This window comes from Phaethon aethereus (assembly GCF_964289735.1).
Source record: "Phaethon aethereus genome assembly, chromosome: 3".
Taxonomy (NCBI): Eukaryota; Metazoa; Chordata; class Aves; order Phaethontiformes; family Phaethontidae; genus Phaethon; species Phaethon aethereus.
The window spans coordinates 97,892,377-97,953,324 of record NC_138576.1 but is presented as its reverse complement, the minus strand read 5'-3'; the positions used below and the strand labels follow the sequence as shown (position 1 = coordinate 97,953,324).

At 43.5% G+C, this 60,948-nt stretch overlaps 2 protein-coding genes across 2 annotated transcripts; one reads left to right on the top strand and one right to left on the bottom strand.

The window, feature by feature from the left end:
• Window positions 1-6,873: 6,873 nt before the first annotated feature.
• SLC4A1AP (solute carrier family 4 member 1 adaptor protein) lies at window positions 6,874-23,354 on the bottom strand (the record flags this gene model as incomplete). The annotated part of the gene is made up of 14 exons (XM_081998363.1): window positions 6,874-6,923; window positions 8,144-8,216; window positions 10,534-10,604; window positions 11,516-11,590; window positions 12,383-12,620; window positions 13,230-13,341; window positions 14,148-14,337; window positions 17,811-17,880; window positions 19,021-19,181; window positions 19,296-19,435; window positions 20,286-20,346; window positions 21,187-21,309; window positions 21,825-22,011; window positions 22,836-23,354. The coding sequence occupies 14 exons, from the start codon at window positions 23,352-23,354 to the stop codon at window positions 6,874-6,876; spliced, it is 2,070 nt and encodes a 689-aa protein (XP_081854489.1).
• Window positions 23,355-24,251: 897 nt separating this feature from the next.
• SUPT7L (SPT7 like, STAGA complex subunit gamma) lies at window positions 24,252-37,805 on the top strand (the record flags this gene model as incomplete). The annotated part of the gene is made up of 4 exons (XM_081997964.1): window positions 24,252-24,664; window positions 31,580-31,904; window positions 33,826-34,063; window positions 37,543-37,805. 4 exons carry the CDS (start codon window positions 24,252-24,254, stop codon window positions 37,803-37,805), a joined length of 1,239 nt encoding a protein of 412 aa, XP_081854090.1.
• Window positions 37,806-60,948: the final 23,143 nt, after the last annotated feature.

Below are 60,948 nucleotides of genomic sequence, written 5' to 3'. Positions count from 1 at the left end.
AAAAGAAAATAATCGATTGCTGAAGAGAAGAAAGTCTAAGAAGACACTGGGCAAACCTTTACCTTTTGGAAGTGCCCTTTTGGAGTAGACTCTGCTCTGCTTGTATTACATATGCCAGCTCTTAAAAATTTCCTTATGTATGAAGACTTCTACAGTTCACATGAACATCCATTTTTGTCAGAGTCCATGTGTTGCATTTAAACCAAAGTACTGCACACATTGCATACTGACCATTTGGTCAAGACTTCAGCAAGTATATCTTTATATACAGGGGTATAAACATGATCCCTACAAAAAGGGAGGCTTGGTGCCTTTACTTCGAGTCTGGGGGAGCTGGTGAGCCTTCTATGGTGCGTCCAAGCGTGCTCGTCACTTGGCCCAGCACAGGTGAGTTTTGATCTGCTGTTCCACGAGCCTAATCTCAATTAGACCTCCCTTGAGCAATCACCTGCAGTTGGATTCATATCATATGCTATTCTTAGCCTGCATATCTCATTTCTAGGTGGTACAAGAAACTGGATTTGAAACAGGTATTCAGCATAAACAGTTGAGTCACTCGAAATGCCCTAAGACTGCAGTTTCAGCAGACTGTCCCCAGCAAAAGCATAAACTTGAGTTTCAAGTGGTTTAACAGGTCAAAGCAGAGAAACAAAGCAATATATTCATGGTTGAAAGTGTGCATACGACTGCATATACACCCACACAGCTGCACAATCAACAAAACACTTCCACAATTTAAAACCATAATTAAGAAAATCGGGTTGATATATAGACCTTTCCTTTGACTTTTTTGTGAACGTTTTTCACATCTTACCTCACATTCACTTTGAAAATGAAACTGAGAGCTCCTAAGACAGCACTTCATTTTCAGAATGTAAAAAATCAACCTAAAAAAACCCCATATCATGTCTACAGCTATGTTGAATGTGTATGTATCACTCTGTGCCGCAGAAGAGCAGAGTGTGTTCCTATACAGGTATCAAAATATATAGCATAGAATTGCAAACCAAAATACCTTGCGGCCAGCTGCCCAAATATTAGGTGCTCATGGGTAATGATGCCCCATAAATTTAAGAGTATTTATTAGGTGAATACAGAACTGCAAGTTTTATAGCAGTGGAAAGTAAGTATGATAATGAGGTAAACACATGTTGCAAAGAAAATACCAACTAATCATGTGCTCTGTGCAGGAAATAGCAGCTTTAAACAATCACTTCTTGAATGCTGGAGCAAGGCCTGTGTGCTGGCTACAGGATGGTCTACTTGGTCATGGCATCCCTCTGCGTCCTGTAGCTTTATACAGTGCTGTAAACCCAGTTCAACAGGTAGGTAACCAAATAGGTGTTAAGCTCCTTTGAATGCTTTGAAGGACCTTATGAATACTCCTTTCCATTCCAGAAAGTGGAGTGTTACATGTAGCTTCAGTAAAGCTTTAGTTTTCCTTAGGTAAGCAAGAGGAATCATTCTTCAGGGGACCATATCCACAGACACAGCTGGGATTCCCTCCTCGCATTCGCAGGAGACCTGAGGTATGGCGAGGTTTGTGCATCATGAGCTCCATCTGGAGGTTGTTTGCTCTAAGCTGTGGTTTTGAAAGAATTGGAGAGAAAACGCAACAGTGCTGTGTCAAAACCACCAAGTCCCAGGGGCACCTGGGAAAAATGACCCTGCAAACCAGAAGAGCTGGCTGATGTGGAGGTGTCACGCAGAGAATGGTGGGCGGTGGGATGCGAGAGCTGAGATGTGATCAGCATTGGTCAAGCATCGGTACAGGCAGCCCAGGGAAGTGGTAGAGTCACCATCAGGAGGTGTTCAAAAAACATGTAGATGTGGCACTTCGCGACATGGTATAGTGGGCATGGTAGCGTTGGGTTGATGGTTGGATTTGATGACCGTAGAGGTCTTTTGCAACCTTAATGATTCTGTGATTCTATGACCTTACAGCTATGCCTGGGATGCTGCCTTTGCTGTATGTTTTCTTATCCATTGGTCAATGCAGCAAAGAAGAGGCAGAAAACCCAGCACGCAGTCAAGATTGTCCTGTCACGCCACTTGTGGCAGAAGCAGCTGCCCTCCCAAGTCCCCAGGGTGTATCTGAAAGTCAGTCTTTATCCCCCACCCTCAAATGTAAGGGAGGTGGTGGAGGGGCTGTCAGCCCAACTTGTGGCTTCCACAGAGCACACACAGCAGTGGGGATCACCCATCCAGAGGTTCAGGGACAGGCAGTACGTGGAAAAATACAGGTTTGTTAATTGGGGTGAGGCGTTGCTGCATGAAGCTCACAAAGCACTTGTTCAGGGTGTAGAGCAAGCTTCTGATGACTGTGAATTCAGAAAAAAGTTTCAGACTGGGTCAGTACACTGATACGAAGTCAGAGAGAGATGAGATGTGATCAGACTTCCCGCCTGGCTACTCTTACGGTAAAAGCTGTTGAGAGTGGGGTATGCAGGACCCGCAGCCTATCCCCATTCTACCATTACAGAGAAAAAGTGGTGCTGTACGATTGGGCTAAAACCCACCAGTGATGGTTTTCTCTGTTTTGCGGGCAGTCTCACAGCACCTACAGCAGCAAGGGGTCTGACTGGGTTAATGGTTGGACTTGATGATCTTGAAGGTCTTTTCCAACCTTAATGATTCTGTGATGCAGAAAAGTTGAGCAGAGCAAGAAAGCTCCATGAAAACCCAGAGAGGTCTGTGCACAGGAAGGTCGTGCTGAGCAGGGTCAACCTTGTTCAAGGACCTGCTGCATGTTAACATACTCATCACCCTCGTATCGGAAAAAAATGCTGGGGGATTCTTGAGCCAAGCGACAGTCCTACATATCCCAAAGATCCCTTTCCTCCTCTGGCACAGTGAACATCATTATGGTGTTAGGGAGGTCAGGAAAGGTATCTGAGGTGAGAAACCTTTGTGAGCTTTGCCACACACGCTATAATCACACCCATGGCTGTAAATATTACTGCCGGCTCTGCTTGCTGCGTGACCGTGCACTTAACACTGCCACGCGAAGGAGGTGCCCCAGCTGCAGACTGCTGTGCAGGTCTGGGGGACCCAGATTGTTTGGCTCTGATTTTACATGAAAAAAGGTGAGATCTATGTGGAAAAGCATCTCAAATGCAGAGGCTGTGCCATGAACAGACCTGTAACGTAAGCCCACAGCAGCACTGCACGCCTGCAATCAAAACCCCAGCTGCGGGGCAAGCCTCTCTTCTCTATGAGATGGGTCGGTGTGCAGAACACTGGGCGCACGGCCCAAATCACATTTTTGCCGTGGAGTTAGTGCCAGATGCCCCACGGGATAAAGAAGGAGTGGAAAGGAAAACTGAAGGAGAATGGGAGCTTGAAGGGGACACGTGGACTTTACTCAGCTGCTAACGACACAAGGTTTCAGGGCTGCGCTTCTGTATCGCCAAAGGCTACAACGGCTGCTTGGTTGTCAGCCAGCTTCTGAAAGAAAAAACGGGCATGTAAGTAATCACCCAGGGTGCTAAAGTGATACGCAACTATGGTTTTCGTTTTCATAGACTCTTTACATTTTTTACCCACAAAACTAAGCAGTCTTCCCTAAGTGTTGGGTATTGAGGTCTGCAAAATTACTTCCTCCATTTTTTCAATGCTGCTGAAAATCAATGTTACGTAGGCTGTCTTCCACAACGGGTGGTTATGACAGGGTGCACAGCATGGTGCTTAAGGAAAAAAAAGCAATTCTTGACTTTACACAGACCATCAGGAGATCTTTGTTTTGCAATAACTGAGTTACTATTGCCAGCAAGATGTCACAATTTTGAGGGAGGCCTGTAGATTATGCAGAAATAAGACTATGGTGATGGCCTGTCACACAGTGTATGAGAAAGAGAGTGATGAAAAGGTGAAGGTTTATCACTGTGTAGATCCCTTTCTGTATAATATGGTGGCCTCTGCTTGCATGTCCACATACTGGCTTATGGCTATCATTGGAGGAAAAAGAGATATTTGACCAATGATATGTATACCTGTCCAAAAAGGAAAATATTTAAACCTGTCATGTGTTACATGGCCATGAGTATCAAGTGGGAACCTACTTCTGGGATGGCTAAGTGATCATTCATGGGAGGCCAACAGCTTTCAAAGAAAATGGGTGCTTTTTCCACAGTTCTATCGAATGCTACCATGAAAATGACTGGAATTATCCAGTAGTGACCACCTTTAGGCATTCATATTACACAATGCAACAAAAGATGGACCACCTACAGAGAGCAGATTCTCATATCAGATCCGTATGGGAGCACAAGTGAGCCACTACGAAAAGAAACAGATGGGGAGCTCATGGTTTTAGCCAGCACCAAACTCCCCAGTCCCTGATCCCCAGAGACGTGCTTTGTGATAGCAGGACAAATACCATTTGTCTGTACTACAAAGCAGGCCCTGATGAAAAGATACATCGCAATGATTTTGCTGGCCTCTGTCCTTTCATCAGCAAAACTAAAAAAATACTCTTTTGGGAACCCAGAAGTCCTTTTTTCTTTTTGAGAATTTTGACACACTGACCACCTACTTTGGGATGGTCAAAGTAAAGGTGTGGGCTCGTTTTCCCCGTGCTTCCTGCAAGGGTAAATGGCAAACTATCGTTTCCCTTATGCTGCACTTTTGTCTGAAACCTGCCTGGCCCTCTGCATCCACAGCAATGAACAGAAGACCCTTGTGGACACCTGGTGCACCCTGGAACTGAACAAAGCTCTGGAGAAGGGCTACCGAGTCCGTGAAACCTATCAGGGCTGGCATTTCAAACAGAGGGGCAACAGCCTTTCCTTGGATGATGTAAAGCTATGCCTCTGCCAGAAGCAGGAAGCTTCAGGTTGCCCAGTCTGGTATGCAGATGCTGACAAAAAAGAAAAAAAAAAAGCTAAATATGTTGAAGATTACAGGGAGAATGAAGATGCTGTTTTGCCACTTGAGCATACTAAGTAAAACCCTACAAAATGCCAAGGTGCCAAACTGTTTTACATTCTCTGTGGGGTAAAATTGGAGTGAGCTCCGTTGCTCCAACACTACCGTTGCAAGAACCAGAGGAGTTGTATGATTATCCCTTCTCCTCAGCTTCTGACGTGTCCTCTGCAATTCATCCATTAAGATGCAGCCACTGTCCGGGGGAAGCAGGCCAAAGGATGTGGGACCCCAGAGCACAACAGTAGTGTTTCTACAGCTTTCCTCGCCACTGTGTGCTTGTGCCCGGAGCTTTACAATCCGTCAGATGCCCTGTGTGACCCTTGCCTTTACCACAACACAGGCTCTGGGGCAACTGTGAGTAATCCAGGGGACCAGATTCCCCCCAGTTGGTGACTGCTTAGGGGAGCTGATGAACGATGACCATGTTACTGAGTTGGGGTCTTCAGGTCCCAAATCCTACCAGCACTCGCCGTCTGGAAGAAACCACTGCTTAGAAGTTAAAGGCTTGACTCTAAGTGCAACAAACAGAAAAGATCCATTTTTCTTTGAGAGCCCAGGGCTGTTGGGCAGCGACAAGCAGGCCTGGCATTGCCCCCAGAGTCCTGGCAGCCCCTTGGTGGCCTCCTTGGAGGGGTCCGTAGCCCTGGGCATGCTGCAGCTTGCTCACAGCCCCCTGCCCTCTAGCTCCCTCCACACCCAAACAGGGCTTGATCCGCAGTCTCAGAAAGTGGGGCCATAAACCTGCCCTTTGCTTTTGTTTAATTACTTCCATTTTTCATTTCATGACCTCTTATTAAAGAGTGTTTATCCAATTTATACCCCCACTTTTATGGATGGGTACTTAAGTTATAGATTTTTAGATATATATAGCACTTACTAAATAGGCACATCTATAAATACATATAGGAAGTGGATCCACAAATAACACATTTATACATATTTTTATCCTCCTTCAGACATACATATTCATATATGAGACAGAAAAGCCTATATTGTTATACTTGAGCACTTCCTGGTCTGAAGAAAAGAGGTGGGGCCTGCCCTCCTGCTAGCAGGAGGCTGCCATTGCTGTAGCAAGAGGGGTACAAGGGGAAGGATTAGGTCCTTTTGCTGTCGCCTCTTTATGAAGAGGCCCGTTCGCTCTTTGTTCAGAGCTCTAACAACCTTTTGATGGCGAAGAATTTCATAGCCTCGTTACACGGACATTCAAAACCATCTTCTCGGTAAGTTAAAGAACCAGCATGCCTCAAATCGTGTTAAGATGGCGCTTTGCTCTTGTGTTGCAACAGGAAAAGAACAGGCTTCATTATAAGCTTCTCCAGGGTATCCTTACATCGTTTCTTGTTATGCTTTGATTCTAGATAAGCAGTGCCAGCCTCTTCAGTTCTTCTACACCTTTGTGTACGCTCACCCTTTCCCATCCACTCCGTACAAGGGAGGAGTGAACTTTTTTCCTGAGTGTTTCCTTTTTCCACAGGAAAGAAAAAAAACCCCTCAAGTTTTAGTTAGTGTTACCATGACAGTATTTTCGAAGAACAGCCAGAGAAGCAAACCAGGAATGTTTCTCATTTTAATTGCATAAAACCAACATGAATAAGTTTTATCAAGCCTGTAAGTATACAGAGGTGTGTTTTTTTAATATACTTTTTGTATATTTTTATTTACAAAAGGAAAGATAAGCCTAGAGTTTTAAGCCAAATAAAAAGGACAAGGCTAAAAGTGGAAGAAGAGACAGAAGAATGTGTAGGCTTTTACTTTTAAAAAAGCAGCTGGAAGACAAACAGAGGACACACAAGGAGAGCTAACAGGCAGAGTGGCTGCTGATGCCCTTGAAATTGGAGCAGCCTCTGAAAAACCAACTCTTTTATCCCTCACTGAGTGTGTGGTGAAAGAGTCCAAAATAGAGCGGTCCTTCAAACCTCAGATGTACTCTGGGGCACTTGAAGCTTAGTAGCCATATTTTTCATTAAGATGGGTCTTGCCATCACCGCTTTGACCTAAGAGATGAAGAGGAATAGTTGTGTTATTTTTTCCCCTCTCATTCAAGATAAATTTGTATCCAAGTATGAAATAGTCTCTAGGCAGCAGCAGGCAAGGAAGAAAAGAGGGTAAGTCTGACTGGATATTACAATTCATATAGTCTTTTGATTTATACTTATCATTCCTCTTAACCTTACTAATAGTGTCAAGATTATATTATATATCCCTGGGGTTTTTTTGTTGTTGTTTTTTTTCCTTCTCTGGTGTTCTTATTATACCAGCTTAGAAGACAAGTCTGATTATTAGCAGGCAGAGACAGAAAAAGGAGCTCCCTCTTACAGACACACCTCACTTGGCTATCCCAGGTCAGGCCTCTGAGTTACTGAATCAGGCATTTTGTTCCAGTGGATTCATATGCCACAGAAGTGCAGTCTTTCCATTAAAGGATGATCCACCAGATTATAGTTTTCTTCAGTGGAATTTATTCTCATTTTTCTTACTCCCTTTTGAGCCTATCTATATCATAAGCCTGCAACAGCCTCATAAAAATTATAGTAATGAATCTACCAAATGAAAGCTAAGCTTTGAACTTACTATGAAAACATCAATGCATGAACATCAATTTTCCATTTTAGAGAAACTGAAAATTCATTACACTGTTTAAGAATAACCTCACAACTAAAACCACTCCAAAGTAAAAAAATCTGTTCAACTTTAACATATATTGTATCTGTGCGTCAGTTATTCAGTGCCTTCACCAAAGTGATACCAAGACTTGTCTCCAAAAGACATGACCTAAAGTTTGTATTGCAATGTAGATTTTTGCAAAAACCTGCAAGGAAGTTTTTCAGATTTCAGCCTTCTATGAAAACTGAGAATACTAAGATTGCTGGAGCACTCATCCCTAGGGAAGTTTTGAGCTTGTCTTTCAACTAGATCTTATCACCATGTGTGAATGGAATTAGCACTCTCAGATGTTACAAAACCAAAAAAACCACTTCAGGTGTATCTGTCCATTGAGATGAAGCTAATGCAGATATGGTCTGTATTTCACTGCAAGACTTGCATGGCAGCACAACAAATATGAGGCATAACATGCCAGAAAACATCAGGTTTTGGGCAAAGTGTTCCTGAATTACTTTTTTTTCCCCCCCAAGAAGTTACAAGGACACTCTGACAACTTATTAAGTAGATTCTTGAGTTATAAGACTAAACATGGTAAGGAAATGGTTGATACCTGCAGGAGGAATCCATATGCAGTAGTCTGGGTCATCATCTGGGTACTGTGAGGAAAAAAAAGGTTGTTGGACCTGCAAAAGGAGAAGAGATTTTTAAGGTGCTGCACTCCTCCAGCAATGTCTCACAGCCACTAAATCTCTTACTAATTCAGAGGCAAATACTGAAAGGTGAGGGTTATTTCTACAAGAGTCAGGAATGAAAACAATAATAGAGAGGAAAGAATAAATATCAAACCCTCAAATAGATCCAGTTTATTCCCAGTAGAGTCATAGAATAATAGAAATGCTGGTTAGATGAGACCTCTGGAGGTCATCCAGTCCAATCTCTCCATCAAAACAGGGCCATTGCCAATTGTCCACTTCTGGACAGTTTAATCTTGTCATCCTAATGTTTGATAGTGTCATTTGACACAGAATTTCTTTACGCAGGGAAAAACTTTAGGACTTTCCAGAAGTGTTTTACGGATTTCAAAACACAATCCCACTGAAAACTTTGGGCTTAAGGTGACTTTCAAACTGGAGTATATAAAAGTTCAGCTGTTATATAAGGGTAGCTTAGTTTTTCAAAATAAAAGAAAGCACAATTTTTTCATGTCTCACTGGCATCACTAAAATACTTAAAGCAAACCAAAACAGGTCACTTAAAATTCAAATGTTGACAGAGCAATGTCTTTTTGTTCCTAGATTTTTAAGTTTTGCCACATCAGCATAATTTTCTCAGCAACTGCAGGTAGCTATCAAAAAAATTTATACAACTGTAGAGTGCAAGACTTGAGAGCTCAAAACGTAGCCAAGTTACTCAGCACTGATTTACATTACTCTGTAGTATCATGACACGGTCTTCAAGTTATACAGCTGAAGCAATTTTTCATTCCCTCAAAAAAACTTTCCTTCCCCAAATTAACCTCTAAACCAGATCTTTTGGAAGACTAAGGTTTTCCAAAACATTACACTGCAGAGTTGAACAGTTTTTAAATATGGCTCGTGAACAGCCACTTTAAAATTGTTTTTTTCTGGTTTTACATGTTTCAAAGTTATTCCTCCAATACTAAAAGAGGAAAAAAACCCAAAGCTGACTTCTGGTTGATATTTTCCATGCGAGATCTGAGCCCAAAGGCAGAGACAGCATGTGGAAAAAGTGATTTGTGATAGGAGAGAGAATACAGCTAAGCCATCTGGTATTTGGAGAATGCTCAGTGTTAGAGTGAGCTCTGTGCTGATGAGAGGTGCTACTTGACTGCCTCAGCCTGAGAAGCTGCCTTGTTTTCCTGTATTCATATGGTAAGTGGTGTAACTTGGGCTTTAACAGAATAAATTTACTCTTTGCTTTCTTTATCAACAAGCTTTATAGGCCAGCAACAAAGGACTATTCTGTCCTGTTGGCTGTGCCAACCCCATCCTTGGGTCCTTTGCCAGGACTAACAAGGTGGCAGTTAGCACACACAGGCTGCAAGGAGTTAAGTTTCTTTAAGTAAGTGGTGCAGGGCTAAAAGTAGATGGCCACCACAAAGAAATTATCAACTCATGGCCCACCAAGCACAGCAATCTTCTCTGATGGCAGTTAGCAGAAGTGTGGGATGCACTTTAAGGGGAAGAACCTCACAATAATCCTTAGGCTAAGAGCACAGTGTCACCGAAGTTCCTTCCCAGCTCCAGGAAGGCGACAATTGCCTGTGTCCCAAAATGTGCAAGGCTCATGCACTTCACTTTTTAATCCAGATCTTACGCACAGGAGGAACATTATCTGGTACATCTACTGAAATTTAGTAACAATTGGGTTGCAAAAGACAATAATCTCTCAGACTTCTCTCTTTTCACATCTACAGGGAAGGATGAGGTTTGGTAATGGCAACACAGACTAGCTACAATTTTAGTCCAGCATGTTCTGTGTCAGCCAATACATGCCTCCCAAGCCACTCACCAAAGAAAGTTTTGCAATGCCATTCCTAAAGCCCAGAGAGCACCTATGGTCTACAAGACTTGTGATGTAGGACAAGCAGCAATTAACAGAGGTTAATTGCCAAGTGAAAAGGTGAAAAAACAAGTTTGTGATTGAATTGAGAGCCTCTATCATGATTGAAATGGTCTGCTTTACTTTCTCATTGGAGGCTCCAAAAAAACCATCTGTGTCCAATGGCAATGTGCGATTCTATGTTTGGGTCTTAGAAACACAATTAGAAACACCCCATAGTAGAAAAGCACTATTATCGCCAATTCATACTCAGAATCACAGAATCATTAAGGTCGGACAAGACCTTTAAGATCATCAAGTCCAACTATCAACCCAACACCACCACTCAATCAAATTGGTACTGTTTCAGTAATAAAGAGCCTCCTAAATGATTCCTTGAAACAGTTAAGCTACAGCAGTCATGGTATCATAACTGACCTTGCTTGAGCTATTGATCTTCTTAACTTTCTCAGATGTCTCTTCAGGTTCCTTACATACTGCCTCAGATGCTGACAAGAAAGAAGATTTGTTTTATGACACATCATGAACGACCAATTCTATCAGAAATAAGCTTATATAAAGTTCCCATAAAAATGGATACATCTAAAAGGAAATCCAAGACAGCTCACTGCAACAGAATTCATACACTGCAGTGACTGATTTGGAAGGAAACAGCAGGAAATGTGCAGGACCAACATACTTTTTATTTAAAAAAAAGTAATTTCACAGTAACAGGCAAGAGGAAGACAGGAAGATAGAAGTATGCCTGTTTTTTCTGCCACTTCATCTGCGGGATACTGAGACTCTTGTGGATTAAGTCTATGGATGAGATGATGAGGACAGGACAACATATTCTTAAAAGTCTGAGTTATGGAAAAAATAGAAAATTTATACAGATCTCCAAATATTCAGTACACCAAGCACAATTTTTTTTTTTAAGGATCTGGGTTTTTTTGTGTGTACATGTAGAGGGGTCATCTGGGTCATTAACAGACTATTAGCTAACGTTATGTAGCATTTGTCACTTTATGAAAGGAAAGTGCTGTCCTTCTGTAGTAGCTTAAGAGCTACTGCGAGAAAATAAAGGGGGGAAAAAGCATTATGTTTATGCTGATAAATTAAAATAATTTTTCTTCTCATGCTCATTTTTTAAAAAAAAAGACAAAGGATCTCAAAGCAGTTAATGACTATGAAAAGCAAGGAGAACTGAAACATAATTGAAGTGACGTGTCTTCACCATACACTTACCACTTCCCAAGCAAAACAGAATCCTTTGAATTCTAGATTCTTACTTTAGGCTCTAGATTAGGCTTAGATTAGGCTTAGTTTCTTTCAACTGACAGAAGACAACAATAACTCCTTCAGACAGTTTCTAAATCCACCGGCTACTGTACGACAGAGTCTGAATTGTACTGCTCACCTTGAGATTTCTCTTGTGAGGGTCCCATCTGAGATTTATTCCTTAGTACCTTTGGCTCAGGCAGAAAGTGAACCCCTAGGGGAGAAAAAAAAAAAAAAGGAGAAAAGACAAGAGCTAGGTGAGCACTCTGCAGCAACTCTGATGAGTAGAGCATTAGCATCCCTGAGACAAACTACAAAAGGGAACTCTTAGCTACATTTGTCTCAGAAGAGCTCTTCTCTTAAAAGTCCTCCCAACTATTTCATCCACTAAGTCCATCACAATACAATATGAAAGAAAAACTTGTGACCAGTTAAAACATACTTTTCAAGAGCAATTTGTCCAGCATTAAGACAAGAAATTAGAATTAGATTTCTGTCAAACACATTATTTACTGAGAAACATCATTACTGATTTTTCAAATGCATCAAGGTGACATAGAAAAGGATGGATTGGAGATAAGCCACACAGATACAAGGAAGATATTCCTCCATTACTATTTTTTAAATTATTTTTCATCCTTACAAACTGATCTGAAGCTTTACACAGACATTTCTTTTCTTACTAAGTCACTCTCCCTGACAACAATATATTGTATTTGTTATCATATGGACACTCAATTGAATAAAAGCAGGGCTTATCAAAATAGGACCTTTCCTGAGTCCAGGACATTTTCACCAAAAGCATGAAAAACTGACTGCCAAGCAGAGTTTCAAGCAGAACAAAGTGAAACTCATCTGTTGGCACAGAGACTCTGGTAAAAATCTATGGAAAAGAAATCTGCTAGAGAACCTATGACTCAAACCTTAGGAGATTCACATAGCTCTGAAAAATTCAGCAGTAACAGACCCTGCTTCATTACTGGAAAAATCAAAACCAATGGTTTACCATCCTGAAGGGAATCTAGATCCTTGTTATTGCAAGGAGAACCGTCGGTAGCATTAGTTTCTTTTCCTACTTCTTCCTCTGTTATCATTTTCATTTCCAGGTTTGATGTTCTGCTGTTTATTGCATCTACTTGTTGCTCCTCCTCCATTTCTTCCTCTTCTTCCTCTTCCTCCTCTGGTCCATCATCTTTCATTTTTAACAAGCTTTCAGGGATGTCTGGACGCTTAACAGGCAACTTCTGTGGAAGAAAAACTTGTGCATCAGTGCTAAGATAATCTGGAGGTAGATGTCACAGATGTTCATCACAGGAGAAAGCACACACATTACTGTCATAGAGACAGCTTGTAAGGAAGCACTCTCAGGATGAAGGATAGTTAGGTTTTAAAGAAAACTTATCAGTAGAGATGGAAGATTTCTAAAAAAATATGTCCAGTCCATAGACAAGGGGTACAGTCTTTTCATAAGAGGGACACTGGAAACTGAATCAATCTTGGCTATGATCTTAGCTAAAAGGTCAAGAAAAACAAGAGAAAGTAAAGGACCAGCTGCTGAGGTATAGCAGTGGTTCAACTGGATGTCCCCAGACTGCCTCCACTTGATCCACTACCTTTGGACCACAGCTGTGCCCCAGGAGACTGACTGTACAAGGGAACAGAATGGCAACTCCTGGCAGCAGTGTCCAACAGCCACTGCTTGGTGCCCTGTGCACCTTCCACTGCCGCAGGCTTGCGCCTCCATGCTGTTTCCATACACGTGAGACGACATGGCTGCCACCTACAGTCTCCATAGTCTGAGAAGGTGTCTGAGAAATAGCCTCTCACTCGCAGCACTTATGAGTCCAACTTACCCCTAGGCTTCCAGTTTTCAGCTTGAATTTGCTCCCCCCTTTCATTGCACCAAAGAGAGGCAGGGTAATCTTTTTAGGCTTGCTCTCTGCTTCCAGACTGTAACTCCCACTCCTAATAAAAATTAGATACAAAGGAAAACAGTCTACAAAGTATCAAACAAGTCATATTTACAAATGCAAAAAATCTGCAAATTAGAAGTAGATATATAAAAATCCTTTTATTTCTCTCTCACTTGGAGCACCCACTGAGGAAGCTGCAGGAGATGACTCCTCTGTCCTACATACATACTGTAGGATTCAGACACTTACCATAGAGGAAGAAAAAAAATCTCTATCAGACTCCCTCAAATTCAACTGCACACATATAGTTACACATGTATATAATATATACGTATATATAAAAACACACTTGGAAGCCAAACCTCAATTTAAGTAAATTAATAAGTAATTAAACCTCTAATCAAGCTGCCACTAGCAAATAATGAACCCAGCACATGCCCACTTGAACTGCAGCAGCGTTGCTAGGCAGTAGTTGAGCAGCCACTACACTTGACTCCCAGGTACATTTCACAGAATGAAAGTGGTTTTCATGTTGTACATAATAACTGTAAAGTTTTTCAGTTCCTTTTGGATGCATGTTGGTAAAAAAATTACAAAGCTGACACCATGCTTCCAATCCCTTCCCTCTTCCCGCCCTGTGTGAGCTTATCTTAGCCCACTGCTGTGGTGCATCTGCCTCAACCATAGGTGCAGAGATGGCCAAAAGACACAGTGGCTCTTCAAAGAGATGAGCCAGGTAGTTTGGAAGGTTGTCCTGCGCTTGTGTTTGGAAAGCTGTCTGCTCACTGGGCTTGCCCAGCTGCTCACAGACACTAATAATGGTGAAAGTAATCATTTTACACTTCAGCCAAGACGTACTGTGGCTTCAGCTCAGGCAGCTCTGCAGGCGTGACAAGCTTTATTAACCCTTTCAGTCTCTGTTGCTCTTTCTTCAATTCAAATGACCGCAAGTGAAGCTTCTTTCGTGCCACGCTGTCTAAGGTGCATCCTGATTTTATTTCGGTCATGAATTCATCCAAGGAATCTTGAGCTGCTGGCTGGGACTGGACTAGGCAAGATAAGCAGAAGATGCATATTGTTATAGGTGGGGAGATGAAAGTTGTACTCATCAAGTCCTACCTTAGAGAATAAGTTATGTATGAACAACCACCCTCTCTGGAAGTTTCTGTTGAATGGTGAAATAATGAAGGTTGTTAGCCATGGAAAGATTAAAGCATTTCTCCTAACAAAAGCCATACAGTAAACCTTAATCCACTTACATAACAAAACCTCTCTTAAAATTGAATGTTTATGAGTAAATGTCTCTATTCTAGCTTGTTCATCTCACTTCAGTATCTGCTGTGACTTAGACGTTCTTTTTGTAGTCAGACTAAAATAAACACAGCTACAAAGAATCCCACACCACTGCATGGGGAATCCCGTTTTGGCTTTCCTGGAATGTTGATGTAACATTTGCAAAGCTCAAAATGAATCAACACATGATGCTGCCTCCCACCCCTGGATAACCGAGTACATACAAGAATAGTTTCATATATATTAGGGCAATCACACAAAGTTTACCTTTGTTTTGACTGGATCTTCTAACAAGAAAACACTGCTCTGTACTTGAAAAAGAGTAGCAGCAGTCTTTCTGCTCCACCTGGTTTCAAATATTAATAATTCTATGCATATTTGACCAATTAAAACAAAGCTCAGAAGAAAAACTAAAGCTCTAATGACTACAAAAAAATAAATACAGCATTCTAACAGATGGATTTCAAAAACACCAACAAAAAACGCCAGAAAAACTCTTTTCTTGGGCTTGAACAATGCTTCAGAAGTTTTTATATTGTGTTCAAAAATAACTTGGAAGCAAAGAAAGAAAAATGTGGTTGCAAGAATTTTAACAAGCCTTTGACAGGCAGTCTTCTGCCTGTTAATACTATATGAAAAGTGGCAAATCTGATATTTGTTTGCTGTTTTATAAGCATTTATATATATATGCACAAGAATAATTATGTGACCAATGAGTTATTTTCAGTTCAGCTTGAGCTACTTAAGTAGCACTTTAAATTTTCAATGTGTACAAGTAAAATAGTAATAAGAGTACATATACAAGCAGTTTTACAGGACTTAAATAATTAGAGAAAAGTCTAATAAGACTCATGTTTACAAACGGACCCAACTCAAAAGGATATTTCTTATCTAGAACAAGACAGTTTACAAGCTGCAAATATACGAAAACCACAACAGTAACTGTTCAAAGATATACAGAATTAAAAGGGACCAAAAGATAAGAAACAGTTGTAGCATCCACCTCCATGCAAATATAAATGATGCCAGAACATGTCATAAAAGAAATTCAGATAGAAATACTCTTAATTTTCCTCTTAACTATTTGTACGAGCAGAGACAAAAATCATCAATGAAAGGTATTGATAACAGTCTGAAACTCCTAGCATGCAGGAGCTGAGCAGAATGATCATTTGATTTAAGCACTAAATTTCAAAGATAAGGTAGAATGTCACAACAGATAATTTAGAACAATTAAAGGTACAGTTCCATAGCTCATTTCTTTAGCAGCAGAACAGTCTAAGAGTGCTACAGTCAGTGAGTGATCTTCAGCAAGTCAGACTACCCTTCTTGCAAATAGGATTCTCTTCTTGATTCCACCAACAGTCCCTAAGATCAGGTAGTTCAGCTTTTACAAGGCTACTGTTAGCGTTCAGTATTTGTTGCAGCAGTTTCTACACTATTGAAGTAAGATTTGACATTCCTAGGAGGTGAACCAATCACAGCTATTACACTTAATATTCCAGGGAAAAAAACTATGGGGCTATTTACTGCACCATCAACTTATTGATAGGTTTCTTCTGAACAGACAACCAAAGATGAGACTGAAGAGCTTTATGCACTCTCAGTGCATGAGAGATACCAAGTCAGTCCATCAGTAGTTAGTTCTGAAGAACCTGATAACAATTTCTGAACTTCGACTGCGATTTTAGACAACCATGTAATTCCTCCAAGAGCTTGGTAAGAGGTGTTGCAATTTAGCCTGTCATTCACTCATTGGTCTCTCTATACTCTTGCCCTTAGGTTACAAATCATTTAGAACAAACAAAACTGTGTTAAGGTTTTGGAACCATATGTAATGCAGCAGCTTTGCCAGACAGCTCATGACAGTGGTAGCAATCACCCATGATGAATACGAAAGCTCCTGACTTACACTTGTATTCAACTTCTGTGATTAACCTGAGGCATCCAAAGAAATCAGAGAAAACACAAGTATGTAGAACACACACACAAAATGCCTGATGATGCAATATTCGCTATGTTTTAGCCTGTCCTAGTTCTAGGAGATTCCCATCCAATACTGCATTACACTGTCTTGCAATAAGTGCTGAGACTGCAGTTTTTCCAAGGCTCTAAACTAGCTGTTTAACCAGTTACAATTTATTAATCCATGATAACATATATCAGAATTATATGCTGTTAGTAGAAGTCTACAAATGCACTGATCCTTCCTTCTCCCAGCCTACTACAATATGATTTAACAGGCTTGTTGAGAAACAGTATCATCAGAAACAAAAGCATCATAACATATGAAAACTTGGAATTACAGGTCTCAGACAATATAAAGTATTAGCTTCTCCTGCTAGTGCATCGTTAACTACTTATCAGTACAGTCATGCTGAAAACGATTCCTGCAAACACACTGAACCGACCCATCAGAACGCTCAGCGGAAGAGTAAGGTTTTCTAAACAGTGATCTGGTATAATCCATCACCAATGGAACTGTTGATACAAATGAGTTTCAGTGTGGAGCTGAGAAAAACATACCCGTATAATGCCCGAAAGACAGCCCAGCTGTCAGATTGCTGCTATGCTTCCTGGAGAGAAATTCTTCTGACAAACTGACATTGCAGCCTTTATTAATGCCAACTTTTTTAAAAAAGCTTTTTGTATGAAGAACCAGCCTAAACACATTTCTTTCATGCCTTCCTTTCATTCCACAAGACATCAACAGTAACAGAAAGCAAAATGCAGCTATTTGTATAGTAAGCTTTTAAATCTAACTGCCAGATGGAGTCCCCACTTTGGAAAGGCTCTGCCTTCATAAACAAAGGCATAATCCTAGAACCTGAATAGCACCCTCACAAGGTAGCGAGTTCACTGAACATACAGGCTAAGCGTCAACTGCTTTGATTCCACATTTCTCTTTTCCCACCTCCCACCTTTCCTTTTTAAGATGCATTTGCAATGACAGAAGTGAAAGAAAAGATTCTGTCTTTTCTTTCTCTGTCAGTTGTTTGCTCTTACCTTATAGATATTTTTGGAAAGAGTAGGAAAAAACTGTTCCTCAAACTGGGTCAGTTTCACCAACATGGGCAGACAAACAGTAATAATGCTCCTAAATTCCAGGAGCTTGTACACTCACCTCCTTACCTTAACTTAGATGTTACAGATTTCCATAAGATACGTTTTAATCTCTTTACTGTTCTTTACAGAAAGCACTATGATCAAATGAACTTCATGGCTTACCTTTCCCTGAAGCCTTCAGTTTTTCTGTTATCTCAGAAAGCTCATTTTCAGCTTCATTTAGCTTTGTGACCTATAAAAGAACAACATGCTTAGAAGATAAAAATTATCTTCTTAAAATCCCCTTTTAAGAGTTATTCAACTATCCTACCAAATTACCTCAATTTTTCTACTTCTAATGTTTGACCAGGAGTTTCTGGGCTGAAAAAATATAGTCTAGATTGTTCCTAAACAACTTATCAGTTCTTTCACATACTGTTCAAATCATTTTCTTTCTGAAGCACAAAAATACGTGTAATGCTTCTGCAGCAGTGTTATACCACCACTGTGATCCCCCAACCCCTCCTATCCCTGCTCCCCCACACTCTAGTGTGTGTGTAGTACTTTTCATTGTCATACCTCTGCCAGTCCAGGCTGCTTATTCTTTGAAGCAGAATGAAATCTTTCCTTGGTATGTGCCCTGTGCACTTGAAAGCTTGTAATTATTTTCTGATGGCTTAAAACTATTTTAAAAGTATCATGTTCTGGTGTTTCATTCATCCACTGTTGTGATCCATTAAGTACAAGGCAATACTACACAGGCAAAAGCAAAGTAGTATGCTTCCACTTTAATAAAGTAAGCGATTTTTTCAGGTATTCGTAGATGTTGTCCACAAAGCAAAAAAACAGTATTCAGTGCAAAGTTCTCTTGCCTCCCCTAGTTTATGACAAAAGCCTTGTACACAGTAACAGAACTCACAAACTGAACCCTGTTCTCCAGAGAAGGGACAACACAAGCAGCTGCAGACTCCTTTTTTTGCAGACTGATTTGGTCTTAAGCCATGAGACTTCCTCGTAACAGGTAGTTCATTCTCTTTGGCCAGTCATCCCCTTTGCTTAAGGTAGTAGATGTGTGTCAGTAGCAGTCACAATGACAGTTTCTGTAATGTGGATACTGTGTACTAAATTGGAATAACAAATCGCTTTTGTTGTTGTTAAAGTCTAAGGTTTCTTCTATATCCCATTTTTTCCCCTCTCAAAAGCTTAGAAAGCCTCTTATTCTACAATCAAAACTAGTCTGACTTTATTCTAACTTCATCAATTAATATCTAAAGGTCTGAAATGATACTAAGAGTTCAGGCTAACAAAAAGATCAGGAAATATTTTTTATTCTCCTTCTCAGTAATAGCACATGCATGAGAGAATAAGCCTGGCATGTCATAATAATTCTTACCAGGGAGTCATAAGTCTCTGGTTTTTCTTCTATTTTACCAGCTTTTTTCATTCTGTTCAGTCGCTTCTTTTCTACAGCACCAGTTCGATCAAGGAAGGTGTCATCATCACTGTCATAAAAATCCTCATCCTCCCAGTTCTTTGATTTCCTTTTTCGGGATACTGGGAAAGGTAAGGGAGAGGGCAAGATACAAAATGATTTGCATGCCACTGAGCAATCTCAAATCCCTAGTTTAGGGCTTTCAGAATGATCACAGCATTTGACTGGTTATTCACCTGCTTCTTGCCTCAGTACTCCCCGAGCATCAAGTAGCCTGCAAGCTTCCAGTGCACACTGTACCATTGCTTCCTTTTTCTTTCCTGAATGGAGTACCTCTGCCACCAGCTGTTTCCCTGATGCGTCATCCACAGGCAACCTGTTCAGTTTGAAGGATCAGAGGACAGCTCCAATACAAACAGCTTTTCACGGATGCTACTCAGATACTGTATTTATCACGTTGGCATTGCTCTTTCCACTTTAGTCTTTTTTTTGTGTGTTAAGTATTTTCACTTTTCATTTCATACAGTACTAATCAAAACACAAGCATGGGTTTCCTAAAGCACGCAAGTAATTTTTTATTTTACTAGTCCAAACAATAACTCTTCCTATATTCATTCCATTGGCAATACAAGAAGTTAAAAGGTTAAACGTTGATACCCAAATCATTTTAAGCACCAGTATCTTGCATTCATGTAACACCAGTGACAAATATTTTACACCGAATTGAAACAAAGGTTTCTGAAGCAGTACCTATCCATCTGAGATCTATACTGTTGACTTAAATTCCACCTCACCTCCTCCTGTCAAATAAAAGAACGATGTTAATGGCCTCTTGCAGGAACCCATCTGCCTTATACCATAAAAGAACTGAAACTGGGTAAACGGTAAAATGATTTTTTCCCCTCTCTCATTAGGAATTAAAAGATACCATCTCACAGTTTCTTCTCTTGTATTTCAATTTCACGTATTTCTCAAAATAAGGGGAACTGAAAGAATCTAGACTCTTGCTTTTCTGATTTTCATCTCTAAGGAACGTCAAATTCTGTCAGACCAGAAAGGAGTGCAGACACTGAATAGGCACTGATCCTTGAACTTCTGTCTCAGTATCAGAGCTTAGGTCTAATTCCAGCTGGCCTCTTTGCCAAGAGTGACAATTCCTTCAGCTTTTGTTTGTGAACTCAATGAAGCCAACTTCTATGTACAAAAGTGAATGGGGATATACATACTTGATCCTGCATAGCCAGCTATTGTGCCCACGATCATCATATTCATATACTAACTCTTCGCCTAGAGAGGAAAAGAAAGTTGATATAGTTACCAAAATTGAAATAAGCAAAAATAATCTTTACACCAGAGAGGAAAGTCATGGTTAACCAAAAGAGACAAAATGCCCTTGTTACATTATCAAAGGACTGAATTTGCCTTTTTTTTTTTTTTTAAACCATGGGATCTTCAGATGATATTATGCTCATTTGTTTTTTTATCACAATCAAGGCTTCTTCAGATCAAAAGTGCAGAAGTGGCCAGTTCAGGAATGTGTAGTTCAAAGAAAAAACAATCTTGCATCTGTATGTATTAAAGTAAATGAGATTGAAGTAATGACAGTTTGCAATCTGGATTCACAGATCCTGTTTATCTTGAGGATTGACTTTTCATTTTAGCAAATGGAAGTGAGTCAACTCTAAGTTTCACTAGCAGCCATCAAAAGTTTAAATAAATTTATTGCCTTTTGTCTTTTTATACTTTCCAATTCTATCTCACAATCATAGCAATTTCCAAGTAGAACAATCCAGAATTTGATGGTTTTGGATTTTTCATCATAGCGTTGAAATATGGGTGTGGTTTGAGTGTCACTCCAGAGGAATACAAGGTGCTCTTTGCAACTCCCAGTTTAGAAATTAGTTACTAAGTCTCATATCTACAACAGTGAGCTAAGTTTTAATAAAACAGAAACCAAACACCTCTCCCAAACTGGACCAAACAAAAAACCTTACCCAGAAAGTAACAGAAAAATTTAGCTCCCACACCTTAGTTCCCAAAGGAAAACATAAGCAGAAATTTCACACGTCACTAAATAGAAAAAAATTAAGTTTAATTAAAAAAAGAAAAGAAAAGAAAAAGAAGTACCTTCTCTGTCAAAAAAGCCCTGTAAGGCCTTCCTAGGATCTTTCATATAGAAGGCATCTTGTACATCCTGAAAATCAATAGCAATAGGGTTTTCTTCAACCTCATCCTCTTCAGCATCCTCCCCTAAAGACATATGAAGTGCAAAAAAAAATACAACAAAACGTTAGAAAGAGAAGACCAGTATATTTCAACTTTCACTAGTCTGAAAGAAGTATCAGCTATATCATCCTAAAATTATTTCCCTTAACTTGAATATTATTTCTGCATCCAATCAAGAAAACCACTGTTTTTTGCTATTAGTTATTCCATTTTAAGATAGTTTTGTACATGAACATCACTGCATTACAGAAGCAAAACATACAGCATTAACCTAAACTCCCAGTTTCATGGCCTTTTATAGGCATAGGCAAATCACCTTCTCCGATTTTAAAAGGGGTTCTAGCATACTTCTCACGAGATGCAAGATTGCCTTGTCACAGCACTCTTCCTTTTAAAAGGAAAAGGATTAATTTGTACTCAACAGCTTCCGCTGGATTGGGACACTTGGCATCCAGCTGGAATTTCAACCCTAGTAATCACTGAAAACTGGCTGAAAGACCTTCCAAGTTGTATCAGCTGATTTATGCATCATCACTTACCCATTCCCCATGAGCAGCTCATATCGCTGTTCTGACTCCTCTCATTGCTTCTCTCCTCTTTTTCATCTTCCTCATCAGAGTCCTCTCCCAACATTGTCTTTTCTAATTTTGCTTGCTGCTGCTTACGCAGTGCCTTCAGTTGTGTCACAGTTAGTTCCGACTCAGACTCCTGGTCCTCTTCGGGTCCCTACGTCACAAACAGTAACATTCCAGAAGTGTATTTAAAAAAAAACCCCACACATACATATTATGTACGTTAACATAAACAAATCATTATAGGTTCAACAATTTTACTTTTTTAAAAGCACATTTGTTACTGTTTGCACCCCCAAATATACTAGTTTTAATATCCTTTCTAAAGAGGGTGAAAAAAAGAAATAAGCATTACTGTGTACTTGTAGGGAGATCAATCTCAAGTATAACTGTATTTGAAAGGCAGAATGCAAAGGTTTTTTTAGCAGTGCCACACCGGAGAATTTGAGGAGCGAGCAACCAAAACCTCTGAAGTGCATGTGGGACACTCCAAGTACTTTCTAATTTTCTACTAATAAAAGCTTCCCTTGATCACAAAGGAATATTAGTGCTTGAACTGTCCTGATGCATCAGAGTGTTGGAGAGACTTTCCTGATGCATCAGACCATCAGAGAGAAATGCTTTTTGCGCTCATTGTGCATCTGCAGAAGCTGCCATGCCTGTTCTCAGGCTGAGCCCTCGGCAGAGCAGACCCCACAGCCCCACTCCTGTCCTTTGGCCACAAACCTCACCGCAGATGCAGCAGCAGACACCTACAGCTGACTGCTTTCCCTCAGTAACACCATCACAGCAGCACTGGGCTGCTTTCCAAGCATCCAAGCCGCCTCACAAACCAGAAGCTGTCACCCCCCAAGACACCAGCGAGGGGTAGAGGGAGCCAGGTAAATTCCTGAGCTTGATCCGGGGAAGCCTTTACCACGCGAGTCACCCGACCCACGCTTCAGGGAGCGCGGCGGGGCCGCCCGGGCCCCGACCCACCTGCAGGAGAAAGAGGCGGGAGCTGCCGCCGAAGCGGAGCCCGTGTCCCACCCGCACCCGGCAGTAGGTGCGGGGCGGCACCCGCGCCTTGTTGAGGAAGGTGCCGTGGGTGCTACCCAGGTCGTAGACGTAGAAGCCGGCGGCGTCGGGGCCGTCGGGGGAGCAGCCTGCGCCGCGGTACTGCAGCACAGCGTGGTGCCGCGACACCGAGGGGTGCTCCAGGGCCACTGCGCAGCCGGGCAGCCGCCCCACCAGGAACCAGCTGCCGCCCTCCAGCCGCACCGAGCCCAGAGCCACGCCGCCCTTCAGCACCTCCAGCCCGTAACCGGCGCTGGCCGGCGGCCGGCTGCCCCACGCCGGCTCCTCGTAGCGCGGCGCCACCGGGGCGGGGGGCGGCGGGCTGGGCCCCGGCTCGCTGCCCTCCGTAGAGCGGAGCACGGTGGGCAGCGGGCAACTCGGACGCTTAAAACCGGCGGGCTCAGCCGCCGCCGCCACCTCCGCCTCCATAGCCTCGGCCATCTTTCTGGGTCCGTCCCTAAATAGAGTCCTCCGGGGACGAGCACCGTCGCGGCTGCAGTACCGGGGGTAGGGCGCGGCTCCAGGGGGGCGCGCAGCTCCGGGGAAAGGCGCTGCTGCCTTAACTGCCGCCCGAGGTGGCGTAAGGGGTGAGAGAGGGAGGGAGGTAGTGGCAGGGGAGGCGGGAGCGTCGTCGTCGTCGGTGGTCGCCCCCCCTTTCCGGCGCGAAGGGGCACTGGTGGCGGGGGAGCCACTTCTGGTGGCGGACCGGTGCCGACTTCCGGCTCGGCGGCCGGTTGCGGAGCGGAGGGGTACGGAGGGGTGGGGGGGGGCTCCGCGCCATGGGGGGGCTCCGCGCCGGGCGGGCGGGCTTGGCGAGCCCGGGCCGGGGTGAGGGCCGGCCGCGGGCCCGGAGTTGGGCTCGGGGAGGGCGGGCGGGCGGGCGGGCGAGCGAGTGGCAGGGCCTTGCGGGGACGGCGGGCGAGCCGAGTGCGGCCCCCGGAGTTTCTCCACGCGAATCAGGGCGCGCCGTGGGTCCCGCTCTGCGAGGTGCCGGCGTGGCCCAGGTGGAGCCACACTAGCCCCTGTTACGAGCAGAAATAATTTCCGCCTCGCGGGCGCGTTTCTTTCTTCTTCCCGCCCCCCAGGAGAATCAGCAATGTAATGTGTTAAATGCCGGTGCCACGTCCTGATGCCGTCGTGGAAACTGCGCTGCTTGGTGAGGCGCTGAAGCAGCACTCACTTGGCATTCGTAATTGGCTTTATTCAGAGCGTCATCCCAGCTCCAGTTCTGGTGGCTGCCCAAAGCCTAGTGCTTTTCCCTGTGACAAGACTCCATTGTGCTACTGTATTTGGTAGCCTTCTTCTGGGCTCTGAGGACGATAGGTGACCTGTGTAAAAATGTTGCGATATTGGGGTGAGATTCCAGTTTCATCTAACCAGGCCAACCGCAGCTCCTTTGACCTGCTTCAGCGCGAGTTTCGTACTGTGGAAGTCCAAGATCCTCCACTGCATCAGCCATCCGCAAACAAACCCCGGCCAACCACCATGCTGGACATCCCCTCAGAGCCCTGCAGCCTCACAATTCACACCATTCAGCTCATCCAGCACAACAGGCGGCTGCGCAGCCTGATTGCCATGGCTCAGGCTCAAAACCAGCAGCAAGCGGAGGGCATAAAAACTGAAGACAATGAACCTCTGCCATCTTGTCCGGCCTCTCCACCTCTCCCCGATGACCTGCTTCCTCTGGATAGCAAAACCCCCAAAATGCCATTTCAGCTGAGGCACAGTGACCCGGAGAGTGATTTCTACAGGTGTGTTGGTATTTCTTTGGGTTAGTTCTCGGCTGAAAGCAAGCTGAGCATTTTTAAATATATGCATAGTTATATCAATTCCCTTAGGCTGAAGGGTCAAACAGTTGTATGTAATGTATAAAACAGGCTTCAAAAAGGAAAAATTTAGATTTTTTCTGTGTGGATAACATGCACATTGTTTAAAATAAATATACCTTTGTTTCCTGACTATAAAATATGATGTGTAGTGCTGATTTCTGTCTTGTTAGCGCTACGCTAAATGTTTGTGAATGGTTTTACTGTCTTCAATCATTTGTTGACAGGTTTGATTCTACGCTGTGAAGTGTCTTCTATTTAGGTCACTTACAACTAAACTTGCCTTATTGTGACTGAAAATCCAGAAGACACATGACTAGGTTTTGACTGTTTAGTTGTAGGTTCTGAAAAGATGATCTGATAACATATTCATAAGATTTCAGTGGCCAAGGACCTGTGATGTAGCAATTATCACGTTTCACCCTGTTTGGTGGTGTTATTCTGGTCAGAGGTGGCGATGAGTATGGGTGAAGAGAATTCTTGTCTCTGACACTGGCTCCACCAGCCAAGGGCTGGAGAAAATGTAAAGGAAGGTTGTGTTGCTTCTACCTCTGCAGCCAATCATTGATTAAATAGTATTGCTACCACCTCCCTGTCTACCCCTCTGACAAGCAATAAATTCACAAGGAAGTATTGCATTGCTTGTAGGACCTCATGATACTTTGTAGGTTATGTGCATTGAAATTCAGGGATTAATCCTCACTACTATAACTTCCTATTCTTAGATTAAAGGCTGTACACCAATGAACATGTTGTGGGAGAGGATAATACATTCTAGATTTTAAAATGGGGAAAATGTGCATCAATAAAATATAATGTATCAATTAAATGCTACTGAGATCTTCAATGGCCTGAGGTTGTATGAAATGCATTTTATTGAAAGATGTTGCTTTTGGTAACATCGGCTCTCTGAACAGTAGAGCAATTCTGTAGTGCTGTTTGTGGAGGAGCACCATCATCTTTCTTGGAAGAAATAAAGTAGTTCGCCTAGAGGGGTGAAGGGAAATCCAGTCCTGCGAGGATGAAGTCTGAGCCCTGTGACTCCTGCTCCTTCTGGTCCTGTGGTTTGTGGAACTGAGCAGTGTTCTGCTCTATCCTCCCTGGTGGCTTCAGCTTTAAGTTCAGGTTTTTGTGGCTCTGTCCATGTTTTGGGGGCTGCTTTGACTTTTTGTTGTCCCTTGTGAGTCTCTGGGTTCCAAGTAAAGAACAGTTATTTAGCAGTCAACCACATGGGGGAGTTTAAAGACTAGATTGTAAAAACTGGATAGACAATTTTGAAATGAAATGTTTTGTGGCTGATAAAGAGTGGATTTATAATGAGCTGCAGTGTAGACTAGAATTTAGTTGTGCACTTGCTAAACCAAACACATTTATGCTTTTCTGGGAGGAACGCTTTGAGTTTGTTGTTGCATGTTTGTTCATAACTGTTTTAAGACACTTACATGAATTAAGAATAGCAGCTTCTGTTATAATAGTAAAAATAGTTATATGATTTGCTGACGCCTGTTCTTAGTGTCTAAAAACAATTTAAGGAAGACTATTCTTCCCCTTGATAAAACATGGTAGTGCTTCATTTTATGCTGCCTTCTGAAATGCCATTTTCAGAGTTACAGTATTCGACTAAATCAGTATTTTAATTCCATTTTATTTAGCAGTAACCTGGGTCTGAGAAGCAGTGTATATTTAGTCATAGAAAGAAAGGAAGATAAGAGCTGCCAGCCTGAATCAGACCACAAGTTTCTTTATTATAGTCATGTCCTATTCTGTTATTCATTTTCATCCTTTGACCCCCCACCCTTGTCTTTTATATTGTTATTCCCTGGATTCATTTTGGTTTTCCTCTCCTCTGTCCTGCCCCATACCTGTAACCCCTACCTTCTCATCCCTTTTGAGATGAGGAACAGGCAGAACCTAATTTACTGCTATTTTTCAGTTGTTTTGGTCTTTTCAACCCTCCCAAATCTGTACCACCAGCAGTTTTAATCACGACAGTATTCCTCTCCTCCATTTTTCCAGTCTCTTTATAAATATGTTGAAGCAAATCTGGATTCTGGCACAGATCCTTGAGGGATGACCTGGGCTTCACAGTGGAGATCTGTTATGTACTTGCTTCTTGATGGATTTGAAGGACTCTAGTAGGTTTGTGAAGCAGGTTTTCCATTTACAAAAGCTGTCTGGACTCTTTCTAAAGAGTGTATCATATTTACCCATGTGTCCTCTAATTCCGTTCTTAGAATTTGTTTGAATTTCCCTGATGTGCCAGAATATATCAGGCTTCCCAGCCTGCAGTTCTTCACATCTTTTCTGAAGCTATTAGAAGAAAATGTTTTCACCTTTTTTTGTCTTCTGGTCCTCATGAACCAAGGCAGTTTAAAACCAGTGGTGACTCACCACAGCCATTCAACTGTTTCATCCTTTAAATCCTTTAGTATTCCTAGGTGAATTACCATCTGGTCCTGGTGATTTGCAGTTATTGATGTTACAATTTGTGGAATACACAATAATGGATTAACATTTGGTTTTGGTTGGTATAGAAACAGAAGGTAAGCTTAAAGCATAATCGATGAAGAATGAGTGAGGAACTGTAGATGTGGAACTACCATTTGAACAGGAGGCTCTTACCATGATACAGCTGCTGGCTTTTCCTTCTTCTCTGTTCAGCTTCCTCTGAATAGCATGGATCTGTCTTCAAAAGAAACCTAACCTACTCACTGTGTGCTTCTTCAGATGCTTTTTCTTGTGTGTGCGTATTTGGTTTCTTTTTGTGTTCCTGACCACATTGGATGTGTGCTTTGCATTGGAAGATAATCTGTGAACGAAAACTGGGAGCTTGCAATGGGAAGACAGTTCATGGCAGAAGGGCTTGTAATTAAGAAATGTCTGTACAGAAATAGAGAAGCACGTGTTGGTGGGATAGCAGGTTTAATGTTGGGAAGGATTTGGAGCAGTAAAAATTAGAGCAGGCAGAACATACTTCCCCTGCCAGACTAAGCACTTTGCCTTAATTCCTAAACTGTCTGGTCTTCTGGGTTGGGCCACTGGGAACCAATTTATTTTCCAAACATTATCTATTACCTCCTGCTATTATCTGTTGAGCAGCTTCTTTCTATACCTGTGCAGCTTTCTGTAGACATAGAAGAGAGATTTAGAAAAAGGCTTACTGAGGATGAGGTGGAAAGAGGCCCTTTTCCAAAAGGAATCAACGTTCTGGTTTGAGTTAGTGTGCTGTACTCTTTGATGCACTGACTAATATAATCTTGTTTTGCCAATGTTCTCTTTTATTTTACTGTTTTGGGGGAGATGGCTGTGAAATGACCTTGTTGCACCTCATTTGGTAGAAATTCAACCCCACAATGTAATGTTTCATAAAATTAATGTGTTCATAGGAAAAACAATCCCTCCCTCCATCTGCTGCTAGCTTATGCTCACCTAGGAGGGAGCAGAGCACTTCAATCCATTACTGCAGTTGAGTGAGCCTCAGCTGTCAATCCTTGTACTGACTTAGCCCAAACACTTTGCCCTGAATATAGCTGCACAGGGAAATAAACCATGAGATCTCCTTCCCTCTATGAAGATTAGCCATACAGGAGAGGAGCTTCGGTGGTGCCTTTGGGGAATGTCTTGTTGACACAGAAGATGGGCCTTTTTGTGAGTTCTGAAACTTTATTAATCCTGAAAATAACCCTGGTTGGAATAAATGGACCCTTTTTTTCTGTTGTGAAGCTCTGCATGTTGCACGTTTGCTGGCAGCAGTGAGAGAAGGCTGGGCTTTGAGTCTGATGCATTTGTGGCTCAGCAGGTAGATTTCTGTCTGGAACATCATCTAGTATTGGTAACCCATATATAAAAATATAGATCCTATTGGAAAATTGAAGAGTGACAAGTTGGCCAGTATTTGTGATAAATTTCATACTATATGTTCTATAGAGATGATCACCTCCACGTCACAGGCCTAATTGCCACTCTGGTGATAGAATTTTAGGGATTAAAGTGCTCTTGTTTACTTGCAGCTGTATGACCCTGGTTATATGTTAAATAGGCTCAGCTTTGGATGGTAGCTGGATGGGAGCCTTTCAGGAAAGCAGTGAGTGCTGCAATTCTCTGTAATGATAGTATCTGGAAGGATGCTTTTGTAGGTGCTAGGTATCTGGATGAGATCGAAGACCAAGGCTCTTTTACCTGTGATCATCAGGGAAAACAAGTTTGCTGCTCCTTTTTGGGAAGGCTTGACATTAGATAGCTGCTTTCAACTTAAATGTGTCTATATGGCTGTTTTTGTTTATGTGCATTCTTATCAGATAGTACCTGAAGGTTAAAGGAGATGAAGAAAAAAGTTATTTTCTCATTTGCTGTTTTCCATTAACATCTGCAAGAGTATTTCAGTTTTTGCTGTCTAATCAGGCTTTTAATCATCTTCTTCTATTGTTTATTGTGGGAAACAGGAAAAAAAGAGACGAAAACATAAGGAAAAAAACCCACATAATTGACTGACCTTACCGAGAACAAGAGGTGGGGATTTGGATTTGAGTACAGTACCTGAAATTTCTTTTCCCTCTGTCTTTAATTGATTAGATTTCAAGTTGATTATATCCCTTTCAGCATAGTGACCTAGCTGCATTTAATGCTGGCAATTAGTTTCTTTTCCTCTAGGAGTTTAAAAGAGATACAACATTCTCTGCTGTTTCTGAGCAGTGATATGCATTGCTAAATGGTTGTTGTGCTCTACTTTACAAGTGACTGGGTATCCTGCTTGGGCTTGCCAAATTCTGTGTCTAGTTTAAGTTTGTTGATAGTGTTTTCATTGAATGGCAGAGCATCAATAATGGCTCTTCATGTCTCTGTATTCATGTCTCTGGTATTTGATGTTTTTGGTAGCATAAGATGCTATCAGCTGATGGCTGCTGGACAGCTAGGTGCGTCCTTTTTATGTGTTAAAAAAGAAGAGGTTCTTTTTTATAGGCATAAATTTTGATGGTTGTCTTCTGGTTGGTTTTGTTTGATGATTATTTTTTTCTGTTGTAACCTCCTGGTCCCAGTGTTGTATAAGACATATGGCTGTTTCTGAACTTCAGAAATCTGTTGGTGGGAGGTGGAGGGGGGAGTGAGTGAGATGTAAAACCAGTATGGGTGACACTGGTTTATAAGGGAACTGATGATCTTTTAATTCATCTTGTCAAAGCGCCTGCTGTCTTCTTTATAAAGTAGGTACATAATTGAGTAGGAATTGGGATGCGAGTCATTTTCCAGCAATTAATAACTGGGATAAATCCATGACCTGAGATCCACATGCTGTTCTTAATATCCACTAAGAAATATCAGTGTCTGCAGCTCTTAATATAGTGTGTTCCCTCCCTTTATTTGAAAAATCACTAAGTGCTGAGCTGGGGTTCTTGAAAAGGAGTGATTTTGGTCCTGATAGCTCTGTGTTTAACCTTCCATTTTTCACTCCCCTGAAATTTTACCTTTTTTTACTGCTGAGTTTCAGTGCTTTTCTGTGCATCAGTCCTGAGGAGCAGGGGACCTGAAGCTTTCTGGCCCAGCATCTCACCGAGACTGAAGGGTACCTAATGCACTTGTTGGAGAAACAAGAGTAGTGAGAGTTTTATTAAGGCATTAACGCTGTCTGTGTACTGTTTAATTAGGTCTTCTTACTGGAAAGAGTGTGTAGTGATACGGAAGTAATGTAGGGTGAGAGTGAGGCGAATCTCAGGGTGGGCTGCGGAAGATGTTGGGAGAAATTGATCAGGAACAAATGAAGGGTGAAATTGTTAGCTTAATTCTGCCATTGGTGCTGAATGAAGTGTAAAAAAGTATATAAATACCATACTTAGCAGAAAGGAAATTTGATTTTTTGACATTGGCATTTGAAGATCAGATTACTGATATGGGCAAATACATCACAGGTGTTTAGTTGTGAGTTGAGAAATCTGGTAGAAATACGTTTACCTTTCAGAGGCCTTGCCTTATCTCATCTTCTCTCTTTCCTATGTAGAATTTCTGTTAACTCATCTTGATGAAAAATTCAGTTGCCTGTCTGTAAATGAATGATGTTTGAAGTGCTTATGTCAGTTGTTCTTCATCTCCTCCATCCTGCGTGGTCACTCCTTCCTGCTTAGCAACTGTATATATTCTGAGAAGAGAGGTCTCAAACCCAAGGCTGGGGAATGCTGCCCTATGCTAGAACCTCTCCAGGCCTGGTGTTCACTTCTTAGGTTGCATACAGGGATACTTCTTCAGTGTTGTGCTTAGTGACTACTGGGAATGGGGACAGGGAAGTGGTCTTTTTGGCTACAATGTACATTTATGAAATGTGTGCGTATCCCATTTCTTGCTTTTTATGTGTGTCTTTCGCATTCTAAATTCAGATCTTGTCTATCCTAGAAGCCTTTGTATCTAACTATTAGGCCTGTAACGTCAGAGATAATAAGGAAGAGAAATGTAATTAACTGAGAGGGGAAATTATTTGCATTCATGTTATTTAACATACCTTTTTTGTTTGTGTCAAGGACCCATTTAATTCACATCTTCAGGAGAAAAGCTCTTGGGTGGGGAGATGCTTAAGGGTACAGAAGATTTGCATCCCACGTTCATGCATCACCCAAGGAATCTTTGGGCATTAGAAGGGAAAATGACAACTGGCAGTGCTGATTTGGAGGGATGGGAAGAAGGGAAAGCAGATAAACCCTTACTAGGTAGTGTTCATATGTAATGGAGAAGCTGTGGAGAACGCCAAACAATCTGCTTTCTCTTTGTACATCACCTTATTGACAATATATCTTCAATGGATACATTCCTTTCAGTTTTTGGAAGTGTGCTATTTTTGTCTTTTCTGGTTTTTAGAGGAAAAGGGGAGCCAGTGACTGAGCTGAGTTGGTCCTCCTGCCGGCAGCTTCTCTACCAGTCAATGGCCACCATCCTGGCTCATACAGGCTTTGAGTGTGCCAATGAGAGTGTCCTGGAGACCCTGACAGACATTGCCCATGAGTACTGTTTGAAGTTCACCAAACTGCTGCGCTTTGCTGTGGATAGAGAAGCTCGACTTGGGCACACCCCTTTCCCTGATGTCATGGAGCAGGTCTTCCATGAAGTGGGCATTGGCAGTGTGCTCTCGCTGCAGAAGTTCTGGCAACACCGCATTAAGGATTATCACAGCTACATGCTTCAGGTGAGAAGAGCAGTAGGGACCTGACGGCACCAATAAATGTACCCCCAGTACAATTGCTTATGCTTTAGCAAGTCCTGGTTCTTACTGAAGTAAAATTCTGTTAGAAAACCTCTTGAGTGTGGATGGGAGTCATCAAGGAAAAGAGAAATGGGATTTTTTTGCCTGGAAGACAGAGCCCCTTATTTGTGTCCCTACTGAGGCTAAGAGTACTCTACTGATGGTTTGTCTGGGTTTAAGAGGAGGTCCCCAGCTCTTGAATGGCCCAGACAAAAATATCAAGTAGAGATAAAATCAACGCTGACTGATTAACTGAATTTTCTGCTTAATGGGATATTTGGCTGCTTACCATTTCAGAAAACAAGTAAGCAGATGAACAGAAATTACTTGTCTGTACAGTGGCTTGTGTTCACTTAAGCCAGGAGTGACTTGCATGAACTTTAAGAGCATAGGGTAGCATTGCGCTGATCTGAGTTGCCACACAGGTGCTACCTTCCACTCTAGAGGGGACTGTGCTTCTGTGGAAAAAGAAGAGGAATTGTTAACTTCCTTGGAATAAGAGGTGTCATATCAACATAGGTTGTAAGAATAAGGGTATGGTTTCTCTGTGTCCAGGTATCCTGTGAAATTAAATGTATGCATTTTATCTGAATGATTTAAGACTGTCTGCCTGTTGTGGACTTATGGAAATGCAAGGACTTGAAGCAGGAATTTTACTCCTACTCATCAAAAAACATGACTTGAATCAAGTAGATAGCCTGTGACTGAAAGCAAAACCTGCCATTCCTTCCTCCTTGTCACAGTCTCTGAGTGCCAGTTGACTCATCTTGGAGCATCTACCTTGTGCTCCTTCTTTTCCCAGGGTTGGCACCTTGTGGCTTACAGAGGCAGTATAAGCGAGAGAGAGCTGTAAGTGCATGTAGTCTGTAAATTGTGATGAACTCTGAGGTTTGTGCATAAAAATAACATCATCAACATCTGTCTTCATGAAAAACATTTTTGCTCAAAAGAACAGTTCATTTTTGTTCAAATGTTTTTGTTCAAATGTCTCCTTTTGGAATTTGGGTCTTCTGCATCATTCTGCTGGTGCAGTTCGCTCTCATCCTGTAGCTGGTCATTGTCTTATTTGTTCTGTTCTTCATGCAGGGCTGAGGTCCACGGTAGCTTCTGTATTTGGAAGCATATCTATAAGGGGGAAATAGGCTTTGCTATTCTTTTTCCTTCTTGCTTCTGCTGTTAAAAAGCCATGGGCTTTTCCTGAGCACTGTTCACTGACTGTTGGGATTCAGTGCTATAAACAAGCATGTATTAGAAGCAGATGAAATCTGAAATTTTTAATTTAATTGCTTACTGTTGTTAAGTTTCAGGAAGTACAGGGTAGTTCTAAATCACATTCCTGTATTTGTTTCATTTCTCTGACTGGAGAAAACTTCCATGTTTTTTGCTGTGAATCTGACAGAAGGTACCCAGACTTTGCCTGGTGGTGACTGCAGAGCTGATGAATATCTGAGCTGCTTGTTTTTTAATGCTGGAGTAATTTTTTTACTGGTGGAGGGGGGATAGTCTTATAGGTAAAACCAAAAAGTAAGACCAAAAAGAGACACTTTGCTTTTGTTTCACTCTCTGTTTAGATTTCTGGGCCTCATCTTCACTGTCTGTGAAATAAAGGTGCTCATACTTATCAAGCAGATGTGTTAAGGGATTAAACCTCTTATGAAAGTCCCTTAATACAGGGCAAAAGGTGTTCTTAAAGGGGGAAAAAAAAATCTTTCCTGTGTAACTGATAACCTATTTACTTGTTCATTCAGGTCAGATGTTAATAATATTCTGGGAGCTGAGTGCACTGCAATGTAATTGCTATCAGAGTCTCTGAAGTCACTCTGACCTTTCTGGCCTCTTTTTCACCCCTGCTGATCTTTGACAGGTTAGCAAGCAACTCTCTGAAGAGTATGAAAAGATTGTCAACCCTGAAAAGGCAGCAGAAGACACAAAGCCTGTGAAGATTAAGGAGGAGCCTGTTAGTGATATTACTTTCCCCATAAGTGAGGAGCTGGAAGGAGATCTGGCTTCCGGTGACCAATCTTTGCCCGTTGGAGTCCTTGGAGCTCAAAGCGAGCGCTTCTCTGCCAACTTGGAGGTAGAAGCTTCCCCGCAGACTTCAGGTAGGGGTTTCTTGCTGCTGCTGGAAACAGTCTGTCAGCTGTTCCATGTGATCTTGTTTCCATTTTTAATAGCAGATCCCAATATGTGGAAGGAGAAAGATTTTTTAGGTTTTAATAAAAAGGCTTGGCTGGGAGAGAAACCCTTGCTTGCTTTCTAAATACAAAACCAAAGAATCAGAGGTATCAATTACAAAGATTTGTTAAATATTTACTCCATTTGTGGACCTCATAGAACATAAAATGCTTTTTATGGTGTTTATTTTTAGGGGATCATTAAAGTCCTTGGCTTTGTTATTGGTGTGAGGTAGATTGTTTTTCTAAAGTGATGGCCCAAGGGCTTTATTGTTGTTTAGTGAACTAGGGTATTTGCTGCAGATGTGACTACCAGATTTGTTTTTCCAATCTGACGTAAAAAAGACAAAAATAACTTTTCAGTTTATGTATATGTTTTAGTTTAAAAGAGACTAGAGTTTTATCCTTATTTCTAGTAAGGACAGTACTGGATTTTTTTTTTTTCCTCAGGTGGTTTTGGATTCTTGTCCAGAGGTTCATGTTACTGAAAAGTTGAAGGCCATGTTCCTTGTGATTGGAGTAAATTCAAGACCCTATATAGTTTAGGCACTGAGTTATGGAAATATTAATGATACTTGGTGCAGTCCTCCATATTCAGGAGTCACCTTGGTAGTGACAGTCATTGTTTCATGAAAGCTTATCAGTGACTTAGGTGAAATGGGCTTGTGGGAGTCTCTCCTATTCTATTATCTCTACCCCAAAGCCTGCTGTAGTTAGCTGAGGCTGTGGAAAGTGAAATGGTGAGTGAAATAGTGGGGTTATGGAGACTGCACTCTGTTCCTCAGAGTGCTATGTCTTGATGTTGGCGTTGAAGCACACTGGTGGCTACCATGGGAGAATCTGTAACTGCTGTGCCTTTTCTATATTTATATACAAGTTTTATTCTGTGCACCATTTAGTAGTGCTAAATTTTCTGGAAAATGAAGAAGACATTCTTCTCCCAAAGAAAGCCAGTTTTGATTTTTGTATAGAACCTTCTGAACTCTGGAAATCCCTGCAATGATAGCTGTTTCACTTAAAAATCTGGTTAAAAAACAATGAATCCTATCCTCCTATTAACCTTAAACTAAGTACCGTATATAGTGAGATTAGAGTATACTTCTGAGTCCATTAGTTGTTTTTTTTAAATAGAACATTCTGCTGAGTTTTAAAAAAGCACAAAGCCATCTGATGTTTTTCTGGAAGCTCATATTGTTTTCCGGAGTACCTTTGAAATGTGAAGTGCTCACATTTTTGTGGGAGAGGGAACAGCAGACTCCTCTGGCCCATCTCTGGTTGTGAGTGATTCATCTGGAAAGCTTTGTATTAGCATCTACCACTTGAGACCCAGAGGCTAGCATGCTAGCTGTATATTAAACGCCTCTTGCCTCTCTGATACCAAATTGATGTTTTCTAATTAAGAATACAAGTGCTCTGTTCCTCCCTGAAAATCCCTCTTCACTTCATAAGGGCCTTTGGAAATCTCATCACTGTGAGAAGTCCCAGTCTAGAGCTGGGTGGGGTGGAGAGTATAATATCATAAGGAGTGAGAAAAAGCTGCTGCAATTAGGACACCACCATCTCGAAAACACAAGTGTGAGGCCCTTAGAGAGGGCAGCAAGGCTTCTGTGTCTGAGGGCAAAACTCTCGTTACAGCCTTCTGTGTTCTGCTTGTGTTTCTCCTTATGCCTGATGTTGTGGTTATGGGCTAGCTGCTTAATTTCATTGCAGATGGGGAAATGGAAGCAAAATTGGGCACCTTGTTCCTCCACCCAGCAGGATAACATGAGGATTAGCTCATTTGTAAAGTACTTTGAAGTTAAAATGTTTTGAAGATGAAATGTCCTTAAGTACTTTTAGTCATTAGTGACACTCTGAATGACAGATGATAGAGCTGAAAGGAATAAGGCTGAGGAATGAAGAGCAATTGATGAAAGAAAGACACAGTAAGTTTAGTGAGCATCTTTGATTATTTTGTAGACTGGAGCTGCAACTCTGTGGAACTGATAGCGTTTTAATGATGTGTCTGTTGTTGAGAGGAACACATTTACTTATAATTAACATAAAAAAGACTTTTCATTAAGGCAACTGGACATCAGCAAGCACTTTCATTCTGTCTTGCTGTCTAACTGCAGAGCTAATGTAGGCTGTGTTACCACAAAGGTCTCCTAAACCCCAGTTTGGGCTAAGCTGCTCTGGAAGAGATTCCCGACTCCTTCATAAGGGAGAATTCACAGTGCAAACATGTGGTGGAAGATTTGTTCTCTGTGTAATTGCTAGTAATAAGGGACTATTGTTAGTAATGTATTGATAATAGGAAATAGTTTTGGCTAGTAGGTTTGACTCGGTACAAGAGGGTTGGTTGTGCTTTCAAACTGTAGACAAGCTCCTTGAGACACAAAGTTTGGAAAACCTGCTAAAACTGGTTTCCTAGGGCTTTTTATTTTCTGTGTGAATTTAACCCCACACAAGAGGGACCAGATTTAAAAGTGAGAAGATTTCAGGCTTTCTTCAGTTCTGGGCTGTTATGCCCATCCTGGCAAGAGGCCCAATTAGTGTATTTTTAATAGGATTTTTGTGTCTCTTAAAACTGTAAATAAGTAAATAATGTGATCTATAATTACTGCTCTCGAGGAGAAAAACATTTGCTATTATCAAGAAATATGGTTTTGTAATCTTGTACAGAAAATCCTCAATTTGCACACTAGTCCAAAAGTTTAAAAAAAAAAGGAGGGGAGAGGAGCTATTTCCCAGCAGGGTGTGTGCGAAGTTGAGCTGAGAGGGTTTCTTTCCATTCTGCTGGAGGATGGGATAAGACCTGTTGGTGTTGACTACAAGGAGGCAGGCAGTTGGATGGGTGACTGCACCTCTGATGTCCCTGAATTTCAGTGCTGGAAGTGGTATTTGAGACTGCTCATCTACCTAGTCATTTGCCCTTTCACTTCATCTCCCCTGCAGAACTACCAGAAGTCCAGTATGTCTGGTAGCTTAAAGGAGGTTGCTGATGTTGCAAGGACCTCATCATCATGAATGACTTCTGGACTGCCTCTAAGCCTTGCTTATGCAGGGTTTAGTCCATGTGCTGTCGGTGTACTCATTGCTACCAAGACACTCCTTCTGGAGAATGATGTGGACTCTTTAAGTTGTTGCTTCTCACGGAGAAAACCATGGGGAGGACTGCTGTGAAATGATAGCATCATACGTTTTAGAGTGGCAATTACTGGGCTATTAAAAAAAAAAAAAGCCAACAGGTTTTTTTTTAATTGTTTCACACTGGTTGGTGTGTTTTGTTTTTTTCCTCCAGCCTAGTTCACCTGTAGCTTTGCTTTTGCTCCTTCTTTACCAGTGCAGCTGTCCCTTGCATCTGCATGCCATTTATAATTTTGTCTTTTTACTCATTTACTACTGTGTGCTTTTTCTTTCTCTAGGGGCTGAGGTGAATGCTTCCCCACTCTGGAACTTGGCACAGGTCAAAATGGAGCCACAGGAAAATGAGGAGGCCAATGTACATGGCCACGGGGTCCTAGGCAGTGATGTCTTTGAGGAACCGATGTCAGGCATGAGCGAAGCTGGGATGCCACAGAGCCCCAATGGCTCTGAGAGCAGCTACGGTTCTCATTCTGCTGACAGTCTGATGGGATCCTCGCCTGTCTTCAACCAGCGTTGCAAGAAAAAGATGAAGAAGATGTGAAAAGCGACAGTCTTTTTGTTTAATCCTGATCATACGTAATAGACTTGAAACGAACTAAGAGAGCGCTATGATGGCTATAATTCATAAACAGGGCTGGCCATGGTGTATGAGGGACCTTGCATAAAATTATTATGAGACTTTTGATGTGTAGTGCACTTCAGCTCTCCTCTTTGCTGGCTTCTGAACTCCATCCTGACTCGTAAGATTGAAGATCACCCTATACATCTGATGGTGTCATGGCTTGCTTTGGCAGATTAATGAGTAAGCTACCAGTGGAAAGTAGTTGTGAGGAGATTTGCTAAGTCATAGAATCAATTGAATAATTTGGGTTGAAGGGATGTTTTGCAGTTTCTAGTCTCTAGTCCAGCACCCTGCTTGAAGCACAGCCAATTAGATTGGGTTGGTCAGGGCCTTGTCCAGTTGAGTTTTGCATATCTCCAAGGATAGTGATGCAAACCTCTTTGGGCTTTTTCCCATACTTGACTACCCTCATAGTAAGGAAAGATACATTCTTGCATCCAGTTGGAATTTCCCATGTTCCAACTTGTGTTCATTGCCTCTGTCCTACCATTTTTCATCTGCAAGAAGAATCTGACTCTGTCTTCTCTAATCCACCCGTTAAGTGGTTCTATACAACGAGATCTCTCTTTAGCCTTTTCTCCTCTTAAGTCTGAAGAAACCAAGCTCCCTGAGCCTCTCCTTGTACGTCCTGTGCTCCAGCCCCCTAACCAGCTGTGTGGCCTTCCAGTGAAATTGCTGCAGTACCTTTCTTGTAAGGGGGAGGACAAAAGTGGATGCAATCCTCCAGATACGGTCTCACAAAGGATGAATAGAGAGAAATAATAGTTTCCCTCAGTGTACTGGCTACATTCTTGCTAACTGTTGCGGGCAACAAGACAGTCTTAAGTCACGGTATTTCACTGGCTGGGGAGCTGTTGCTGCTGCTGCTGCTGCTGCTGGCCTGGCAAAGATGCTGTAGAGTGGCCTCACAGTGCCATCAGCCAGCTCCTTCAGTGCCTTCAGATGCATCCTGTCTGATTCCATGGACTTAGGTATGTCAAATTGGCTTAAGTTCTTGCTAACTCGATCTTCCTCTGCTGTAGGTAACACTCTGCTAATAAGATCCAGGGACCTGGCAGGCCCAAAGGCAGGCCTTACCAGTGAAAACAAGAAAAAAGGTGTTGAGTACATCAGCCTCAAAGTACAAAGTGTATCCTTTGTCACCAGGTTGCCTGCATCGTTGAACAGTAAACCCATGTTTTCTTTAACCTTTCTTTTGCTTCCAGTGTACTTAAAAAAGCCCTTCACATTTCTTACCAGTTTCATCTCCAGCTGAGCTTTGGCTTTTCTAACTGTCCCTGCATGCTTGGGCTGTGTCTCTATATCCCTGCTGGCCAGCCCATCCTCACTTCCACCTCTGTGTACTTTTTTCGGTGTGTTTAAGTGAGCTCAGTCAGGCGTCCCTTGATCATCTCTGCTGTCCTTCTGTAATGCGTGCTTTACTTTCTGCTCATCTGGTCTACTTTGAGAAAGCTGTCTTTGAAGATAAGGCAGCTCTCTTGGGCCCCTTTTGGAGGGCAGTCCCTTGTGAGATCCTGCCAAGGTGTTCCTTGAATAAACGAAAATATGTTGTCCTAAAGGTCCAGGACTCTGTCTTGTACACGTTTCTCAGGATTTTAAATGCCACAATTCCATGTCAGCTGCAGCCAAGACCTTCACATTCTCCACCAATTCTTCTTTTGTAGTAACAAGTCCAGGAGAGCATCTTTTCTAGTTGATTTCTTGATCAGGGAAGTTGATGTGGTTTTTTGGAGAGGATGAAACTGCTTTTACTATTGGTGTGAGCCAGTACTGGCAATGCAAACATCTCCTTTGCTGTCATTGGATTGAGTGCAGCCACTTAAGGCTGGCTGAGGTTTTCTATTCAAAGTTGTTATCTTGGCAACTTAGTCTGAAACAGAATCTCTTTTGCTGCTTGCTTTTATGGCTCAGATGACTGATGGCATTTTTTTTGTTCTGCACAATCCTCAGTTGATCAACTCAGTCTTTAACTTGATTCAGTGAGTATCTCAAAAAAGCTAGAATGAACATGAATCAAGAATCAACAGCCATTTAAACTGGCTTTATACCTGTAACCCATTGGGATGTTTGAGGGAGATTTACAAAACCTCTCATTTGTCCTTACAATTGCAAGTTTATCTTTTGAAAGAATGAGCTCCAGGCATAGTATTTTTGTTTCTGTATAACATGCCTAGCCTTAATTCTTTTCTCCTAACTGTATTTCTCTTCTACTTTATAGAAGCACAAGCCAAACATAAAATTCCTCAATGTCTAATAAGAATGTGTGACCATAGGCTTTTATGGACATTGGAGTTAAAATTGTCCATCGTGGTTTTAAAGGTTTCTCCTGGGGGTAAATCTAGCTATTTGAAGCCTGGTCAGTAATAGAACAGTGGACCAATGTATCAGGAAATGTTTATTTTGATTCCCTCTGAGTCACCATTAGGCATGCTGCAATGTCCCTGTTTTCTCAGCTGTAAAAAGGGAATGGTAGTATTTGCCTCTTAGAAGTGTGTTTGAAATTCAGTTACTATTCAGAAAAGGCACTGTGATCCTTCAGAGAGTTTTATGAGAGTTGTGAGCTTTTCTTCCACTTGGGTAGGACTGTTGCTGGCTGGAGAATAATTAGATGGACACTGAAATGTTACAGACCTATATGATACTGTTTTTAAGCAAAACTGCTTATCATGAAGAAATACAGTGCAGTTGTGCTGTTCAACTGCCCAAGTACAAGGAATGCATTTGGGATGGTATCTTCTCACTCAGCTTTAGATGTCTGCAGCTAAATTTATTCCTCCGGGCCGCATTTGCAGCTACAGAGAAATAATCGTTCTTTGGTCACCATTCATCTGGCTTTGAAGAAGAAGTATAAAGCAGGTCAGATGAATGGCATTTTTAGAAGTGTCTATTTTTCCTTTCTGTGCCTGTAAAATGAGTTCAACTTGACTACCTCAGCTGAAGACATCCACACCATAAATGTCTGAGTTACATGATCTGACTTTAGCTCTTCCTGTCTGGGAATCAGAGGAGCCTTCTTCCTGCTGGGCTGGTGCTTTTTCTCTTCTACACATTTTATAGAGCTTGCCGCTGAAATGGTAGTATTGGGCTAAAAGCAGACTGCCCATCTTACTTAAGGCAGCAGGTCCAGTGTTCTCCACAACACGCGGAGTGTGCTAGGCTGGGACCTCAAGACTCAGCCTGATTTAGCCCTTGTGTCTTCGATACTGTGTGAGAACACCTGTCATTGGGCCTTTCTCCGTAGATGCTTTGCCAGACTGTTGTTGTAAAGTATTCTTGAGGCTGGGGCACCTAAGTAAAGTCCCTTGCACTATTTTCAGGAGCTAGAGGACCGAGTGGCTGCTGCCAGCATCGCTTGTTCATTTGCAAGATTTCAAGTGGGCTAAAGATGAAAATCTGCTGTTCTCCAGAGCTTTGGTTAAACCTCCTAAGCGTCAATCTTAAGTGCTTTTTTTTTTTTATATATTGCTCATGTGCAGATGTTCTGTTTTGCTTTTAATTGTCTTTTTGTGTTTCACATCCCTTTTCCACACCCATTTCACCCTGTAACACACACTTTGCAAGAAGCCAAGCCTGAGTGCTTCAAGTGTTTTTAAATACAGTGGAAATTCACCCTGCATTGATTCAGCTGTGTCATTGCAGTGTAACAGAGAGGTGTTATTGATTCTCTTTAGGATGCATGTTTTTGCAGAGATGAGAAATACATCAGCATCTCTGGTACATTTGAAAATAATGTCAGAGTAAAATCTGTGCCTCCCGTTCCCCCCATTATGCTAAGTGTTGCTTCTAACATTTGTGTGCTTGACTTTTCCTTTCACGCATGTGGAAGATTTACCTTCTGGATGAGCCCTTCCTCTCTGAACATTTACCGTCCTTAGATTTACAGCGGTATTCATCGTGCACGAAACAGTGAAATTTTAAATCTAGCTCACAAAGTCGGATACAGACAGTATGCTTTTTCGATGAATCAAATAAGATTTTGCTAGATGTTAATGCAGCCTTGGGCAACTAGTGAGGAGTTCATTGACCACGTAATCCCCAAATTTCAAGCCACAGTTAGATTATGCAGTGGGTTGGAATGAAGCTCAGCTCTTCCAATTGTTTTTTGCTAGTCACTGGTAAAGCACCTTGCTGACCCACCTGCTTCAGCAGTCTGCAGTTTGGCTGGTTCAGTCATCTTTCTCCCTTCTCTCTCCAAAGGTGGGTGGATGGCAAATGGGAATATTGAGTATTGACCGTGTCTATATCCAGTAGCATTGATTTATTTAGTGATTTATTTTGCTATGATTGAAATTGGTGAGAACCTTGATATCAATTTGGAGAACAAGATCTGTGAATTACTTGGCTTTTGAAGTGTTTTGCATGGGAATCATGCAGGATTGTAGTTGAGCGTGTGCTGTGTATCATATCCCCTTTTTCCCTCTAGCAATACCTTTTTATTCCTTTTGATGAGTTTTGCCTGGTATCCAACAAAGTTCACTGTATAAACGGCAGTGTAACAACTCTAGTATACAGCTGTATGTCAGACTGTGCTACCTAGTGATTTAATTCCAAGACCATCCATACTAATTTGAATATGCATAATGCTGTGCATAAAAAGAGAAGTTTCCTGCATAGAAATTTACAATTTAAAAAGAAAACAGGAAAATAAGATTAGGTAGGGTAGGCGAGGCCAATCTGATGATGTGCTCAATTCTGAGACTAGCGCACATGTTATGTGTGAAGGATATTTTACTTAAAATGTTTTTGTACATGCATGTGAATGAAATATGTAACTTTGCTTGTGTTTATATGGAACAAAATTGCTTGGAAATATTTCAGGGTTGTTTTTTTTTTTCTCCCTTGTTCTCCTGGAGAGAGTTTCTTTGTGATTTCTAAGAAAATAAAGTAAAAAAAAAAAATTCAGAAAGGTGTTGTGTAGATTTTTTTTTTTTTTTACTTGTTTTGAAGAATGGTGCTGTGAATGCAAAGCCTGGTCTTGGGGTTCTGTCTACCCTTATGTGGGATCTCCAGTAGACCTTTTGCAGGCCTGAGTGAGGTACTGAGATGGTATCAGTGTTAATGTCACAACTAGGGAGACAAGAGATGTTATTTCAGAATGTGGCCAGAGAAAATGGAAGCCTTGTCTTTCATGGGTGCCAGTGAGCCTCAGAAGTGGTATCGGTGCCACGGTGCTAGTATTGGTATTCATCCAGCATACACAAGTTGTTACTTCGGAATCGACGTTCGTACTTCTACTACTTGTATTACCAGGCTACCTAGGAGCCCTGCGCCAAGCCTTGTGCTTTGCTCTTTTATGTGCTGGTCTGCTTGCTCTGCATACTGCTTTTTTCTCGGGGACTGCTTTAGACTGCAGTGAATGAAGCCCAGCCTAATTTTCCCCTCTGCTCTGCCTGCCGAGGCAGAGGTAGAGCTGAGGGACGATGTTTGATGCTTGATAGCCCTGCTAGGCAGCTGCACATGGTCTATCATGAATTAGGATATAGGCCTGTGTTGCTTGCCAGGAGGGAGGGAATAATAATCACAGTGCTTCCCATCACCCCTGTGCCCGAGAGCCGTCTGTCCACACTCCGCTGTCCTCCCAGGCGTGTACCGCTGGGTTAGTTCCCCAGCCCGCGGGTGAGTCTGGGGCTGCGCTTTCCGCTTCCCTGGCAGGGCCTGGGGGAAGAGGACACCCCTCCAGATTAACGCACCAGCCCACCTTCCACCCCGGTTTTATTTCCCTCCGCCCCAGCAACCTGCAGAGCTTGTCCCGTGGTGGCCTCGGGGCTTGGTGGCCGAGATGACCTCAGCGCAGGCACCCCGCTGCCCTGCGCTGGCTCGTGGGGTCTCCTCTGCCCGTGACTCTTGCCCCCTGCCCTGCCAGGGATGCTGCTGGTCCGTGGGGCGGGGGGTGGCTGTGCCCGCCTGGTGGTGCTGGCCGCACGCCGCCGAGCGGGGGCTGCCGGCTGGGGGGATGCTGCAGCCCAGGGAGGGCTGCTTGCAGCTGTGACAACCACCTCTCCCCTTCCCCAAAAAAACCCAAACCCCAAACCATGTCATTTTCGCTGCCTCTGTTATACTGGAGATTAGAATCGCCTCTTCGTTGCTATGGAAACGCTCGCATGAAAGACGACGACCTCATTATGAGTTACGATGTAGTCTCCTTTGGGGTGGGCTCTGCCCGGGACCCCTGCGGCGGGGACAGCGGGGCTGGGGGGCCTGTGGCAGGGGGTGGCGGGGCGGTCGCCTCTTTTGCGGTGACGCTCAGCGGTTTCCAGAGCTCGTGGGTCTTTCCCTCCGGGCTCGGCAGGACCGCAAGGAGCCCCTGCTCCCGGACCAGCCCTTCCCCTTGGGCATCGGCTCGGGAGTCGTGGCCGCGCCGCTGCTGCGCCCGGGCTGCGCGTGCCCGTGCTCGGGAGCGGGGGGGAGGCTGCAATAGGCAACGGGGCCCCAGCAGTGAGCTGGACGAAAGGCTTGGGTGTCGTGAGGGGTTGTCTTTGCTTCTGGCGTCTATCAGGGCCCTGGCATCCTCTCTGTGGGCTTTTCCCTCAAATCCGGGCTGCCGCCTCTGAGCCCAGACTGTCCCTGTAGCTGTGCCTCACTCTCAGCTTTGTGCCCAAATCCAAGCATCCCGCTGCCTCTGCTCTTCACCTAGGTTTGGTCCCATCCCTCCCTTGACCCACATCGCTCATTCTCCTCTCGAGCTCCTGCCGGCGTCTCTGTGCCCCTGCCGCCCAGCTTCCTGTGACACCATTGCTGCCCATCTTGAACTGCAAAGCAGACTTGTGAAACAATTTTTTTCTCCAAGTGAAAAAAATATCTGATAAGATTATTTAGCTTAGATTTAGCTAAAGTTTTTGGGTTTTTTTGGTGGAGGAAAGGAAGTTGGAACATGGATGTGCTTTGAAGAAAAGATGCTCTCAATAAAAGCCAAGCTGGGTTGTGATGAGACTTTGGGGAGGTGACCCTCTATCCTTTTGTTAGAATCATAGAATTACTTAGCTTGGAAAAGATCTTTAAGATCATCGAGTCCAACCATTAACCTAGCACTGCCAAGTCCACCACTAAACCATGTCCCTAAGCACCACGTCCACACGTCTTTTAAATACCTCCAGGGATGGTGACTTAACCACCTCCCTGGGCAGCCTGTTCCAGTGCTTGACAACCCTTTTGGTGAGTAAATTTTTCCTAATACCCAATCTAACCCTCCCCTGGTGCAACTTGAGGCCATTTCCTCTCGTCCTATCGCTGGTTACTTGGGAGAAGAGACCAACACCCACCTCACCACAACCCCCTTTCAGGTAGTTGTAGAGAGCGATAAGGTCTCCCCTCAGCCTCCTCTTCTCCAGACTAAACAACCCCAGTTCCCTCAGCCGCTCCCCATAAGACTTGTGCTCCAGACCCCTCACCGGCTTCATTGCCCTCCTCTGGACGCTCTCAAGCACCTCAACGTCCTTCTTGCAGTGAGGGGCCCAAAACTGAACACAGTATTTGAGATGCGGCCTCACCAGTGCCGAGTACAGGGGCACAATCACTTCCCTGCTCCTGCTGGCCACACTATTTCTGATACAGGCCAGGATGCTGTTGGCCTTCTTGGCCACCTGGGCACACTGCTGGCTCGTATTCAGTTCCCTGGGCTAATCCGTCTCCTTGCCCACAGAGTCCATCTCACTGGAAGGCAAGGGAGAAGTGGGGTACTGGATTGTGGATTTTCAGGTCATGTGCTGAGATAAACTGGGCTGTTACTAGTGTAGAGCGAGTGCTAATGACTTTATGTTCCTCAGAAGCTGTGGAGGTTGGTGAGAAATTAACCTCTTGTCTCCGGTGTAAATGCTAATGGATCTTCTCAGCTGTTCCTGATGGACTAACTAGTGGCCCAGCATGGAAGGCGTGCTGGATTCCAGCTCCGGCATGAAGCTCCCCCATCCCCGATGCCCTCAGGCTGAAGGAGAGGGAAAGGCAGGACTTGGACAGTAGGAGAAGATCAGGCAGGGGGTTGCTGCATCAGTCTGGGCCAGGCGTGGAGCATGCCCTGAGATCTGCGTTGCCCTGCTTTGCCAGAGCTGGCATTTGTTATAAGGTAACCCTGGGAAAGATTTTGTGAATTACAGAAGCTTACCCTTTCTGGGTATCAATTTCAGAACATTTTGAGAAAGACTGGAATAATTATAGTGTTTGTCCATACTAACACAAACAAACAAACAACAAAAGCAGGCCTTTTTTTCTTTTTTTTTTTCTTTTCATTACATTTTCCAAGCAAGGAGCAGCCACAATGTTGGTTTTGGTATTCCTGATTTTGCTGGGGGAAATTTAGTATGTGTGATACATGTGATGTGTCTGCTGCTGCTGCAACTCCTTTGAACGTTCAGCGATGCTGAATGTTTAGCAAAACCATTCTTTTTCATCTGCAATGACCAGTAGTGAATGGACTTAAGTGAATGTAACCAGACCAGTTTAACATTCTCCATCTTCCCCCATTGTCATTCTCTTGACTCCTGTAATACCATAATTTTGCTATTATTCAAGTTAATATAAACTCTTCTATTGTACAACAGTCCTGGATTTCTCTAGTAAAGAGAAGAAGCAAGGAAGCCGATTGCTGGTAACTCTTAATGCCTAAAGTAAAATGACATGAAACAATTCTAATCTAGAAAGCTTTGGTATCTAAAACCCTTCTAAGACTTCCTCATACCCTCTAAAGAAACAAAGGCACACCTCCACTTCCCAGCTTCTTTGATGGTCCCATTGAAAGCAAAGTAGTTGCATTAATATTATGATATCTGAATTAAATTTGTCTGATATGGCTGAGATGTCACAGCCACATTAACTACAGATGCCCTATAATACAGTGTATTTTTAAACAGGCAGGTAGGATAAAATATAATTGTTTGTCTACTGAATGGATTTTTCTATGGGAAAGAGTGAGCAAACCAGTTACATCTCAGTATATCCAAATCCTCCACACTGACTTCAAAGAAACTGGGGAAATTAAATGAATAAAATTCAATTCTCCTTCATGTATTCAGATCCTCTAGCCCAAAGCTCAGAGACCTTCCTGCACTCATTTCCAGTCTTTAAAAAAATGAGCTTTGCATAACAGATCAGGGGAAGCTCTACCGTTCTTATCAGTGATTTCTGTTCCTCTTTGTGTCTTACAATTCTCTTTGCATGCTCAGTTTTGATAAGCTGTGTTCTTCTTGGGTTGGGTGCAAAATGTACTTCCATAATGAGTGAATGTACTTCTCCTTATAGAGCATCCAAGAAGATACCCTATAAGGTGCCCAACTTATAAGGCATCTAATTAGACAGAATCACCCCTTGAAAAGTTACTAATGGCCCAGTCCTACTGAGTACTCCTGAAGCAAGTGGGAATTAAAGATGTCTGGTCTTGCAATTGCAGGCCAGAAAGGAGATTGCTTGTTGGCCTGGCACAGACCCTTATGCATAGACTCTGTTTACTCTATTTCATAAGTTCTCCATGAGTCTGGCATCTTCCAGAGTCTTAAGAAGTTTCAGAACCTACAGACGCAGACGCTGGTGCTGTTCCTGGGAGTTTCTGAGGTGCTTTAATGAGGTACGGAGGTAATTTTGCAGAGTCATGCTGCAAGTAGATGTGTACCCGTGAGCGCCAGTGTGGGACTGTGAAAGAACTGAAGTTTCTTTTAGGAAAGGCAGATGGAACAGACAGTGACAGTCTGCACAGAAAATCTGTGAGCAACCTCACCTGGAGGGAAAGCGTGAGCTCTTGGAGTGTCTGCTGAAAATTCGTACAGGGGTGAAGGATCTAAAAGTGAAAGGAAAGGCAGAGAAGAGAGAAAGATGAGACAAATTCTGCTAGGAACTGCAAAAGTTAAATTGCAAGTCTTGGTTCCTCCCTCTCCACCTGCCCTGAATCCTGCTGCATTTGTGAGATTTCAGTGATTCAAAGTGACCTAGGAAAGGCTGAAGAGATGGAGAGGGCAATCTATGTAGGTATGTATTTCAGAAATGACACAGAATCACATTAAAGTTGGAAAAGACCTTTAAGATCATCAAGTCCAACCATCATCCCAACACCACCTTGCCCACTAAACCATGTCCTGAAGTGCCACATCTACAAGTTTTCTGAACACTTCCAGTGATGGTGACTCCATCACCTCCCTGGGCAGCCCGTTCCAATGCTTGACCACTCTCTCCATAAAGAAATTTTTCCTTACATCCAATCTAAATCTCCCCGGTGCAACTTAAGGCCATTTCCTCTCATCCTATCACTAGTTAGTTGGGAGAAGAGACCAACACCCTCGTCGCCACAACCCCCTTTCAGGTAGTTGCAGAGAGCGATAAGGTCTCCCCTCAGCCTCCTCTTCTCCAGACTAAACCACCCCAGTTCCCTCAGCTGCTCCCCATAAGACTTGTGCTCCAGCCCCCTCACGAGCTTTGTTGCCCTTCTCTGGACACACTCAAGCACCTCAGCATCCTTCTTGTAGTGAGGGGCCCAAAACTGAACACAGGATCCGAGGTGCGGCCTCACCAGTGCCGAGTACAGGGGCACAATCACTTCCCTACTCCTGCTGGCCACACTATTCCTGATACAGGCCAGGACGCTGTTGGCCTTCTTGGCCACCTGGGCACACTGCCGGCTCATGTTCAGCCGGCTGTCAACCAGCACCCCCAGGTCCCTTTCCGCTGGGCTGCTCTCCAGCCACTCCTCCCCAAGCCTGTAGCGTTGCATGGGGTTGTTGTGACCCAAGTGCAGGACCCGGCACTTGGCCTTATTAAACCTCATAAAATTGACCTTGGCCCATCGATCCAGCCTGTAAATACTGATGTAGTTAATATTTGTATATGCATTTATCTATGCAGAGATGTACAGAACAGTTATATATGTGGCTATGCAGTTACCATGTCCTGGTTTCAGCCAGGGTGTAGTTAATTTGCTTCACAGAAGCCAGTGTGAGGCTATGTTTTGGATCTTGGATGAGAAAATGTTGATAACGTGCTGATGTTTTGGGTTGCTGCTAAGTAGTCAAGGACAGTCCAGCTTCTTGTGCTGACCTGCAGCGAGCAGGCTGGGGGTGCCCGGTGATCTGGGAGGGGACACAGCCAGGACAGCTCACCCAGGTTGGCCAAAGAGATATTCCCTACCATACAATGTCATGCTGGGGGTATAAAGCTAGGATGAAGAAGAAGGAAGGGGCAGAGAGCACATTCAGAGTGATGGCGTCTGTCTTCCCAAGAAACCATTACATGTGATGGAGTCCTGCTTCCCTGGAGATGGATGAACACCTGCCAGCCCATGGGGAGTGGTGAATGGATTCCTTGTTTTGCTCTGCTTGCCTGCACGGCTTTTGCTTTACTTATTAAACCGTCTTTATCTCAAACCATGAGTTTTCTCACTTTTACTCTTTTGATTCTCTTCCCCATCCCACCGTGGGGGAGAGAGCGAGCGGCTGCGTGGGGCTTAGCTGCTGCCTGGGGTTAAACCACGACAGACCGTCATATCATTTACAGTTCCCAAAGGATCGTGCTGCTTCTGTCAGCATTTTGCCTTTGTGGGGTGTGTGACCAGAAGAGCTTTAGGTGCTTGAGATAACCATCTAATGCTCTTAGTCTTTCATCTAGCAATTCAGATAAGCACATCTGTAAGTTTAAGTATATGAACAACAGGGTGTGGGTGTGCTTTGAATTATGTGTATACCTCAATGCTTTGCTACATAAGAGCAGTACAGCAGAGTAATGAGTAAAATTTTAAAAAAAAAGCTCATCAGGCTAAATTTAGGTCAGGATCTGCAATTCATCTCTCTGCACACCTGATGCCTCTAGCTAACGGGCATGACTGGGCTGCTCCAGGAATGATTTTTTATTCCACTGATCTGACAGCACCCGTCATTTTCTTATACACAAGTGTCCACATCACTAAATCACCTCTGCCATCGTTAGTGCTATTTGGCTCCCTGTTGTACCCTCAGAAGAGAATGAAAAGTCTGAATGGAAGCTGAGGGCCCACCTCCCCACAGAACTGCACTGGGTCAACCTGCGAATGCAGAACAACTTCTGCTTTCGCATTAAGCTCCCTGGTCTCGCTACTGCCAGGCTTTCCAAAACTCTCACAGGTTTCTGTCAGGACTGGATTTGCCCACACAGAAGTTGAAGCATATTAGCCACTAGTAATTGTTTGCTTTCAATCGTATTTTTCTGCTGGTGGATGCCTGTGTGTGCAGTCTGGTGCTCTGGGCGGGCTCCAGCCCTTGGTAAACAAGAGAGACAAAACCGGGGTCGTGAGCGGAGTGGGAATGCAGATGGGTGCTGGCATGAGGTTAGCCATTTTTACAAAATACCATCCTTCATTTAAGCTGTGTCATGCTTTCTGATGTATCATATGATGGAGAAGACAAAGCTAGTAATTTTTTGGCAGACTGAAGGAAGATCAGGCAAGAGTAGGTCTTTTTTACAAGAATTTCTCTTTCAGGACCGTTCTGAGAAATCCCTAATTGTCCTAGAAATTCTCTGTTTTACATGTAGATGTTCAGTGTGTAATCCTGAAACAGATCTTTGAGCTATAATTCTTTGAAGACTGAGTAAAAATACATCCTTCGTCTTGCAAAGAAATTTTTCTACCCTTTTCCAAAAGAAGTGATGAGCTTCTCACCTTAATAAGGACAAGAGAGAGGAAGAAGGGGAGAGGCAGAGCTGACATCTGTAGTTCATGCATCTGAATTGGATTCCATTATTTATTTTATATAACCAGAAAATCTTGAAATCTGCCTCTGAGAAAGGAGAAATGGAGTGGGCTGTGGAGAATGGAAGTGTCATGATTTCGTTCCAAAGAAAATGAGGGAGAAAAAACAGAGTCCTGCCAACAGAAGAGCAGTGCTCTTTGTCCTCTGTCACTTCTCATGCTGTCCCACCAACTATGGTGGAGACCCTAAGGGAAACAAAAGTAACCAAAAGGCACAGAAATAATTTCACATGTTTTCAAAGCCTGTTCTCAGTTGAAGCTATTTACATTCTCTCTTTACTTTATCAGTTCTAGGCCCCGAAGGTCTTCCTGTCCTTTTCTTTTTAATGTGTGTGGGTGAATTTTGGCATCCTTTCTGCTCTCCTCCACCTTCTTTAAGGTCTCCACTTGGTTCCCCAGTGAGATGCACATAGATTTGCTATCTGGCAAAACGCAGCATCACTATTCCATACTCCGCTCTAAATCTTATGCATCAGTCTCGTTCCAGCTTTACAGGTTTTGTTTGCATAAATGAGCGGACTGCTACCAAAAGAATCTATATTGTCATCTCTGAAGACTTTAATCCTCTTTTCATCCACAGAGAAAAAATAACACAGGAGTAATGTGACTGGGATGACTGCTATGCTGGCTAACAGCAGGGACTGAACTGCGGAACTTCCAGAGCTTAAAAGCATGACCACTTTTATAACCTGAGCTGAAGGTAGGAGGTCTGTAGGAGACCTGTATGCTCTAGGCACTGGACATGCAGAGGGAGAGCTAGATCACAGGCAGGCTGCTCAGTTACATGAGTTTCCCCTGAAAAGGAGCTCTTTCCAAGCGTCTGGGCTTTACAGCATTGCAAATCCTGTGCAAGTCACTACCGAAGTGATGACAGTCATCTTACTGGCCATACCAGAAACTGTGAATCAGTCCCAAACTAGAGGAAAGAATAATCCTAGGTCAAGTTAGTCTCAGATTCTCTGCAGATGCTACTGGCAAATTCACCAGGCTTGTTCTACAGTAATTCTGCTGTGGTTACAAGGTTGTGCCCCTGGCTGTCCCAAATTTCAAGCTTCTTGCTATCTCCAGACCTTGGGTGAACTGCGTAGTCCTCCTTCTCCCATGCCCCGGCTGGAATCCCCTGTGCAGCAATGGAGCTGTCCTGCAACAGGTCTAGCTCATAGCTCCATAGAAATAGAGAGTTGGAAAGTCCTGTAGTCCATTGCCTTGTCTTACCCAGGATCACTGGTACACAAATCATTCCTGACTGACATTTGTCCAAAACTCTCCTTGAAGCTCTTGAGTGATGGGAGACTCCACAGATGGGGGACTCCCAGGCAATCTATGTGACCAAGCTGCTTTCCTTACTTTTTAAAAAGTATTTTGTAATGAGCAGCCTGTGTGCTTCTTGCTGCAGGTTAAGGTACCATAAGGTCTGTTGCTGATTTTCTGTAAAACTACTATTTGACCCATAACTTTCCATCCTGTTTTTGTGCTGCTGGTTATTCAAAAGTGTAAACTCTTGCACGTATTTCCCCTTTTCTAACTTGTTCCTTCCCCAGACCATTTCTACATGGTCTGTAGAATCCTGACCCTGTCCTCCATTGTACATGCAGTCCCTTGTGGCTTAGTGCTAGCAAATTTAGTAAGCATAATCTCTCTTACATCATCCAGTCTGTAGTGAAAAACCTGGATAGAAGCAAATCAGGGACAAGACATGCAGAACAGTCTTGGAAAAACAACAGTGGAAATAACTGAAAGCAGGTCATATGATTCTCAAAGCTAATACTTTTTGTTTTTCCAGTAAGTGCCAGGATGTCTTTATCTGGGAAATCCCTGTTTGAATTAAAGATATTTATTATTAATAATATTTTCACTAGCTGTCATATCACTGGGATCTCAGTCACTAGGTTACATTTCACTATCCTTAAATTATTGCACAGGACAGCATGGCTCAACTCATCGCCTGGGTCAGCCCTTGGGTTACTTCCATCCAGGTGGCTTCTCTCTCCCCAAAGTGTGCTGCATCCCTCTGCGGGAGGCATCGCGCTGGCTCCAGGTCGGCTGCGCCAGCCCGGCACCGCGCTGCCTTCACCAGCCAGAACTGGGACAGCACATGGCAGCTGCTCTCCGAGAGACAGAGGCAGTGGCAAAAATCACAGGGTCTTCCCAGGAAGGTGGGAAACATGCCAGGGTGTAAACCTTGGCAGGGTTCAGCCCCAAGATATCAAATCTGGTCTGGATGGGAGATTCCACTCTGAGGAGCTCTGGCACTCAAGTTTCACAGCCATTGCTGATACCTGCTCATTCCGAGAATAAATAAAGCTGGATTTAAGGATTAGTAAATTCACAAGGCATTTTTTTTCCCCTGCGTGCTGATGTCATTCACTCAGGCCTTAAGAAAGCTATCTGAAATAACTACTCGTAGAAAACTACAGGTAGATATGCAGCTTCGTCCTTTGTCCATCTCTTCCTAGTCCCAACTTGAGGGGGGAGAAATATGCAGCTGGGGACCCTTGGGGAAGCTGCCACAAAGCAGGGATCAGACCCTCTAGTTTCTCCTCCGCCTGGGTCATTACTTCACTCTGTGACTATAAGCAAATGTCTTATGAGTCTTGAGCCACAGCAGTAAAACAGGGGGAAAAGGTCCATCTAGCCCTCAATAAGTTACTTGAGAGATTGGGAGACCTTTAGTAGCCTCACAGTCTCCAGAGGAGTTCAGGACCATCCCACAAGATAGACAGCTTGATGAAACACAGACCTTGCCCCCAGCCTCTGGCCAAGGGTTTCGGCAGTCCTAAAAGTAACGCTGGCCACTGGGTCCTTCTTTAGCCGGTAGGAAGAGAAAGATGCCGGCGACGTACATCTCAGCCCAGATATGTGTGAGTTGTCGTGCTTATCATTACCATTGTTCATTTGCTGCAAAGCAGGTGTTAGCTCAGGAAAAACATAAAAGCTGCATTCTGGATTGTTTGTTCCTCGTTAAAATGATCTGGGCCCCTGTGGTCTTGTGTTGTCTTAATATTCTGGTGCTGAGAAGTGCTGCATTTTCATAATGAAAGCTGTTGCAGGAAAACAATTTCGACCTCAGATAAAAGGAGAAGATTACACTTGCCACTCGAGTTATGGTATTAGAACAACTGATTTTATTTGTTTTCATTTCATTTTCCCTGTCAGCTGCAGCTGAACCTCTGTGCAATGTTCTTCAGAGATGTTAATTGTGTTTTGTGTGTCTGGATCCCCCTAAGAAATGACAAACAAATTAGATGTCTCTTTTCATTTAAACACCAACAAGGAAAGCTAATTTAAGTATGGTAGAGCTGTTGTTCCAGCAAGGGCCCTGATGTGTGATAGAAGCTGACAGATAGATTTAGGGACACAGAGGAACAAACTCTGTGTTGGAAATGTAGATCTATAAGATACTCATTTAATTTTTCCCTCAGCTGGTTCACAAGTGAGAAAAAAATGGGCCACATCTATGCAATAGGAGAAAGCAATAAAGTAACTTAATTCAGTTTTCAGGCATACAGTCACATAATTTATGTCCAGCATTGAAATGGGCATAGCAATCTTTGGACAAAGTTCCTGGGGACACCTGTAGATGCTGTGCCTGAAGAAAGACTGGAAGGCTTTTTCTAAGTCTTGAATGAATGAAAAGGAGGAAAGAACTGGTAAGTAACATGCAAAGAGATGAGGAGAATGTTGAGCACATCGATCTGTGCAAAGTGAGATGTAAGTAATATATTGGTGGTACTCCAAACAGCTGAGCTGCTGAATGGAAAGGGAAGATGACCAGAACAGACCCTGCTCTTCTGGCGGAGGCACCTAGGGAAATTCACTCACCAAAGTCATGCTAGAGTTGCACCTGCGTATAGTCATTTAGCTCTGGGAACTCCGGCCCAAAACCCCACTTGAGTCTGACAGCAACACAAACAGGTATTTCAGGAACAGCTGCCCTCCCCATGCTAGTTACTAGGACTTCAGGATGGCTGAGCAGAGATGCAACACAGGTGTTCAGCAGGTGTTAATGATTCTCTCAATCACCCTGGAGAAGAAAAGAGACCAGCACAGCATGGCTCTCTCTCAGGCAGTTCTCCCTTCCTACCTTCTGATTCTGTGTGGCCAGATTGCTTGTGGAAAAAGAGCATGTGAACATCAGGAAGGCAGTGGAATATCATCCCCTTCTTTGCAGGTTAGTGTCCAACGCCTGTTTCAGAGCTGGAGTTTTCCTCCCATGTGTTCAGTGTCTGTTGCTCGTGGTTCTCAGTTTTTCTGAGATAGTTTGGGTGTGCTCTAAGCAGAGGCAGCTTTACAGCATTGAGGCAGCAGACACGTTCTGATAGGCTTTGTGCTCCCCAGTGAAAAGTGCAACAATCCTTGACCAGACCCAGTCACTGTGTTCACCAGTAAATGCTTGAAGGTGACTCCAAATGCATGTCCTAGCTATGTTTTTCTGGCTTTGGTGCTCAAGAGAAAAGGACTCGGCCTGTAGTTACTGGAGGAGGACCACCGGCCACTGTGGAAGCCCTGTTGGACTTTCCATTGTGGAAAGGGCTGTCTTATCTGCAGGTTGGCCAAACCAAATTTCCAACTTCATACTCTTCTGTCTTTCTTTCCCTGTGGCTCCAATAACTTGTCAAACAGGAAGTTCAAAGGAACCTGGGTCCCCCTTTTTGACTTGTGCCAAATATAGACCCTTGTGGAGAACCATGGCCTGATAACATGGAAATTAGTAAGCCATCAGGCACCTTGTGGCAGCAATCAGCCAGGACGCTGAAGGGACAGGGACCACCACACTGTGGAGTCTTTCTGTAGCAGCTGTGTGTGCAGCCCACGACATGAGAGAATTGCTAACAGCTCCCCTATTTATTTTCTAATGCCATTGGGCAACAGGCAGAGCTGCAGGAAAGCTAATTCCCTGGGGAGATGGCCCTGGCTGCCTGCATCCCTCAGGGCATACCTCCTCAGGCGCTGAAAGCACAGCCTATGGACTGTAAGCTGGGCTCTGGCAATTTTACCTGTGCCAAGTAGCTTCTTCCTCCATAAGTGTTCCTACCGCAATCAGTGGAGTAAGTTCCTACCTGAGCGAGGAAGTCAGGCAACAGCTGGTCCTCAAGAGCTGTGAGTTAAAAGTCTAGCAAGCAAGCTGATTTCCATAAAAATGGAAATGAGTCAGGGAGGAGAGAACCATATTTGAGTGCAAATGCAAGCAATTAGCTTGAAGCCATTACTGTAATGTCTAGAAATACTTTTTTTTATTATCATTACTGAAATGCATTAGCGATATCTTTTTTTAAAAATGTAAATATACACAGTACAATCCCATCTATTTGCCAGAGCATGAAGTAACCCCATGTCCATGGTACGTGCAGAGTCGTCTGTGGAGGCTCTTAACCACAAACACAGAACAGTACGGAGGAATACGAATGAAGGCATTACCAAGGAGCACTTGAGGAAGGTAGCTGTGATTAGGTACCAACACAAATATTTGCTCAAACCAAAAGCTGGACTTTGGGAACAATTTCTAGGAATACCTGCCTGGCACTACCTGCCTTCCTGGCCTTCACCTATGCTGATGTCCCTCTTCCCCAGTGTATTGGTTTTCTCTCTTTCCCCAGCAGGCCCTTCGGAGGATGCCTGGCTCAGGTATGGGACTCACAGGTCCCATCATAAGGTACAGAAGCACCAGGGACTTTCTGGGTCCTGGTGGTGTAGGGAACAGGTATTGAGTGCAATGGAAGTCATCTATCAGTCTCAGGGTACTCTTGGACAGCCTTGGATTTTTGTTCAAAGAGAATTTTAAGTCCTATTTCTCCACTTCATCTAATCTTGTTGCATTTGCAACTACATGATTAGAATAGATGATCGATGAATTCAAACTGTTTTCCATGAAAGTGAAAAAGACTGATTTTGTTCAAGCTGAGAGTACACGGAGGATTTCTCCCTGATTGTTAGTGGAAGTGGGTTGGTTCCTAGGTTGCTTTTCTATCTTCTTTTTGCCCTTGAAACAAGAAAACAAAGATAACAAAAGAGGAAAAACCCCAGTTCCACACTGTAACAGTTGTTTTGGCTGGATTCAGAGATTGCAGCTCAAGATTTTGGAGCCCTGTTACCCACCTACAAGGTGGGCAGTGCAGCCCAGTCTCCTGCAAACCACTTCCACATCTCCATTGCATTTCTTTGAGGGGAACTGTAGCATCAGATGGAGATAACAGCATGAAGCTGTATGAAACCAACCTTAGACATACACAGGAAGTTCTCAAGTATAATTCGGAGATGATCAGTCCCATGAGGAAGACACACTGCCCTGATGTAAAGAAGATCAACTAGCCCTGTAAATCAATCCAGTAAGAATGATTACAGCCTTTCATGTTTTCCAGGACACCCAGCAGGAATGTTCTTTTTGGCAAGCTGGGGAAAGTGTCTATGCTTTATATGTTCTGAGCATCACTTCTTCAGATATAAATTTGGGACATAAGTGGTTCCTTCCTTGACAAATATTTGCATTTGTAGGGTTTTGTTTGTGTGGCTACAGTGGTTGGTGGCATAGGAGTATTGAGCTGTGCTCTCACAGCTCTGCAGCCCTGCTGTGGTTCTGGAAGAACTGCCCTATTCCTGACATAATTTGGTGGAAAAATACCCAGAAAAACCTGGCGTTATCAACAGGTACATCTTCCCTGGCAGTGCCTTGTCCGTGCAGAAACGCTGAATGGCTCTTCTGGCAAAGTCACTGTGTACAAGTATAGTTTTATTCGCACCAGCAGCTCTGCTAATATCTGAGCTGTTAGTGTGATGAGAAGGCAATGCTGCGTGACAGTCGGCTTGTTTGAAAATATAGGGTTTTGTTTCGTTAGACAAGTAAGGTGGAGACTTATAGGCCAACTCTGCCTTTGAGTACGCGCTCATGGTTCTCACCGAAGGCAGTAGAAAGAAATAGTCAGAAGTGGGATGGGACAGGCTATTTAATCCTCTGTGCAGTAATTTCCCCTACACCACAGGCAGGTGGTGAATTCGCCGTGTTTGGTGCTCGTGGAAGTACCCCTGTGCATAGGTGTGCGTGTAACTTATCTTCCCCAGGGGCCTCAGTGGGTCTGAACGTGGCCTGCAGGTGATACAGAAGACATTGTCTTCTGGAGAAAGATGTGTCATATTTTATATTTGTTGTTTTGGATTCAATGAGGTGACAAATGTAAGCCTGTGTTTTACTATTGTGTGGCTGCTGTATTTTTCACAGCTGCTTATCAAGAGTTGTCTGACAGAGACAGAAAGTGCTGGGTTGTGCGTTTCTGTAATTTATATGCAAGGGCACTCTCTGTAATCCTTTCGGAGAGATGACTGATGCCCTGGGCCATGCCAGCTCAGCCTGGCACTTATTTCTCTACACAAGGTGCTTTTATCCCCCAAAACAGTGTGGGGTGCTTTCAGCTGGGGCACTCCCCATGTCTTACAGGCCCTTGATTCAATGGCGCTTTGAATCACATGCCAAATTTTAGGTGTGCAAGCAGCCCCACCACTTTGTGGTTCAGTTCATGGATGTGGCCGTTTCCACCGAACTCGCGTTGTGGACCAGCAGGAGACCTGTGGGCAGCTGTGGTGCACGGTCCCGTGCAAAGCCAATCCACACTGATGCTGCTGCTCTTCAAGCACCACCGGGACCCGCTGGCTCTAGGCGCAGAGGGCATCCGGCAGCCTGTCACGAGCCAGACGGCTGTTATCCCCCAAGGTGGGCTTGAAGTCGTGATGCTGTGGAGCTTTGGTGATGGAAACCTGGGGATGCAGTCCTGGAAGGATCCAACAGCAGGAAGGGGAGTGCCTCTCCTTGCCTGTGGGAGCTTTGCTGGGACGTTCCCAGTTGATTCAGTCTCGTCTCTGGACTCAAGACAGGGCTTGTTTCTGGGATGGGTGCAAGAGAGCCAGTCGGTAGGGCACTGGCTGGGTGGCTGGATGTCCTCAGTTGTCCTCTTTCCAATTTACCTTTGTAAGAGGCGTCTTCCACTCCTGGCATCTTTTTTGTGTGGGAGTGGGAGAGGTAGCAGGAGGGGGCTGTTGCCTCCCTGTGCTTCCCCAGCAGAAAGCTTCCAAATGGACATGAAACACTCTTGAGCCTCTGGCCGGTGGTGGCTGCCCTGCGCTGTTTGATTGGGATAAGGAGTCAGTGCCAGATGAAGGAACTGCACCTGCTCATTGCAGGCACCACAGCCCCTCGGGGAAAAAAAATGGTGACATTTGCTTTGAGAGGAGAGCCCTGCATGGTGGGTCTGGAGGGATTCCATGGGTCAGTGTGCGGACCGGTGCCAGAGCAGGGAACACTGGGGTGAAACAAGCAGAGAAGGATGCAGTTCATTTTCAGCTCAGGACGGACATCAGTTACTGACATGGTCCATTAGTGGAGCTGTTTGTTATTCCAACTTAATCGTGTTTTCAGAAAGAAAAGGGGAAAAATAATCAATATGCCCAGTTCATTTTAAAAAGATAAGTAACCACAGGTCTCTCTCCTGCCTCATTTATAATATCGCTCTTGGCTGGGAGAGCGGAAGGTGCTGTGCTGTTTGGCCAGCAGAATCAGGCACTGTGGTGCTCTCTGAACTCTTCTCAGGCCTCCAGGCCCTGGGTGCCGCTTAGCAAAAGTGATGCACGGAGCAGCTGCAATACCGTTCTTTGACCTGAGCTTTCAGATCCATCATTACTCCTTGCTGTAAACTGCTTTTTCTGCTCCAGCCATTTTAGCGTAGTGGGTCCCAGCACTCATTGCCCCAGTCCACAGCCGTAGAATTTTTCTTCTATGTTTAAAAGAAGGCTGTGAACCAGAATCTCCAATGCTTGGTGCAAGGACTTGCATTGCCTTGGTGAAGGCAATAAGTAAAAACCTCTCCGTCTGAGCACAGTACTTGCTCCTAAGCTTGAATTGTTTTTTTTGCTTCACAGTGCACAGGGACTACATGTGCCCTGAGATACCGTGGTCAGAGGGAGGGGGTGGGCAGGCGGGCGGGAGCCACACCAAGCCCAGACCCCCAAATCAGAGACCACCCAGTGCACGTATGAACCATGCGCATAGTCCAGAAGAGATCAAAGAGCATTTCTTCTGTACACCCTCATGTAGCACAAGCACAGTATAGGAAACATGATCGTGTGTATAAAATGTGGGGAATTTTTTTCTGCTGTACTTGAAGACTGTAATTTTACCACTATTGGCTTTCACCTGGTTTTCTCGTGAGTCTTCTGTAGTTCTCAAATTCATTGGATTGGCTGGGAAATCATATGATAAGAAAATGCTAAAGGTGGTGTGTTTTTTTCTTTAAGACCTGCCAGGTTTCTAAGTCTGTTTTATGTCATTGCAAACAGAAGGAAAAGAAATGTCCGTAAAAATAAAAAGAAAGCTGTTGATCTAGGTGGTAGGTCTTTAAGACATACTGTAAATACTGCAGAAATTATGATGAGCTCACAGCCATTTGAGAAAATCTGCCTGCTTAAAATACAGCCTCTCATAGATTAGGACTGTAATTTAGTCTTGTGTATGGAGAAATATGTTGTAAGTGCTTAAATTATAAAAATAATAACAATAGGCGAAACCTGAAAAAAAGATGAATCACTGCATTAGAGAACGCAGTAAAAAGCTTTTGTTTCTTGTCAAGGATCCTGTGCTGACAACCACATCCAGTACAGCAGCATATGCTCAAAAAAATGCCTTGAGGTAGGGCTTGGTTACACAAATTTACAAACGGAGTGATGGGAATCTGGGCCGCAGCACGACAGTCTCAGAATTGGTGACAAACCTCGCTCTGCACAGCTGGCTGAGCCACGAAGTAAGTGCCATCTTTGCAGGGGTAGAGCATGGCTTGGCTACATGGCGATGGCGTGTCTGGTTCTGGGATGGATGGGGAAGGAGTGTGGAGAGACGGGCATTGCAAAGGGGACGCTGCGATGTCCAGGGCTGTCAGTCGTGGAAAAGCTGACTCTGGTCACCGGATCTGCATGGGTCATTGGACAGAGATGTGTCTTCCCAGAGTTTCCCATGGGAAAATGAACAGGCTTCCTGTGGGCTTCCCAGCATCCAGAGGTGAAGCTCTGCGTGCCAGCTGGCTCCGGGTGCTGCCCAGAGCCGACCGCTTGTCTCCCAGGGTGTACAAGCAGATATCATCCTGCGTATCCACGTCAGGGTGCATTTGTCCTCGGGGTGAGTTTACTGTCCCCATGGGAGCCCACAAGTGGTTGCATGGATAATGCAAATCATTCCCTTGCCTGGGGCTTGAGGTGTCAGTGTGCTGATTCCAGAGAAAGGAACATACAGTGCAGATGCTGAGCAGAGAGGCATGACCCTGCTTTGCCAGCAAAACCTAGCTAAATGGCTAGAAAGTCTGCTCAGGGCGCTCCTGAAGACAGAAAAAG